Source organism: Botryllus schlosseri, chromosome 10 (genome assembly GCF_051294905.1).
Source record: "Botryllus schlosseri isolate E-star chromosome 10, Bs_hap1, whole genome shotgun sequence".
Taxonomy (NCBI): Eukaryota; Metazoa; Chordata; class Ascidiacea; order Stolidobranchia; family Styelidae; genus Botryllus; species Botryllus schlosseri.
This window is the reverse complement of record NC_137245.1, coordinates 27,330,401-27,399,385: the sequence shown is the minus strand read 5'-3', so window position 1 is coordinate 27,399,385 and position 68,985 is coordinate 27,330,401. Positions and strand designations below refer to the sequence as shown.

The window sequence follows — 68,985 nt, the reverse complement described above, 5'->3', positions numbered from 1 at the left end:
CTACAACCTAAGGGCGCGGAAATATATTTTTTTAATGTTTATTCAACTCAACGAATACCCATCGCCCTGCTTACTATATTTTTGAGCCGCATGAGTTAATTGAACGCGCCGCAAATTAGTACAAATCATCGACAGCAGTTATTTTATGTTCATTATGAAATTACCCTGCTTATGCTGTAAATGAGTTTAGTTGTTGAAAAATCACAGTAACATGATAAATATGTTATACTTAATCTCATCAGCGCGGCATACAACATTTTATAGTTCACATCTTCAAGCTGAAAAGAGGATGTACCATCAATTAGTACTTACCAATCATGATGAAGAGACAATTTCTTATGGGCTCAACCATCAAACTACGACTTAATTGGATATAAATAATATCGCCCACAAATAAGTACAAATTAACGACACTGGGTATTTTATGCTTATTATGAAATTACTTTGCTTGTGCTGTAAAAGAGTTTCGTTATTGAAAAATCATTATAGCACGATAAGTATATTATAATTAATCTTATCAGCGCGGCATACTACATTTGAGTAAATTCATTCAATTAGCTTGTGTTCATTATGAAATTATTTGGTTTATGCTGTAAAAGAGTTTCGTTATTAAAAAACACTGCAACATGACTATATTTTAGAGCCGCATGAGTTAATTGAACACGCCGCAAATTAGTACAAATCATCGACAGCAGGTATTTTCTGTTTATTATGAAATTATTCTGCTCATGCTGTAAAAGAGTTTCGTTATTGAAAAATCACTGTAACATTATAAGTATATTATAATTAAACTCATCAGGGCGGCATACAACATTTTATAGTTTACATCCTTAAGCTGAAAAGAGGATGTACCATCAATTAGTACTTACGGATCATGATGACGTGAATATTCCTTATGGGCTCTATCACCAAACTACGACTGAATTGGATATACATAATATCGCGAATGGTCTTATTCAGCAATGTCGCGTGTATGAGTTAGAATTTCGTCAATGCGATCTCAATGAAAACCTCGTAAAGATTCTACTGGATAAAATTCGTGGATTTGAATTTGTGGTAAACGCCTTCACACATTCACTCGTAGTCACTGATCATTATATATTGACGTTCAATATAAGTATGTTATCTGTATAATATTCAGATACGACTTTAAAAAAACTTTTATCGTAATCGCGTTGTTCCCTATTACTAATGTGTTAAGGCGAGAATTGAAGGTAACGTAGCGAACAATGCTCAATTGCTACTTGTATAGGAATCAGTCGCAATAGCCTTATTAGATAGGCTATAGCCAAAGTTGATCAGTGTTAAACTGTTCATAGCTCATTTAGCGTTTTATGCGTTAAGTTTTGCGCTCGTTCAGGTCGAAATAAGAAAACTCAGCGTTACAGCACACGACGACATTGAAAACCTCCTCCCAGTAATATGCGAGTTGATGAAGGAGTGTGGTTCGACGGAGCTCAATCTGGAAGAAAGTGATGGATCCGAAGATTTTCTAATCATTTTGGATCAACTTATCAGGCGGCATCAGGTATTGATGATGGGAAAAGCTAGGCGCTGATCTGGTATAGAACCTCTCGAAGTGAGATTTCCTAATACCTCATTCCCATAGGTGAAATTACGAAACCTCAATCTCAGCTACAGGGAAAACATTAACTTTACGCAACTCGCGACTATTATTTCGAACGATCTAACCTATTTGTCACTTGTGAACTCGCACTTGCAGTCAAAAGATTTCGTTGCTCTACAGCTCAAAAACAGTAAGGTATGTGCGATTATTGCTGGGTATAGTCGTTAATGATCACATTCTGTATGAGCGATTGTACAGAGATGGATGGATAGAGGAAATTCTAGTTTCCTCTTAGCACATTTCGTGTATATTATGACGTGAGTGGCTAATCAACATTTTTTCCTGTTATCAGTTTGAAATGTTTTATATCTGATCAATGCTGATCGTAAATTGACAGTTTCCTGTATTTGTTCAGCTCCAATATCTTGACATCAGCTACAATCAGCTGGATGAAGAGTGTATGACCGCGCTGCCTGCCTTACTTTGTAAAGACAAAGCGGTTACTCTTATCATGAAGGGGTGTGACATTACACCAGAGGAAATGCGCGCTTTTGAAAGTTTTGCTTCTATCGAGGTACTCACTCGTTTCTATAGTTTTGTGTGTCATTTTGAAATAAATTACTGTAATTGTAGGTCGAAAACCTTGATCTAAGTTATAATACGGATATGGAACCGACAGGTTTGAAAGAAGTTGGATGCTTTGTAAGGAAGCATAACACGAAAAACGTTCGACTTTCAGCTTGCGAATTGGACGAAGACTCACTAATCTCATTAAATAAAGGTCTCGGAATTCATGAGGTGATCATTTGAACTAGACCCGTTATGTTTTGTAACTGAAATAATCAATCACAGTGTCATGCTTATGTGAGTTTTAGTCATATTCAAGCATGACATCTCATCGATCGATAGAACTTTTATCATCAATAAAGTGTTTCTGATCACATCTGAAAAAAAAATACTATCACTGCTTCTAAGCAAGAGGTTTTTTCAATCGTTCATTCATTTTAAATCTAATTTGGATGGTTTCTTCAATAACCTTTCGAGCTTCATTATTGTCTTCGGTGTTGCATCAGTTTTGCTATTAGGAGCAGAAATCGCAAAAATTGCTCAACTGTTGATAAATAATATTATGACTAATCTATTACAGGTGTCGAGTCGTTTGTAGTCTCGTAAAATATTTGAACATTACACCATGTTTTAGCTGCACTCGCTGGATTTAAGTAGGAATCCTGGTATTTCATCCTGCTACAAAACACTAACTAAAGTCCTGTGCAATTCCCGTGTGGAAGAATTTAATCTGAGTAATTGCAAGATGCTTTCCATGCAAATCAGGAATCTGAGCGAAGAGACGGGAAAGCGATGCGCTACAGTAAGATCTTTCTGCTTAATAGTAGATCCCGATGTAGCGATGCAGTTCGTTTCTGTATTTTTTAAATTGATCTAAATCGCCTATTATTCAATGAACAGCTAAAGGCAATCGACCTCAGTGATAGCAACAGAACGATAGTCGACGTGGAATACGTGAATTCCATTCAGAGCTTCGTGAGATATAATCCTGAATGCCGCGAAGTCAAACTAGTCTTATCGCGCTTGAGTGGGGAAGATAGGAAGACCTTGAGAAATCAACTGTACTCACCCTGTAATGGGATATTTTCCGAATAAATATATATCTAGAGGGAATTAGGCGTTCGTTTTCCTTCACTTGATAATACTTGGCGTGTTCATTTGCCATATTCCATGCAATATTTGATATAATTTGAGCATAACTCTGCTAGGGTTTGCCTAGTGACAGTACTTACTCAAGTTGTTATGGTTATGGTTTAGAGCAGGGGTGGTCAAACTATAGATTACTAACCTACGGATAGATACGCAAGTCCCGTCGTTACGCTCCGGCAAGCAGTTACACTTATTGCTCAGCAATCTAAAAGCACCATAATTGGTGGTATTACAACTTGCGACCTGAGAGGTGAAATTTATTGAAACTGGTCTTAATCGAGAGCTACTGTCGCACTGATTCTGAGAATACAAATTAAAATCTTGTCAGGGAAATGGAACCATGTCAAACCATCCCTCAAAGTCTGAAAATCGGCATTGTTCTGAACAATCGCTTGACGAAATTGGCCATTGTTTTGTTCATCCTGTTGCGGTGGTGCCATTGTTGGAACTATGCCGATTTTCAGATTTTGAGGGCTGTTTTGAGGTGGTTCCATATCCCCGGCACGATTTTAATTTGTATTTTCGGAATCAGTGAGGCAGTAGCTCTCGATTAAGACCAGTTTCATTACATTTCAGCCCTCGGGCCGCAAGCTATAACTCCACCAATTATGCTTCTTTTGGATTGCTCAGCAACAAGTGTAACTGCTTGTCGGAGCGTAACGACGGGACTTGCGTATCTATCCGTAGGTTAGTAATCTATAGTCCAACTGAGGCCAAAGTTCACCGAAAACTCTGCGATTCTGTGATAGGCACAAGCGCGCATAATCTCAGATACCGACAAGCACGCCAGCGGCTTTTTAGTGATGATTTAAATAGCCTTATACTCGACATGAAACAATTATGCAGGTATTAGAATAAGACCCTAATGAGTTGTACTGCGAGTTGGAAGTAAGTCCAATATTTGATATAATTTGAGCATAATATTGATTTTGCTAAGCAACCAATTATTACAAAGCCACATAAGCTTGGGCTGATATCACAGTGATATTTATACAAATGATAAATAGTACGAGAGAGGTTTTGGTTGTGTGAGAGATTGCATAGTTCCAGTCCAATAACGCTGAGAAATGTATACGTCATTATGCGCATTGCAGTTGAAGCATGTGCAGTAATGATTACGTCATTATGATTGCGTACTTGATTACTTTAGTTATTACGAGAACGGCTTAGCTTAGTTCCCAGTAACGGTGAGATAAGATTACGTCATTATTGCGTAAGTTGATCACCTTTGTTATTGTACTTGAAGCAAGTGCAAGGCAATATATAACGTGTCTTATTTATTACATGATTATTCGTTTATCACACGCTGTAAATTGAATATGTCTAAGATTACTGCTAATGATACGCAGTTGGTTATCGCAGATGGATGCAAAACAATCCTAATTCTCAACAAATTTAAATATTTTAAAAAATATTCCATTTTTTAAATATTATTACTTTTGTTCTAACTTTGGAATATTAATTATATTTTTTCATTATTCATTGAAATCACAGTAGCATAATTTTAATAAATCTCACAAAGTAATAATATAAAAATTGGTTGATATTGTGAATATCTAATCATTGTGAAATTAGCAATTATCTCGTGTTGTTGATGAAAATGATCGGCTTACGTTGTTATAAGCACCAAAACATGATTTAAATATTTTTAAAATATTCCAATTTTAAAAATTATTATTACTTTGGTTCTAACTTTGTAGTAATAATTATTAATAATAATATTTCATTATTCATTGAAATCATTGTAGCTTATAACAGTGAACATCTTTTGTACAACAAGCTCCTAGTTTAATTAAAATTAGAGCTACACAAAATTCAAACACCTTGCAACCCTCATGAAGATGCATCGTATCATTACACAATAATAAACTTCCTTTGATAGTCAACATTTAATTGTGACATCATAAATTCGTATTTTGAATTTTTTGAGATGAGATAAGATTGTTTGATATGCAGGTCGCACATGAAGCAGATCTCTCGAACCTGTACTATAGTAATGTGTTAGATGTGTACTCAAATGTATATTGTGAATAAGACCAGTTACGCCCCAGCTACCGTGTTGGTTAACCCGTTGTGAAATTTCTGGCGCCATATCTTCACCGTCACACTTATACTCAACGCGAACGCTATATTGTAGCTTAATTTCTTTATGTAGTACGTGCAAACATATGATGTGTGTCTCTCAATTTCCTTTCAAAATCCATATGATACAACACCTGGCCTCTACAGGGAATTAACTGAATACATTCTTGGACAATGGATCGTGTCGCAGTACCTTACCCTATGCACTACAAAATGCTATCATTTTACACAGTAATAATGAAACACAAACCAAAGTAATAATATCAGAAAATTGCCTAATATTATGAATATCTTAAGATTTTTGTGTGAAATTAGCCATTTTCTTGTGTTGTTATTGTTTCACTACCACTGATTTTTCTAATACTATTGTTGCTTTGTGAATATCTTATTAATTTTTTAGTTAAATTATCAATTATCTTGTGTTGTTGATGAAAATAATTAGTTTGTACAAACGACGTTCACTATTATAATTTACACGGCTTCAATGATTAATAAAAATAAGCCGATGCAAGTTTCCAGAATGCTGATGCTAGCTATGCTATTGGAGCCTTTCCAAATAGCAATACGCAGTACAGTTATCGCAGATGGATGCAAATAGTCCTAATTCTCAACAATTTGAATTGTCTCGGAATCACACCTATTGCGATATCAACTCTCCGCATTTTGTTGTATTTAGGGCTATTGCACAAGCTATCTCTAATATGCTGCAATATAGACAGGTTCAAACTTGTCTAGGGTATTCACTTCCCGTCAGCTAGCTTTTAAAGACGCATTGATAAGCGCGCCTATTTAATTACCTAATTTTCTTGACTGTCTTCGAATATTTCATCGACTATCATAAGGAACATTCGCTCATCGCTCATCATTCGCTCATCATATATATATTACATTGACTTTAACATCACTATAACGGAACTATAACGAAATATTATGTGTATGAGAGCTTTGGGTTTAAATCAAGAAGTAAGCATATAATAGGTGTATGTAGCAGGTTTTCACCATAACGTAGGGTGCAAATCAACAATTTTTGTATATCGAATGTTTGTAGCTCTAAGAAGATATTCGTATGAGAGACTACGATTATATCTTCGAGAATATCAACATAACCAGCATATCAACCAGAACTTTTAGGTTCGTTTTCCGATCGAAACCTCGGAAATGTCCCATCAAAAGCAGCGTATTACGCTTACTCTTGCCTGTTCCATCAAGCTCCGTACACCTTGATCTTTTCGGCTATATTGGCATTGCGGAATATACAACGTTCAGCGTTGGATGAACATTCCTAACAAAGGCATAGGTGTCCCCAGGGAACCAAGCTAACTTCGCTTCTATTCTTTTACATTGTTTGCAAAGCACGGTATAGACAAATCGGTATCGACACTATGCACGGTATAGACAAATCAATTTAAATCGACTAATAGATGGAGTATCACTGGATCACTGAACAAGCATGTGCGTTATATAATTATACTGTGATCGCAAACAGTACTGCGTTTAGCCTCAGCTATGCAACTAGTATTTAGAGCTAGCAGTGATATCCACTAAGTCATTTGCGTTTTTGTTATTATAGAGTATACGATTGAATCGCTACGAGTAACGCATTGTTGTCGAACTCATTGGGGAACAGATTTTTCAACGGTCAAGTATTTAGAGCTAGCAATGCTGTATGGGATCCACTAAGTTCAAACAATTGCGTTTTGTTATTGTCGAGTACCGCGCACCTATTGCGATATCAACTCTCCGCATTTTGTTGTATTTAGGGGTATTGCACAAGCTATCTCTAATATGCTGCAATATATACAGGTTCGGACTTGTCTAGGGTATTCACTTCCAGTCAACTAGCTTTTCAGGACGCAATGATAAGCGCGCGTATTTAATTACCTAATCGTTGGATGAACATTTCTGACAAAGGTATAGATGTCTCCAGGAACCAAGCTAACCTCGCTACGTAAGCTGATCATTTTCATCAACAACATGAGATAATTGCTAATTTCACAATGATTAGATATTCATAATATTAGCCAATTTTTATATTATTACTTTGTGAGATTTTTTTCACAATATTAACCAATTTTAATATTATTAGTTTGTGAGATTTATTAATTATTTTCAGTAATCATTGCTAGGTGGGGTTACGTAATTGTTCCAAAAATCAACTACGCATATGACGTAATCATGAACATGCTTCAACTACACAATCATAATGACGTATTTCTCAGTGTTATTGGACTGGAACTAGACGCAATCATGACGTAATCATATCTCAGCATTACTGGAACTAAACAAAGACGCTCTCGTAATAACTAAAGTAATCAACTACGCATGTTCACCGCAGAGTGCTGTTCATCGTAGCGTAACGATCATTTTTACGAATCCATAACTGTATCATTTGATATCGTTGCTCAGTTAAGTTATAGCAATCCATGTATTGACATTCGGCAATTTCATTGTCAGATAGCTCAAGTTTTTCACGTGCAAACCTATACCAGTTCATCAGGTCAATTCGATCCATTATGACGTATATATCATTAGCAGTAATCTTTGACATATTCAATCTACAGCCTACAGCGAATAATCATGTAATAAATATTACACGTTATATATTGCCTTGCACTTGCTTCAACTGCAAAGGCAATCAACGCAATATTGAGGTAATCATATCTCAGCGTTACTAAAGTAATCAACTACGCATATGACGTATTCATGAACATGTCTGGAACTAGACGCAATCATGACGTAATCATATCTCAGCGTTAGTGGAACTAAGCAAAGCCGCTCTCGTAATAAATAAAGTAATCAACTACGCATGTGACGCAATCATGGTGCAATACGCAATCATAGGTAATCAACTTACGCAATGACGTAATAAATATCTCAGCGTTACTGGACTGGAACTATGCTATCTCTCGCTCAACCAAAACCTCTCTCGTATTGGAACCACACCCACATCCTTCTGCATTCTGATTGGCTAACAGATGTCACGTGATCAAATACTCGACGCTGATTGGAGGGGGTATAAAGACAGGCTATAATACTACTAATGTGATTTAGAACTGACATTATATTCTTTGTGGTCGCATAAAAGGTACATATTTGAACTATCCACATCTTTCATCCTGTTATAATGAATGATACTTGAATACTCGACGCCTAATACTCGATCCAGAATCGACTTACTCAGGTAGAGTTCAGTAATACGGCAGGCCATACTCGCAATTCCCGTGTATACGAACCCTGTTCAAATTCTTGAAAAGAATGTGCTCGACGTTGCTGTAAAACTCATCAGGACTTTCGTGACACAGATCCCAGAGCCTAACGAAGGTCTTCAAGATATCTTCTTTTAGGAGAGCGTCGCAGATGCTTTCCAAAGCCTTGGGTTTCGCAGATGTTAGGTAATACGACTGAATAAGAAAAAAGGTATTAAACAGACTTAAAACCTGACGGAATTGTTCAGGAGATACTCTTAGTGGTACGCAACTTCAATACAATTTATTAATATGTATTCATATTGGAATAAACCCGAGTATTTTCGGCCGACACTCGACAGGTAAATCGTATCATCAAATGTAACATCGCCGGCATAAGAATTCACATATCCGAGGCGAACAGAAGGCGTATAGGCTCAATGTACTGATTTCAGATTACAGGCCAACACGTAGTCCTTTTTGGCTCAACCAATAACTTGATTGTGTTATATGCAATCCTATAATTTCAACGACTACTTCATCTCGGAGTCAAAAGCGCACAAGTACAGCACACGCGCATCAACGAAGAACACTACCATAAATGATCAGGACGGAATACAAGAAAACGCATTGCTCTATCAAGTATGCCGGACCCCAATTGTGGAACAGCATCTCGCCGGCTATCCGAAAGTCGTCGAGCATGTCGGCATTCAAGTCGAAATACAAGCAATTACTACTAAATAAATACAGCTAGTCCATCCTCAAGATTACCGGAGCACGACTGACCTATCGATCTCGCTTCCCATGACATGCCGCCCTATTTCTTCTAAATGAATACTATAGTCAGCAGCTTTCGGGATTATTGGACCACGACCTAACATCGGACCTCGCCCTCCGCCACATGCCACCTCATTTTGTCGCTTGCGTCTTATATTCTCTGCATTACTTTTAATTCAGTGTGCATGCCTCTTCTTTACTTCGCCTAGGCTAAGGTGGGTGTCTGATCTTGAAGGCTACTCCAAGTTGTTTCGACTCCTTCCTATCTTTTCATTGTGTCGCAGTCTTGGTATGTTTTGAAATGATGAAAATATTAATAAAAACTGATAGTGGTGCGAAATCGGTACATTCTCTATGCAACCCGTTAGTGTTGTTACGTGTTAATTCATGGGTTCTCGATCCTTAGTTTCGTAAGCCCTGCTCTATAGAGTCCATACACGCACCTTGCCAATTCAAGTGAGATTGACGCTCAGGCTGATTCTGGTTTGCATTGTTTAGTCTCGTGAGTCGTGAATGCTATTGCCTCGTGGGGACTTACCTTAAGAATTTCGTTCAGATCGTCCACGGCGGTTTCATCAAAGTTTTGTGACTGCTTGAGGTTCTGCGCGGATACCTGCAATTTTGTTAAAAGGTGTCAATCAATCAATCAATCAATCAATCAATCAATCAGGTTTATTAATATTTTCATCGTTTCAAAACATCACAAGACTGCGACTGCGGTGTAGGAGCGTTCTTGGCAGTGGTAAATTAAATTCGTTTAAGAGCATCGGGTACCAGTGTAAGACCACACGTGTGACAGTTCGGTCGTTTTTGTCGTTTCAAAACATGACATGTATCGCAGTGTTGTGGTGTATTGAAATGATAAAGCCTTCAGCAATAAATTGAATTGAATTGACAATATTGCGATAATATGAAAATATAGGAATAAGGCATCGAACCGATCGACTTACCGATATAGCAAACGTCGCTACGATAAAAATGGCGCACGCGATTCTATTTTATAACTCACCCTGATCTTATCCACGAGCAGATCATCTTCATTTTTCGGGGCGTCCGGATTTTCCGGTTTCGAGCGACCCTCTCCGGCAGCTGCATTGTCTGATTTTGCAGTTACGGCTTGGGAGTCTGTTGATTTTATAAATATAGAACATGCAATTTCAAAAATTAAAGTTTAGATTTACTCTTATTCAAGTTTGAATTTTAATTTTAATTCGGTTTTATAATCCCGGTGTGTTGTTAAACAATTTAATACACCACGACGCAGCACATATTATATGTCGTCTTTTTAATCCGATGAACCGGCTTTGATGACTGTTGCATCTGGCAATGTCCGTTGCTCATATCTGACGAGTCTAAATTTGCCCTCAGTCGTCATACCGTTTCTTAGAAGATAAATAAACTTGTTCTGACTTCCTTATGACGAACTTCAATTTACACTTCGCAAAGGATCAGAGCACGACTTGGAAAGCCAACCAAACCGAATATATAGTCTGTAGTAGTACAGTAGGCTTATGTAGTACGCAGAAAATACAATACGGCTATGTGATATTGCGCAATGAGTGCTAGCAGGTAGACTCGCCGTGATATATCTTGATAACCTGGTACACGAGTGTTCCAACTTTCAGAATTCGTAACGGTAACTCACTTGCAATCTTTGTTTTCGATGATCCACTTCCCATTCTGCCTGCCGAAGCTCACAGCCAAAAGATCAGCTGGCGATTTCAGATCGGTACGAACAGATGACAATAAGTCTCGTGCGTTCATTGTTATTGATGGGTGTGTGTTTACATCTACGCTGCGCTCGGCCCGATTGTCCCGCTTCTATTGTTGGCATAACTACGACAGGAATTCAACCATGGCGAATGAGAGTCACAAAACGCAAAACAGATATTTCACTTGAAATTTTGAGTTTCAAATACGCAAGTTATTACGTATAAATCCCCAGCACGTGCACTGTACAGAATCTGGTTGCAATTCGCGTCAACAGTTCAACGATTCGTTAGTAGGATTTCCTAATTTCCCTATGCGATATCTTTTATCTAGTTCCGACGAGATCGAAGCAATTCAAAGGATGTTCTTGATGCTGAAACGTAGTTCCGTTGAATTACCAACCGTTCGAACAATTCTACCGCAGTGAATCAACCATACGATGCTGGAAGTTTGCGTCCACGGTAGGGTTACCATATTTAAATTTTTTTGTACTTCGTGGTCGGTTGACTAGAAAAAACGTCAACTTTCTGGCTCAGCTCCCAAAATACAGTTTTTCTTTCACATTCTCAGTTGGTTGACTAAAACAAGGTCAACTTTCCGGCTCAGCTCCCGAAATAGCCGCCGGAGCGTTACTCAGTGGTGCTGATTTACTGTATCTTAGTCGAATTTTGCCCTATATTTAACCAAAAGTCTCAAAAAGGAGGACATTTAGGCGTCCTCCGAGGACACTTACATAATAGAGGACAAATCCTCTCAAGAGGACGTATGGTAACCCTAGTCCACGGTAAATTGTGGATCGAAGTGACGCTCCATATCACTTGGAGCGAAAAAGCACCAGTGTAACTAGCAGGCGCGTAGCCAGCAGAAAGAGAGAAGTTTCATAATTTGCCGTGTCTACCTAGAAATTTTGGATGTAGAATCGGGGTTCCGATATTAAAATAGGATGAGATTCGGGCCAATTCCGCCACTGGCTACGCTGCCTCCTTCAACTAATTTTCTTCTATCAGTACATCTAGACATCTGTGTCGCTATATATTCGCTATCGAACGAGCTCAGAACCAGACTTGGACAACTGGAAAATTTCCAGCCTTTTCAAATTAGATTAGAACTAGAATTAGAGCTACACAACTTTTCCCAAATTAGATTAGAATTAGAATTAGAGTTGCACGATGTTTTCCAAATTAGATTAGAATCAGAATTGGAGCTACACAGATTTTTCCAAATTAGATTAGAATTAGAGCTACACACGTTTTTCCATATTAGATTAAAATTAGAATTAGAATTACTGAATTCGCAAAAACCTGGAAATTGAATGAAATTGTGAATAAGAAATAAATACAGCCAAACTTCATATCACATCACAATGCATTCTCATAACCATGACAATGGTTTTACCAACACGAGGTCATATTTTGGGGCCGGATATCTGATTTGTGATTTTGGAAGAATGCGAAATAAAGCAGTTTGAAATGATGAACCTGATTTCCGTTTCAAATTAGTGTTGTTGTTTCTAAAAAAGCTATTTGCCTGTGCCCAACAACACTTTTCCTCACTAGCTGAAATGACTTCAGCGATGGCAACAGTATAGAAATTAAACATGGAACGGCAACGACCGATTTTGCAGCTTCGTTCCGCTTCGCGGAGGCTGGAGAGGAGAATTGTTTTGCGTAAGCGACTGTACGATTTCTGGCAATCCAAAAGCTATCTTCCCGAGCGCAGAAATTATTGAATCTGGTCTTGATCGAAAGCTACTGTTGCACCGATTCTGAAAATATAAATTTAAATTATGATCAGGCACTGATCCACCTAGAATCTGTTCTCCAAGTCTGAAATATCGGCATTGTTCAGAACAATCGGGTAACCGCAACACAATGACCATAACAGTGACCCGTTGCGACTCTCTGATTGTTCGAACAATGCCGATATTTCGACTTGGAGGACGGATTCTAGGTGGATCAGTGCCTGATCATTATTTTAATTTATATTTTCGGAATCGGTGCAACAGTGGCTTTCGATCAAGACCATATTCAATAATTTCTGTGCTCGGGAAGATAGCTTTTGGATTGCCAGAAATCCTACAGTCGCTTACGCAAATCCACTCTCCACTCCAGCCTCGGTGAAGCGGAACGAAGCTGCAAAATCGGTCGTTGCCGTTCCATGTTTAATTTCTATAGCAACAGCATTCCATAGATGATGAGTCAGCTGATATGACTAAGCATATTTCCTTGACATGCAATGGCGCGGACACTGCCATGACCGAGATACTTAGAAAACGGCCTAGGGTCATGCCTACGAGTCTATTGCCACTAGTCATGGCTACGAGTTCTCGAGCAGGAGCAGCCTTGAGATGAGGAAAACGATTTTCTCTTTTCCAGTAACTCAAAACATCACAGTCCATGCCCTCGCTCTGTCCTGCGAAATATCTTTTCACCTCGTCCTCTAATATATTTTCTTTTGTTAGATCTGAAGTAATCATCCTCTTTTTGTTGTTGTAGTTGAGAGCATGAAAGTGAACAAGCCTGTGAGAGCTATCTATATTTCTTTGCTGCTGTTCTGTTTGTGATCGAAACTAGAATGTTGTTCGCATACTACAAGCTACTATGCCAGGATGGCTATCATTCGTCACACAATATAAGCGTACGGTTTAAGTTATGCGATGGCGGCTTGTCACTAGATTTCCCTCTGCGCGAGAGGGGTGTACTTGTTAAGTCGATGCAAAATTCCGCGGAAAAACAGGCATTTTCAGGAAAACAATGAATTAGATTAGAATTGAAATTAGAGCCTGCTGTCTCTGTCTGAGTCTGCTCTGAACACTGCCAAACGCGATTTCAACACACACCTTATCAGTAACTGCAAAAAACAGATAGTTTTATTCTGACATAGCGTTGGCTACACATCACCAAATGAAAAAAAAAAACGCGACACCACAAAAAAATGTTCCCGGATAATAAATACTATGTAGCTCTCGGCTCGGTTAAAACCAAAGAAAAAGCAGTAAAGAAAATTAAACACTACAAAACGAACGGCCGACGTTTCAATTGCTCTACAAAGCAGATTTACAGGGGGATTTGTTCCAGGTTTTTACTGAGTTAAGCATAACTAAATGGTGTATTTGGCGCAATACTGGATAGCACAGATGTTGTAACGACTGAATGTGTTGCGCAACATGTTGCGGGAGATGTTGTAACTACTGAATGTGTTGCGCAACATGTTGCGAGCCAACTTTAGATCGAGATACTTTTGTTCATAAACCTGGCAATCGTTATTTATGACAATTACATAATCAATTCAAATCGCAAAGTGAAGAAAATATACGTTAATCGAAATGGAACAGTAAACACACATACCCGAGAACAGGCATTAAATGTAAGATTGATAGAATCGCTCATAACCATACACCAACTGGGATGGCTGGGCTATAGCCAACTGAGGCATAATAGTGGGTGGTATTTTGACTGAGAATAACACACATAAATTGCACTGTTTGCGTTTCTTAAGTAATGGAGAACTCGGACATATATAAGCTGCTGTTGGAGATTTCAATATTGCAATGCACGCTTCCTAATTGAGAAATTGGAATTGGGACAAACATGATGGATGCAAAACTGACAAAACTTATGTTCCGCGGGTACGTGACCAGTATGTTCACTAGAGCTCGACCGATATGGCATCTAGGCGCATTTCCAGAATTCACGAAAAAGCTAGAAAGGCTGCATCTGAACGCTTGTAAGCTATAAGAAATAGATCAATATTACTACCATGTTGTTACATCGCAAAAATTGTTGATATTTCCCACCGTTAATGGCTGACACTGATACCTCTTTCAAAGTGCGATATAGACTTGATATTATCGGACAGGCTTTCATTTTTACTACCATCGACAGATCTCAAATGACCTCAACCATTCCATTGTTATTCGGCTGGGCAGTTGCGATTGTGACTCAAAATTCGAGTCCGGTTAGAGTTCACGCTTCTAACGAGCTCTGAATCGCATCGATCCATTTCTGGGCCGCTTCCTCACTGTCGGCGATAAAATGGAATATTCGTTTCGATGTTTTGAGCTGAAAAAAACAACTTGACTTTTCACAATGCAATGAAACTGTGAAATGCTAATTGGTTTTTAGCAGGGCCGGTCAATAACAGGTCACTTTTGCTTTATTATAGAACATGCAAGCTTTTTCTTACTCGCGATACTTACACAAGTGGCTATTTTTTAGACCACTTCCCCTTGTAGTTAAACAGTTTTTAGACAAAACTACTGACTTTATACACTTGGAATTTTGAAAAATAAGAATGCATAGCTTTTATGAGCGAAATTATCATAAGAATCCACGTAAAACGGAGATAATATATTTTCAAAGAATCTACATCAGTGGTTCTTAACAGGTGTCCCACGGAACCCTAGTTTTAGGGGTGGTAAACACACACACTCGACGCAGGCATCTGATTTATGAATTGTGACACGCCTGTCTTGGCCAGTAGTGGAATTTGTGACTGTGGCAGTGGTGCGTCTTGTGCAGGGCCAGTACTTCGACCTTCCATGCTTTTTAATTGCCGACATTCAGAGTGTCCGGCAGTGCTGTATTGACACTTCAAGTTTTCAAGAGCTCAGTATTTCTAACGGCACGCAAAAACGGCTTGAAATGAAATGTGGACAAGACATAATAACTTATAACAACATACCCAAGATGAATAACCAACCTCAAAAAACGCATTATCGCCGGTCCCTTTGGGAGCCCCAGACACGGCCGCAACCCTTTTCACCGACTCCACCTCTTTCATGTCGAAAATATTTTTGCAATTGTGATCCAGACTGGATTCGTACTGCCTCAACTGTAAAGGAATCAGAGCTACGTTAGCAGTACGACAGGCCAAAATCGAGTATCCGAGTGTTTCCGTTCTGAATCGAGTATTAGGCTTTGAGTAGTACTCGTTGTTATATACACCTTTCATGCGACAATTAAGATTAGAATGCCAGTCCTACGTGACATTAAAGAAAATTTGGTATTTTTGACCATGCCTATGTCATTGCACTTTGTAACAATGCTGTGAGTTGATCGCGACTTCGCAGAAGCGTCATTCCCACGAACGTGCACAGATTTTTACTACACGTTTCTTACGCTGCGATATGACCGATCGAGTTTCAAGGCTCCACAGTGGAAATAGCATCAAATGTATCATTTTCTTTGATAACTCCACTATTAGCGGCATGGAGCGTAAGATTTCAATACTCGCCCAGCCTTAGTTAGCGGTGATCTTTCCGGAGAACAATTTCGTTACCTGATGCTTGGTGGAGTCCAGCACGAAAAATCGCTGCTTCCATCCTTTCATGAAAGCGCCCTGTTTCCAAAGCGTGCCTTCGCATGTTCGCTCCTGGAATAGTAGAGAAAATTCGGGATCGCTCTCAATTGCAATAAACCTTTGCGTGTTCGTAGTTGATACTTTTCAGAACGAATAAACACAGAGCTAACGCTACATTTTGTCATTTTTATACCCCGATGTTAGCGTGCTGCAGTTGTACACATACATGCACTTGAACGTCGTCATCAAGAACAGTGTCGAGTCGCGAGTCATTGAAAAATTTGACTCGAATCGAGTCAAGTTAAATCTTCGAAACCTGCGACTCTTACTGAATCTTTTGTATAATGGGCTCGGAGCCGATGACAAAATGACTAGAGTCGACTCGAATGAAATAACTTAACTTCACTGATGACAAAATGAAAATGACTCGATGAAAAAATAAAAATGACTGGACGACATGAAAATGACTAGACTTGACTCAATGTCAATATGAAAATGACTTGACTCGAATGAAAATGACTCGACTTGACTCAACTTGATGACAAAATGAAAGTGACTCAATGACAAAATGAAAATTACTTGATTCGAATGAAAATGACTCGATTTGACTCAATGACAAAATGAAAATGACTTGAGTCAAAAGTTGCTATCCGAGAATGACTTGCGACTCAAAACGTAGCGGCTCGTTCACAACGCGTCTTTCAGCACGAATTGACGTGTCAAGAAATGACAAGCAAGCTGACCTCGGACGAACTAGTCTGCAGCTGATAGATGGAAGAAGCGTCGAACAAATCCAGAACTCCGGGCCGCAGAGTCTCTCCGTCGAACTCTTGCATCAAAACGATCTCGCCGTACTGATCGTTTGTGACCTACACAAAATTCGGAGTATGATATTGGGAAAAATTCGACTAAGTATATGGCTGCGCAAAACCGAGCAATTCAGAATTTCATTCGATTCAACAGTTTCTGCAAATAATTCTAATTCTAGCTGAAAATTCCATAGTTGTCAAAATCCAACAAGACTGAAACTCACGTTATGTGTCGTAAGCGCAGACGCAAATTTCCGGCTCAGTATTCGTGATTCTTCTCTAGCCGTGACGACGGGCAAAGGAACATTGGCCTGTAGACAATAAGCGAGTTTGTAACACGAATAGCCCAACAAATAACGCAAAACAAATGTTTCACTGACGGAAAAGGTTCTGACCTTTTTCTGCCCGGCTTCCTTGAAGATATCGCGAAACGAAAGCGGTTCCTGGCCCAGTTCCTTCATAAGGCTATCCACTTGATGTTTGAGGGAGCTGAAAACAAGAAGATCCAGCTCAGTCATGGTCATTAATGAAATATCTCTACTGAGTACTCAAAATGCTGTCTACATTAGGGTTGTTCAAATAGAACATTTTCCTTCTAACTATACTGGGTGGTCAATAAAATGGTTGCCTAAAAAATGTTACAAACCAAATTTGGCTCAAATCCAACCCGTAGAAGCGGAGTTATTGGAGTACAAAATTTTCGATTTGGAAAATCTAGTATTTACGGTGGCAAATTCTCAAACTAATCACGTATACTTTTACTCCGCTACTAATGGTTGGAATCGAGCCAAAATTAATGTGTCGTTTTTTTAGACAGCGTTCAACAATTTCACGGGGTTGACAGTAAATTTGAATGAAAACAAAAAAAATAATTTTTTTAATACCTTCAAAATTTTTAAACTGTAATAGCTTCTACAGGTTGGAATTGAGCCAAATTCGTTGTAAAGCATTTCTTTAGCCCGCCTAACAGTTAAAAAAAGATTTATTTTCAACTACTTACTGGGCCTTACCGACTTTCCATTGAACTCAACTGGTAATCAATACTGCCGCTACTGCCGAGTACCAGGGCGGTAATCACAAGGTTCTGACTCACAAGTCAATTTGACTTTCATAGTTTTGACTCGAGTCAAGTCGAGTCATTTTCAATTCACCAGTAAGTCAAGTTCAAGTCAGGGAGCAACAGGCCGAGTCCGAGTCATAGCGTTCACTGTTCAGTATCTAGTTTAAGTGAGGTTCAACACACTTCTGTGAAACTCTTGGGTGGTATCGAAGGTCTCGGATTCATTATACTCATTTTTCTCACTTTACACCTGTTTATTTGACAGTTTCTGGGCTTATTTCTCAACCATCAGCCCTGATATATTACACTTGAACAAGTCATATGACTTAATTGGTCGAGTCATGAGCAATGACTCGAGAACAAGTTGAATTGAGTCATTTTACATGATTAAGAAAATGACTCGGTCAAGTCGAGTCAACGAAAAATTGAGATTCGAGTCACTATAACCCTGACTTGAGTACCAACGATGAATTTGCGAGCCAACTTCCACTTGTACAAGAGAGGAAATGCACCACATCAACTCTACTTCTGCTCGAGTCCCAACCATGACTACATTAACCCCCTCTGATCGAGCTTCAAATCTGGAACATTTTCCTGGTAAGGAATAATCACTGAACATTATTCATATTACTATCAGTACCGAAACTGCTGAATAATCATCGAAAAATTATAATCATTGAACTCACTTGATTGTGTTTTGCTGAACTTCGAATACATTGTCATATGCGGGGTTGACCACCCGACGTCCAGAGGGAACACTCCACCCTTCCCCAGACTGAAAATCAAGATGACACTTTGTTGACATCGTAATCAAACAAACAAACACACAAACAAACCTCTGGGGCGTCGTTTGGGCTTGATTTTGTGCTGAAGAATTCGCCCAAGAGGCCATCATATATGGGGCAATCGGCAAGGGCTTCGCATGTCAGATACGGCCAGACCACCATTCGGCAAAGTGCAGGTATAGGACGCAATACCTGAAAAAAACACTATTTTCTCAGAACCTACACCGAAAGTAAGATGCGCGAGGATTATGTTCGCTTTCCTATTCAAAATCCAACAATTGTAACAAAATTTGCTGAAAAATTGATTGCAAAGTTACCGAATAAGCAGTGGGCACCAATTTCTTTCAGCAAACAATTAAACCTGACATCAACATCAATTTGACTCAATTCCAACCAGTAGAAGGGAAGTTATTGGAGTACAAAATTTCGGATTTGAAAAAATTAGTGTTTACGGTGGACAATTCTTCCATTATTGATTGTAGATCTACCAACCGTAAATACTATGATTAGAAATATTGAATATCAAAAATTTCGCTTCTACTGGTTTGAACAGAGACAAATTTGTCGTGAATCGTTTTTTCAGACAACCTGGCAATTTCATGGAGGAGTCAGGTAACCGAACAATTTTATCAAGTAGCAAGTAAATATAAAATGTCATTTTTGAATAGACCTAGGTCTAGGCATTATTTCGAGCGGTTTTGATTTTGGACTATATCTATTTCCTCTTCACAGATTTCAGCGTTTTAGATAGAACCAGGCAAAGATCTCTGACACCGCGTCCTAACAGTATAGGTAAAAAGGTGAACAACAGTCAGTAACACATCGTAGAAGCAATCAGAGCGATTCACAAACTTACAGTTTGTGAAATATGATTTGAAGTTGAATAAAGTGGATTGTGGAAGACTTGTGATCTGTTCTGTGCCAGGCGAATGTACTCCCATAGAGACAGGATGCGTTCGTGACCTTCCCAGTCTGCGGTACCTGCAAACGAAGTATCAGAGAGAATGAAATGAGTAGGCCTATATGAGTGATTTCGGAGAAGTAGGCTTCAAGTCAAGTATCCGCGAATCACTTTCGTGACATCATAACAGCAGGCAAAACGCGGAAAGTTCAGACATGTGCCTTCCACACGATCATCAAGAATATGATGTCATCACATTAAACTTGATTTGCTATTTTCTCATGCAAAACGGAAAAAAATGAATATTTACTGCAAATCAGAGCGACTTATGCTGTTCCATTTCAGATGCCAATTAGAAATGTAATGTACGAATATAAGTGCCACTGTGATTACGGCTACGCGAGAAGAACGTCAAAGCGTTTGCAGGGACATATAAACCAGCATGTCCCTAGCTTTATAACGACACTCGCATCGCGCTCGGTGAAAAGCTCAACCTCGACTCATCCGCTCAAGCTTGTTGCTCAGAAATCTAAAACCATAAATTCTGCCATTTACAAACATCTGTTGGATAATTCCGCTAGTGCGAAAAATTATCGAGACGGCAGATTTTGCGTCTTCGCGAGGGGGCTGTTCACACTTTCATTTGTGTGCCTTGGAGTCGACTTTTATCAAAATACACCAGCTAAGACTTTGTCAACAAAAGGAGTTCGTGTACCATTTAAAAACAGTACATTGAACGTTCTGGTATACGAAATTTCAATGATTGTGATGTCATATTTTGTGATACGATTGTTGATATACGATGTTCTTTTCCATTCTCTACTAGTTGCTGACGATTAACCCTGACGAGTGTCAGTCGAAAATATTCGGGTTCATTTCAATATGGATAATGGATATACTATTCATTTGAGAAATGTGAGGCTTCAGCGTGAAAAGCGGCAGTATTGTAAAGTTCCTAAATCGCAATTGAGCTTATAAATATTGGAGATCGAACTATCATTTCAGAAATACTGGGATTTCCAATCATGCACCATTGAACACGCCGTACCACCACGTCCACAACAGTCATAATGCGACTAATAGTATCGCTCAACAAGGTAACATTGCAAAGAAGACCAAGTCCGACACCCTGATAACTATGAAATATTCGGAACAGAACAAACAAATGAAAAACATGAGGGCATGCTCAGTGGTCACCTCCGACTAGGCTTGTACAAACCACTGGATCTTCTACATTCACAACAAGAACTAAAACCAGAACTTAACACCTTTAAAAATCAGCATCTAACTAAAGCACATCTACCTATTAACTGATATTACGAACTACTGAATTGCTAATGAGCTAAAAATATTGAAGATAAGATCAGCATTTCAAAACGATAGGGTTCCGGCTCCCAAAACCCACCAACTGTATAGTGGTGATGACTCTGAGCTAGCAATGACCGCAAGAACATCACACAACAGAAAATTTGCTTTTAAATTATTTTAAAATTAGTCTGAAGAACTAAAAGTTCACTTTTTAACATCCACAACTAGAGCTAGGAACCAGTAGCTGGTTGAGCGTCAACTAACCAGAATTGTAGTTTGTACAAGTCTGTCGCCAACACCATCATGCGAAGCGAGAAATTGGCTAATCAATCCATCACCCAACACACCATCGACAAGAAAGCATCCAGATATCACAAAGCACATGCAATTGCAACCCCAATTTCAACTCGGCTACAACAACACCCACCGTTCACCGAATTTCGAATTGACTTTCGCAGAAGCTCGCTCTTATCTTTACCGATCAGGATCCCTGCGTCCAGACGCTCGCAGTCCGAGTCAAGCAGGAAAGTGTTGAAACGATTCGACGTGGAATGGTAGGCAATGGTTTGGAGGAAGATACCGTTAAACTCAAACGCGAGCGGGAACTGATTCATAACCTGCACGCAGAGAAGTTTTTTTCATATTAGATTAGAATTGTGGCTAGGTCTACAGACTCCACACCTTTTTTACTAATTACGTTAAAATTAGAATCATAGAAAAACAATTACAATTAGTACTATAGCGTCACATTTGTCTGCAAATTTGGTAAAAATTAGAATCATAGGTACACGTTTTTTACAAATTAGGATACAACGAGAATCATACGTCAACATTTTATTTTACACATTAGATTAAAATTGGAATCATAGGTTAACTTTTTTACGAATTAGATAAAAATTAGCGTTATAGATACACATTTTTCAAGAGTATATTTGTGATACGATTGTTGATATACAATGTTCTTTCCCATTCTCAACTAGTTGCTGACGATTATCACTGACGAGTGTCAACAAAAATATGCGTGCTCATTTCAATATTGACACAGCCTACTATTCAATTGTATATTGAAGTTCTGTACCTCCAGGAAGCTCTTCAAACACACAATTTTACAAATTAGATTTAAATTATAATCATAGGTACACATTTTTTCACAAATTAGATTCGGTAATATTGGAATTACTGATTTTGCAAAAATTCGAAAATCTAATAATATTCCAAATTATAAAAAGTATACAGTAAAAATCAAGTTCATTCAATATCAAAACAGATTCCGTTCTCATAAACATGATAATAGCAAATGTGCGTACACAACAAGCTTGGCTCCTTTTGCACTACGCACTATACACTTCTCCTGTTGCATTTTCAAGAAAATCAGATATCAGATTAGAATTGAAATGAGAGTTTAGAAACATTTCATAAATTAGATTAGAATCAGGTTCAAAATAGTTCGTCACACCTGATGTACGCAGTCCAGAAACTGCAGGAATATCGGCGTAAATCCAGTGGAAATATCTTGGTTGAAGTTATTCCTGTGGCTGAACCGATGACCGAACGACAGCCAGTCTTTCCGCACCAGAGTCTCAAAGCCTTTTATGGTTCTGAGAAATGATTTTGTTCGTTGGTCAAGTTATGAATCTAAAAGCACCAAGCTGAGAGAATACATCTACCTGAAATATGGGTCGGAGAGCAATTGAACCAACGACGTAATCTGCGGGGTTTCGTCCCATCCTGTTTCAAGCGCGATCATGGCCGATGCCGATTGAGTGTCAAGAATATCAACGACTGATGCGGCAGAAGACAGTAGTGAAGACAGCTGTAATTCAGGCATTGGGTTTTAGTCACTGTTCAGCAGGGTTGTAATGACTGGAGTCATTTTCTATTTTCAAGAAAATCAGACTTGAATTAAATTGTGTATTGCAGGGTTGTAATGACTCGAGTCACGATTTGTTGATGACTCGACTTGAGTCATTTTTTAAAATGTGTAAAATGACTCGACTCGAGTCAATTTTTCATTTGACTCGACTTGTACTCTAGTCATTGTGCAAGAATCGGACCAAGTCATATGACTCGAGACTAGGACGGCCAAGACAGACATTTCATTGTAATTTCGCAGAATAGTAAATTTACCACATGATTGGTATTTCGTCTATCAGTCCTGATATTTGGAAAATAGGGCCAGAAACTTTCAAGACAAAGAAATTTTCGATATTATGAATGCGAGCCATTCTATATCACTCAGGCAGAGTAAATTGAACTGAACAGTGAACACTTAGCACAATGACATGGACTTGACTCGGTGGTGAATTGAAAATGACTCGACTTGACTCGAGTCAAAACTATAACAGTGTGATTGACTTGTGACTCGGAGCCTTGTGACAACCCTGGATATAAGATTGTCATTAAAATGGGAGCACAGAAATGTTTCACAAATTAGATTAAAATCGCAGCTGAACTACGGCTAGCCGAGGCTTCTGTGGTAGGATTGAAGTATTAAAACTAAATTTTTGTTGAGGAAATATTCCGTGGTGTTAGGGTGTATATATTTATCCACAGGAGGAGTTCCAGTACCATCTAAAAATAGTACATGAGCTTGAGCGCTCTCTCTGCCCTGATTATACAAAACTTCATGCTGGTGACGTCATATTTTGTGATGCGATTGTTGACATACAACGTTCTTTCCTATTCTCTACTGGTTGCTGACGATTACCCCTGACGTGTGTTGGCAAAAAATGTTCAGGCTCATTTCAATATCAATATACTATTCCAATATATGCAATGCTATCAATCTATATTCTCCAACACACATACGGCAATCTGTCTGAATGCAATCAAAATATGTAAATGGCAATCTCTACCTGGTGCAACCAGCCGCTGTCCTCCACGGCGGTGCGGAACGAGTCCGGCTCCGGCCCGTGCAAATTCCTGGCGACCTCCATCGGAAGACAAGCTTTAAGCAGAGTCTTGTAGCTGCTGCGAACTTGCTTGGCTTCGGGCACGCCAAGACTCACAAACCTGACGCTACCCCTCAGTTCGGTTTTGATAGTCTGCAACAAGAATTCGAAATAACTCATATCCTACAGTCTGCAGCCAACCTCGGAATGCGACATACCTTAGCAATGTGTTTGTCTACAAACACAAACAACTCGGCTTTTTGCATCGCAAACGACGCCGACCGCGGCCTCAAAGTATCAGAGGAACTCGAATTCTGTTTTCCCAACAACATCTTTCCGCCAGGCTGTGAGAGAAACAATTCAGGTGCATAACTGGAAAATTTTCAGCTTACCCTAATTAGATCAGAATTAGAATTATAGATACAGCTTTTTCAAAATTTAGATTAGAATTAGAATCATAGCTACAGTTTTTTCCCAAATTACATCAGAATTATAGCTAAACCGTTTTTCTCATTACATTACAGTTTGAATTGTGGCTAAGCAGCTTTTTTTCCAAATTACACTGGGATTAGAATTATAGAAACACTACACAGCGTTTCCTAATTCAGTGGGAGTTAGAGTGATAGCTACACATTTTTTCCAAATTACATTAGAATAATGAGAGCATAGAAACATTTGAAAAATTAGATTACAATTATATCACAGGCATTTTGATCAAATTACTCTAAGTTGCCAACTAGAATTATCTAGCTGTCATAGTCTACAATGAACCCCGAAAACTTTACCTTCAAGGTCGCGTTGATCATGTCAGTAGTGGGTCGCCCGATGACCCTGGTCAGAGTGCCCCATCGTTTGGAAGACTTTAAGCTGATGATGCTTTCTGGTCGGCCCTCGCGAAATGAGCTTTTGAAACCGTTGTTCTTGTTGCGCTTGGTTACCTGTCGACAAAAATTTTCCGTCACCATCCGGTCACAAATTTTGTTGATGGGACTCGAGTCGAGTGTTGACTCGAGTCAAAAGCGGACATCCAAGAATACCTTATTACTGTCAAACATTAGGTCGATTATGCTGACAACTTTTTGTACAATAATTCGACTGCTTGTTCTTGTTCTTCATAAACCAAAAAGTTTTTTGTGTAAAGAGTTGTCCAAATTTTGTCAAAAAAAATCAATTTTTACCTCAAAAATTTTCAGTTTTTGCCTTAAAATACAATATCCCCACTTCTGACTCAGAATCTCGTCACCATTTCGATCGGATGTTTATTGACAAGTCACCTGTTTGTCGTTGGTGGCGACAGAGTTTCCGTTCCCTTCGTTTTTCGTCGGGCTTCCTTGCAGGCAAGCTGCGATAACTTGCATGAAAAATCTTTCCACTTCCGCCGTGGAGCCGGGGGTGCCTTCGTCTGAAACTGCGGAACAAATTAGGTCCAGAGACAGAGTTATTATTTCGTCGGCTATGAAGCACAGCGGGCACTGTCAATAATCACCAAGTCATTAAATAAAATAATATTTAATTGCCATACTGATATTAGATTGACTTAGAGGCCAGATCAAGGTTGGACAGCTAGATAGCTTTCAGCCTTCGCGAATTAGATTAGAATCACAATGTTGGCTACCGTACACCGTATTTTTTCAAATTAGAATAGAATTAGTTAGAAATACAACACAAATCTAATTCTAATTTAACTTGTGAAAAGTTTTTATGCTCGCATTTTAATTGTAATCCAATTCTTGCTTATCCTGAAAATGCTACAGAAGAATTGTATACTGCGAAATTGGCCAAGCTTGCTGTACAGACATGCAATTCTCGTGCTTATGATAATCAACTATGATTTCATATGAAGTAAGCTCATAAATTGTTAGTATTTCTTTGTAATTCGGAATTGAATTTGATTTCAAATTTTTGCGAATTCAGTAACCCTAATTTTCATCTAATTTCTAAATGAAAAGCTGTATAGCCATCATTCTAATTCTAATATAATTAGAAAAAAAACTGTCTCTGAACTTACATGATTATAATTATATTCTGGAAATAACTGTAGCTATAATGCGAATTCTAATCTAATTTGAAAAAGCTAAAACTTTTCTAGTTGTCCATCTCTGCTTTAGCAAGATGATTTCAATGAAACAACCCAGAAAACACAGGACGCAAAGTATAACTGAAGCTCACGCGATCTCGAAGTCTTGTTATGTTTCAGCATAGCGGCCGCCGTTCTCGACCTGAGCGCCCCGGACCTTATGAGGATCCTTTTTGACTTGGGATGCATCCAAATCACGCAGGGGAAGCGGTTCATGTGATGGCTGTGGGCCAGCGATTTCAGGCTTTCGTCCGTCACCGTTTTTGGCACAACGGCGCACACCGGGTAGCTGAAAAATGGACAAAGTCTTAAAACTAGTGTTGCGATAACTCAACTCTACACAAGCAAATTTGTGTATTGCCTCAACTTGTACTCGGGACTGTAACCAGAGTTGCAATGAGTCGAGTCGCTATTTGAATCGAGTCATTTTTTCAAATGCGTAAAATGACTCGACTCTAGTCCATTTTTGCATTGACTCGACTTGTACTCAAGTCATTTTGCATGACTCGAACCAAGTCATATGACGTGAGACTAGGACAGCCGAAACAGACATTTCATTGTAACTTCGAAGAATCGTAAAGTCACCACATTGTTGGTATTTCATCTATCAGTCCTGATACTTGGAGAATAGGGCCAGAAATTGTTAAGACTGAGGATAATTACGATATTATGAATGCGAGCCATTCAATATCACTTGAGCAGAGTTGAAAAAAGTGGGTTAAAACAGGATTGAACTAAAAACTCGACAAAAGGACTTGGACTCGGACTCGAGCCTCTGCTAGCTGACTCGGGTTTGACTCGGTGGTGAATTGAAAACGACTTGTGTCTGGGACCTTGTGACTTGCTTACAACCAATATTTTTTATTTGACTTATAGTTTTGACTCCAGACAAGTCATTTACAATTCGCCACCAAGTCGTGGCAATCTTCTTTTTTTTAATTAATAATATTGTGATTTGGAATTCTCACCTTTTACAGACAGAGAAAATTCCGTTGACCGAAGTCAAACGAAAATTGGTGGTACTGTCGAGAAGCTTCAACCTCTTGTAGTCATGACGACACGCGATTCTGTACATGAAATCCAACGTTTTCTTGTCCGAAATCATCCGCGTCATCGCTTGATCGCTGATTGATCTGAAACGCGACGAAATTGTGATTCCAAGCGATGTAAAAACACAAATAACAGGGGTAAGACGCACGATACATCTTGGGATAGACATCATTTTTCAAATCATGATAACTTAACAACACACTAGTCGGCGTGAGTTCGCGTGACGCTGAGCCAAATTTGTTATGCATCGTTTGTTTTAGACAACTTAACAATACCATGGAGCTGGCCGTAGAATTTAATGTTTTTTTTAAATTTCGATGATAAATTCAAACCTTTTCTAACCAAAAACTTCGCTTCCACTGGTTGGAATTGAGCTGAATTTAGTGTGCATTGTTTTTTTTTAGACAACTTAAGAATTTCATGGGGTTGACAATGACAGCATAATTTGATTTTTTTAAATATCTTTTTAGTCAACCTAACAATTTTATCGTATAGCCCGTAGAATTTAAAAAAAAAGTTGTTCTTGAGCTGTGCAAACTGTACTACTGTACAAAAGTCTGGTCACCTCATTTCTACGTCTGGCACGGATGACTTCTGTGGCATGGTGAAGTCCAGGGTGGATCTGTATATCGTCGACACTTTTCCGTCTGCCGTCATCAAGTTGCCAAGCTTTGGCTGCTTCCCGACTCCTGTTTTTTTCTTGACCTGCTTCATCACACTCTTCGACCTGAAATCGCGAGTCAAACATCAAGATGTGAAAAAATCAGCATGGAATTAAAATCTAATAAGTAGTTCGATATTTTTTGACATGTCAAGATTTGTCAAAATTGTGGCGTTAGGTCAAAATTAGTCAAAATTGTTCACAATTGTTTGTTTCGTAGATTTTGCACTGTCTGTGAACTTATCATTGACATTTCGCAGCTTGTAGCCTACTTTATAGGCCTACCGTTGTAAACGGCCCATTGTCTGCTCATTGTGAATCATAAACGGTCAAATAAAATTAATACCAGAATTCTTCATAGGGCCAGATTTCGTTAAAATATTAGTTTTTTCACTTGAAAATTTGCCTGTTTCTTAGCCAGAAACGTTTTTTCAGGCCAAACTACTTCGTTAGGACAGCCAGTTCCAACCAGAAATGAAGATAAGTGGTACAATTTTAACATTCTGTCGGAAAACACCTAATTTGCATACGTTAGGTCAAAATTTGGTCGAAATTCAGTATGTTTAAATCGACAAAAGTCAAAATTTTGATTTTTTAGGTCAAAATTTTTCTCTTTTTAGGTCAAAAAAGAAATCGCCCTGCTTTTAAGATATAAGATTGATGATTATCGTATAGTTATATTGTACTATATTATATTAAATTGAGGTTGTAACCAGGTCACAAGGTTGCGAGTTACAAGTCATTCGACTCGAGTCATTTTCAATTCACAATCGAGTCAAGTCTGAGTCATAGTGTGAAGACTCGAGTCCAAGTCATAGCATTAACTTTTCATTATCGAGTTCAAGTCAGGTTTAACTCACTTCTATGAAACTGTCGGGTGCTATCGAAGGTCTGGGAGTTTACTATGAATCCTGATATACGAGAGTTGAATAAGTCGCATAGAGTGCGCCGAGTCATATGACCTGATCATGTCAATGGCAATGACTCGGGTTGAGTCAACGAAAAATTACGACTCAAGTCATTACAACCCTGATATATACAAATATTAATATCTATATCAAAACCAACGATGGTTAAAGCTAGATAAATCCTGCAATAGTTGGGATTAGAGAAATATCGACTAACTTGTGAGACGACATGGAAGCGTCCGATCCAGACTTGACAACTTTCAACGACTTCTCCGACGTAATGCTCTGCAACCTGCCGACGGGCGTCATCTGCTGGCTGACGGCAAACACTTGATCGATTGTGCTCGGATTCCGGAGCCACTCGAGCTTGCTCTGAAACGCGAGTCTCTTCTCCTCCGTGACGTCGTCGTCGTACCCGATCACCAGGAGTTGGAAGGTGGAAGACAGTAATGAAACATAGTGCTGAAAAATTTTCACAAATAAGTTATTTACCAGTAAAAAACTACCACTAGAGTACATCGGTGATTCTTTATTGAGTATTTTGCTCTGTGTCGGGTATTATTGAGTCAGAACAATATGAAAGATGTGTCAAGTTCAATTATGTACCTTTTATGCGACCGCGATTAATACATTGCCAGCTCTACGTCACATCAAAGATAATTTGATATTGAAATGAACCTGAATATGTTCGGGTGACACTCGTCAGGGGTAATCGTCAGCAACTAATAGAGAATTGGAAAGAACATTGTATTTCAACAATCGTATCGCAAAATATGGTGCCGCAGACATGGAATTAATACCCCATCCAGATTCAGTTACGCGAATCATTGTGCCAAGTCCTAATTGAGACGTACGCCAAGTCCAAACCAGACCGTGAACCCTATATTAGGACACGATACAGAAAAATAAGCCCCAAATTCGAAATTAATTCAAAATTTGATGTTTCATCGCTCTAATCAATGGACGATCATCGAAATTCTCGCATTTTTCATAGAGATAAAATTGAGATATAGGCTCATTTGCTCGAAAAAATGTTTACCATCGACTCGATGTCTTGTTCTTTCGCTTTGTCATGATCCGTGAAGGGCTTCACTTTATGTAGAGCGGACAGAGGAAACGAGCGTATCACCACTTGTTCAGACGCTACAGAGAAAAGAACAGGCGAAGCGTAAACAGGCTGGTAAAAGACACTCATTTAGTTAATTGACGGTCAATTAACTAACGGTTATTTGAGTAGCTCTAGTTCTAGTTGCAAATATTGAAAAGTGAGCACCAAAAGTTCGAGTTTTAGCTCAAGTCTAGTTCCAGTTCTAGCTGCGCATTTAGAAAATCCAGTAGCTTGTACAAGCCTGCCGGTGTAACTTTCTAGCTGTTCGGCAACTGAAGTTTTCTTAAAACCAGAACTAGAACTAGAACCAAAACTAGTCACTTTTCAAAATCTGCAACTCAAACTAATAAAAAACAGCAAATACAGTTCGTAGTTTGTACTAATCCGACAACATAGCAGAGAATTTCTTACCCAGAGCGTCACACGGCACACCGATGAACATAACCCGGTAATTGGATAAAAATATGGCCCCCTCTGCGGGTAGAAGTGCCGGACCGCCTGCCACCCCACCGGTGGCCACGCGCCGCCCGTCGTGGGACAAGTAAGCCCTCAGTGTGTGCGAAACGTAGAGCACTTCGCCAGGCAGTGTTTTGGGTTGGAGCAGCTTCACTTTCTTGATTGGCGGTAAATTTTTGCTTTCTTTAGCAACGTCTTGCAGCGATTCGTGCTGAAATGCGACACAAGCACATAATTCGGTGTAGCAGACAGGTTTCAACGACTTGCTACAACACGAGCAACTACATTTTCACAATTTTACATCTATTTACCATTTTTGGCTCGTGAGTAACAGTAATGTTGTTCAAAAATAACTTTTTTTTCTTCAAATATTACTGGCTACTTGATAACATTGTTAGGTTACCTAAAGAAAACGCTGCACACCAACATTGACTCAATTCCAATCAAAAATAAACATAAAAGTTTTTCAAATTTAACTGGCTACCCCACGAAATTGTTAGGTTGTCTGAAAAACGATGTAGGCCGACAACACATTTGGCTCAATTCCAACCAGGAGAAGCTAAGTTATTAATATTCAAAATCTCGGATTTCAAATCATAGCATTTACGGTAGGTAGATCTATAGGCTAATAGATAACGAACGAATTTGCCACCATAAATACTATTTTACCAAATTCCAAAATTTTGTACTCCAATAACTTCGATTCTACTGGTTAGAACTGAGCCAAATTTGTTGTGCATCGTTTTTCAGACAACCCAACAATTCAATAATGGGGTAGCCAGTGAAATTGGAAAAATTTTATATTTATTTTAGTTGGAATTGCGCCACAATTGGTTGGCAACCTAACAATTTTATCAAGTAGCCAGTAGAATTTGAGTAAAAGCAAGTTTTGAACAGCCATACTGAAGAATGTTTCATTTCACTGCTTCCATCAAATCTCACCTGCATCGAGACCAAATCTGTGACTTTTCGCAGCAGATTTTTGGAATTGTCCGCCGATATCCCCGTGTCGCTACACGTACGGTCCACGAAAACAGACACAAATTTTTCGATGACGCCTTTCACGTTGATGCCTTCGTTGGAATACGATATATCGTCATCGTCTGTGCCATCTCTCATGGACTCTCCAATACTGCAATAAGGAAGAGATTGATTATAATGGGACAGAACAAAAATGGAAAATGTCTTTGTGGCGTGTGTTTCTCATTCCGCACGTTTCAATTCTACTATAGCAATTTCAGGAAAACCAGAAATTTGGATCAGAGAGCTGATTTATTTCAAGTACCGTAACGAAAATATACGCCCTAACACCAAGCAATATTTTCTCAGCAAAAATTCTAGTTTTAATACTTTAATCCTACTATGGAAGCCTTGACTAGCCGTAGCCGAGCTGCAATTCTAATCTAATTTGTGAAACATTTCAATGCTCTTTTTTTCATTATAATCTAATATCCAGGGTTGTAATTAAGTCACAAGGTTTCGTTTTTCTGGTCAATCTCACTTTTATAGTTTTGACTCGGGTCAAGTCGAGTCATTTTCAATTCACCACCGAGTCAAGTCCGAGACCAAGTCGGTGAATAGAGGGTCGAGTCCGAGTCATCCCATTTTGAATGGAGTCCGAGTCCCAAGTCATTAGGGTCACTGTTTTCAGTTAAATCTAGTTCAACCCACTCTTTTCAACTCCGCTAAAGTGATATAAAATGGTTCGCATTCATAATATAGTAATTTTCCTCAGTTTTAACAGTTTCTGGCCTTCTTTCCAAATATCAGGACTGATAGACGAAATACCAATAATGTGATGACTTCACTATTCTTCCAAGTCACAAGAAATGTCTGTCTTGGCCGTCCTATTCTCGAGTCATTACAAAAATTGACTCGAGTCGAGTCGAGTCATTTTACGTATTTGTAAAAATGACCTGAGTCAAGTCGAGATATTACAAAATTTGACTCGAGTCGAGTCCTTTTACGTATTTGTAAAAATGACTCGAGTCAAGTCGAGTCACAAAAAAATCACGACTCGAGTCATAACAACCCTGCTAATATCCGGTTCTCCCGAAAATGCTACAGGAAAACTGTATCATACGATATGAGCCCAGCTTCATGTACAGAGATTTTCAAAGTTCTCGCAAATTCAGTAATTCTAATTCTGATCTAATTAGAAAACGGTGTAGCTATAATACAAATGCCAAACCAACTTCAAAAAGCTGAGAGGTTTCTGGCGGTCCAAACTCTGACCCTTTCACGAACAAAAACTGCTATGAATCACCTGCTCGTAATATAACTCCCGTCTTCATTTCTATGCGGGTCGCTCAAAATCTTCATGTTCGACTCCCTGGCGCTGGGCGCTTCGTCCAGTGGCACCAGGAGAAATATCATGAGCTGGGCCGTGTGCTGGATCTGGCCCAGGATGACGCCTTCCTCCGCCAGCGCTAGTTCGTCTGTTTCTTTTTCGCTTTTGAACAGCTTGTCGCGGAGCTGATAAAAGGGAGGACATTCGGTTTGTAAGAGATATATTGTCACTTGAGTGGAAACATCATTGTAAACTTCTACTCAATTACAAGATATGGAAAATCTGGTTAAATCATTTCCATCGTCACTTCCAACCTGCAGAACTAAAGCTATTGGTGCTAGAGAATTTTAGGTATAATAAAAGAATGTTCTTCAAATTTTACTGGCAGCCCCGTGAAATTGTTAAGTCGTACACAAAAACAATTTGTAGCAAATTTGGCTCAATTGCAGGCAGTAAAAATTTAGGATTTCAAATCATAGCATTTACGGTGGCTGGATCTCTATAATAATAATTATTAAAGATTTTGCCACTGTAAATACTATATTTTTCATATCCAAAATTTTGTACTGCAATAACTTTGCTGAAATTGGGCAAAATTTATTGTGCATAGTTTTTTCATACCACCAAACCTATTTACTGGCTAACCAGGAAAATTTGAAAATTTTATATCTAATTTTATTGAATAAATCTATAACTTTTTCTTGCACAGCAATGCTGCTGTAGGTTGGAATTGCGTCAAAATTTTTTATCGCGTATCCAGTAAAATTTGAAATCAAAATTTATTTTTGAACAGTCTTGGTGTGCATAAGGGTAATACAATATAAACCAGACCTGGGCAAAGTGCGGCCCGCAGGCCAAATGCGGCCCGCGAAGCCATCCTGTGCGGCCCGCGAAAGGTTGCTTGGAATTCTTAACATACAACCTGCTTTTTTAATGTTGATGCGTGGACAAAAATTTAGGTTGTATCAACTAAATAGGCAATTCGTTTGCTTTGAAGCCTGTTCATTAATATGTTACGACTACGCTGCCTACATACCTTTCATGCGTACTCCAGATTCAAAATAAAGGCATTGTGGCAAAGTATGAGCAATGAATAAATTCATAAGAAATCATTCTTTCCATAGTTTAGGTCAAACCTTCTTAGTTATGATTGTCACATTACGCATTATACGGTACGACTTTCAAATCGTTACGTGAGGCGTTTCCAAATCCCTAGTTCGTAAAACCAGTCAATCAGTACTCGTGGCTGTCATATGACTCATCATCATCATCATATCTAATATCTATCACCCATAAAGGATGAAAGTTCATGTCAAAAAGAGGAAACCGAAAGCTGAAATTCATAGAAGGTTCAGCGCACTAAATATTTGTATACTGGAGTTAGGGGTAGACCCGTTATTTTAGTTTTTGTCCAGCATGTCGCCGGGACTAAGGATTTGAATTATGACAAAAACACAAAACTCTCGGTCAAGAGAGTGCTAACTTCAGGAAAACTGCAAACTTCGCTCAACATCAAGGCTATCTGAGCTGCACACTGCTCGGAATGCAGCGATCAAAACAAGCTTTGTACTGTCTCATACATACATTTCAGTGCAGTGGTTCTCGAACTGGGGGCCGCGAAAGCATCTGAAGGGAGGCGCGAAGCCGAAGTTAAATGTATTTTTATCGCGCCCCGCGCGATTTACTCCCAGCTCGTAGTATAGTTATTGCTCTGTGTATTGTCCAAATTTGATATTATAGAATTCCCTCATCAACAACCATAACCTTCCATGCCATTAAACCATCCGTAGGATTGGGCGTGAAAATTTTCACTATCATGAAGCGGGGCGTTCCTAAAATAAGTTTGAGAACAACTGTTTCAGTGTCTCAATAGAAGAACGTCGATAGGGGTTTAAAAAGAGTTAAAAATGTATCATATTTAACATTGTTTCGAATCATGACGACAAATAGATATTTTATTAATTATCCACCACTTTCTCATTACCTAACATTCACTGAACAGCATATATTAACAACGTAATTTAGAAATTGAAACACACTGGAGAATATAGCTAAAAATTTCCACTCGGCCCGCCAACGTATTTTCTACTTCTCATTTGGCCCGCGGAGGAAAATAATTGCCCACCCCTGATATAAACAGTATATATTTGCCTTTGAACAGGCGAGCCTTTCTCAAATTTCTTTTTATTTACTCAGAATTCGAAAAAGAATCGCATGTGTAGGTATTGGACGATTCCGAGGGTGTGCATTACAAATGTCAAAACATTTGCTAAATTATAATGGAATGAGTCCATGACGATATCTATAAAAGACGCAGTTCATACATACCTCTGAAGCTGCAATTTCCAAACATTTCGTGTTGATATTTCCGCTGTGTTGCGCCGATATCAGTGACATATCGACGTCCTCTTTGTTCCTTTTCCTCTCGTAAAGTCTGCACATTTCGCTTTGAACGTCTCGGAAGAACAGGTAATACCAAAACTCGACGGAAGCCCACACTGGATGTTCCTGAACTACTGTATAGAGGCATTGCATAACCGTTTGAGAAAGTTTCTGTAAAAAAGACACAAAATACATCAAACTCGGCACCATAAAGAGTGTTCAAAGTTCTTCCGTTTATATCAGACTTATACGAACTACTGGATTTTCAAAATGCGCAACTAGAACTACAATTAGTACTAACCACTTTTCAAAAATTCGAACAAGAACTAGAACTAGAACAACTCGATTGCCAAAAGTCGAACTAGAACCAGAACTAGTACATCTCAATTTTCAAAAGTCACAACTAGAACTACCCAGTTTTCAAAACTAGCAACTAGAACTAGAACTACTCAATTGCCAAAAGTCACACTAGAACTAGAACTACTCACTTTTCAAAACTGGCAACTAGAACTAAAACTACTCTTTTCACAACTTGAATCTGAGCTTGACCTAGATTCTAGAACAACTCAATTTTCACAACTAGAACTAAAACTATTCAGTTTTCAAAACTAGCGCAACTAGAACTACACCTGGAGCTACTCAATTTTTAAAAAGTAGAAACTACAACTAGACCTAGAACTATTCAATTTTCAAAAGTCACAAATAGAACTAGACCTAGAACTACACAATTTTCAATAAGTCACAATTAGAACTAGAACTACTCACTTTTCAAGAGTCAAAACTAGAACGAGAACTAGAAATACTCCCTTTTCAGAATTAGCAACTAGATCTAACGACCTTTGAAAATCCGCCACTGACAAACTGATACAAATGAGCTGGGAAAAATTGTCAAAATTTGCCACTAGAACTAGAACTAGAAATACTCAAAAACCCGGTACTTAGTTCATATATTCATATTGAAATAAACCTGAATATTTTCGGCTAACACTCGCCAGGAGAAATCTTCAGCAACTAGTAGAGAATTTGAAAGAACCTTGCATATCAACATATAGTTTAACACGCAGGTAATAGTACAGCGTTCAACGCAGGTCTTGAAATAGCAAAAAAGGCTATGCTTACACGATAAAATGTAGACAACACTGGTAATAAATTAGCGGCAAGGGCTTGTTCATCATCTTCCCCCGATGAATCCTGGAAAAGATTCAGAAATACACTGTTATGGCGCCTGTTTGGCAGAGAAATAAAATAATATACTCACATCTAAAGCAGCATTGCAGAGACGCGCTATATATTCAAACTGCTGGTTGTCGAGGCACGGCTTGATTTTGGAATACTTTACAAGTTGCGGTGACAAAGCAGTTCTCACAGACCTGCCTTTCAAGGCCCTCAACACTGAAACAAACGCATTCAAATTTAAAAACATTGCACGTAAAAGAAGCATCAAATTGAATCAATTCAATATAATCCATCCACATTAGGTGCAGCAGTCAGAGTGTGTACTTGCACTAATTTGACACTGGTAATCTAATTCTAATCTGACTAGCGAAATGTTGCTGTGATGTTATTCTAATTCTAATCTAATTTCTGGGTTATCTGGAAAATGCTACAGGAGAGCTGTATAGTGCGAAACGAGACAAGCTTGGCGCATAGACAAGAAGGCGCATAGGCGAGAAGGAACTGAATTCAATTTCCATGTTTTTTCGAATTCATCACTGTCAATTCTGATCTAATTTGGAAAAAACTTCACAGATATGGCTATGAAAAAACTGTAAATTACCTAGTCAAAATGGGGAAGCGTGAATTTCCAAGGCATACGAACCAGAAACAAGGGAACAATGCAAATGTTTTCAAGCCTGTGATAGTATTTCGGACCAATATTTCTGCACGTTATTTTAAACACATTTTAAAACCAAAACATCGTCACATATTGCGGAATTGTCAATTGTCATTATTGTAGCGTTGACAAAACGATTTCGATCCCAAAACTGAGATGAAAGAATTCAAAAATTACCTTCGAATGAAATTATTTAAATGTGGATGTTACCGTTTAGCTTACCCGAAACATAAAACATATAATGTTACTCACCAGCTTGGAATATCTTCTTGGTTTCCAGACTTCGACTTTCGAATATGAACTGCACGCAGCTGCGCATGACGTCAATCCTACGAGCGCTGGCCGACACCTGATTCGATTTGTCTTTGTGTGCTGGGAGAGAGATATTCGTCAAGAAAATGGCCTAAACTCAACAAAACTGGGTAAATCGGAATCCGAGTGACTGATTTCTGAATGAAGTGCTAGGTTCAGACTTGTACAAACTACTGAATTTTCAAAAAGCGCAACTAGAACTAGAACTAGAACTACTCAATTTTTAAGACTCGCGACTAGAACTAGAACTAGAACTACCCAATTTTCAAAATCCGCAACTACAACTAGAACTAGAACTACTCAAAAAACTGTTAGTTAGTTGACCGTCAACTAACTAAATATTTAGTTTGTACAAGTCTGGCTAGGTTGCAATTCAAGCATTGGAAACTACAAATCTATACGTTGGATTTAATATAAAAATAAATATCTTTTTTTTTTCAAATTTTACTGTCAACCTCGTACAATTGCTTAGCTGTCTACAAAAACGATGCAAAAGCAATTTTACGCAATTCCAACTTGTGGAAGTGAAGTTATTCGAGTTTTTCATTCAAAATTCCGGGATTTTTTACCGTCATTGCTATTTTTGCAAATCCAAAACTTTCAGATACAATAACATGGCTTCTCCGGGTTGGAATTGCGTCAAATTTCTTTTGCATCGTTTTTGTAGACAGCTAAACAATTTGATGGGATTGACAGTAAAAGTTGAAAAAAAAATTATATTATTTATAGTAATTTAGAAAATTTCAATTGGCTCCGTGCCCGCGTATACTGGTTGGAATTGAGCCCAATTTAGTGTACAGCGTTTTTTTCAGGTTTTTGCATTACATTTATGTTGCAATACCAGCAATCTAGGACTACAGTCTTCCCCCCAGTGGAAAATACTATCCAAACTATAATTCTTGTCGATAAATCAACTCTTAGTGGCGAGGAGTGTATAGTTATATCATTAGATTTAATACTCCATTCAGGTTTAAGTATTAGAATCATTGTGCCCAGCGTTACAAAACAACCAAGCTTACCGATTGACGAGCCAAACGGCACCAGCATATTGGGTCGTTTCAGTGGATTGAGATTCTTGGCACGGCTCTTCGACACCTTGTCCGCCATGAACGTCTGGACCGCGGTCGGGCTGAGCCTCGGAAAGCGACTTTGAGTCGGGCGCAGGTGCGCCCCTTCTGACGGTTTCGGTACTTTTTGGATGGGCGGGACAGAACTTGGGTTTTCCTGCGACAGCGATAAAATTCCATGCGTCAAACTCACATTTTTGTAGGAGTTCAATATTGCTTTCAGATCTATATAATTAACAAGCAATAATCTCAATAACAAGCATATCAAAAAGATTTTCAAATGAAAATTTACTAGCATGACGTAACAATCACACTTGCCAACTAGATCAGTGGTTCCAACTTTTTGCTAATCTAATAAGTTAAAAAGTGTGTCGTTATCATTCTAATTTTAAAGTAACTTAAATGGGCTGAAAAGTTTCTAGTTGACAAACTCTGGAAGCATGTAAATCTAATACCGAAATTAGAAAACGTCATCTGTAACAGTAACTATGCGGTAGTCAAAACGTAGATAGGCATGTTCAAAAATAGATATTTATTTCAAATTTTACTGGCCACTTAATAAAATTGCTGGGTATCCTAAAAAAAAACGCTGCACACCAATTTTGGCTCAATTCTAACCTGTACAAGCATTGCCATAAGAGAAAAAAGTTTGGGATTTGTTGAATAAAAATAGGAATAAAAATCTTCCAAATTTTACTGGCTACCCTAAGGAATTGTTAGGTTGTTTAGGAAAATGATGTATATAAATTTTGGTGCAATTCGAACCAATGGAAGATAAGTTATCGCGGTAGAACATTTTGGATGTTAAAAATAGTATTTAGAGTGAGTAGGTCTAGGATAATGTTATAAAATCAAGAATTTGCCACCGTAAATACTATTTTCGACTGCAATAGCCAAAATTGGTATGCAACGTTTTTAGGCAACCTAACACTTTTATCAAGTAACCAGTAGAATTTGGAAAAAAGGTGTTTTTGCACAGCCTGCTCGACATACAACGAAAGCAATTTCCACGTTTAGTACCGCCAATCACCAATTCAACTTTTTGTAGAAGTAGGCATACTCAATAAAAAAACTCACATTTTTGTACAATTCCGACGAAAGTTCCTTCATGTGTGCCAAGGCTTTCACGATACAGCCTTCTTCTTTCTTCATCCTTCCCGATATCTCCGCGACCTCTCGATCGAAAACCGTCAACCTTAACAATGAACGTGCTCTCGTCATAATCAGAGCTGGACAGTTGGGTTGTCCAAAAAAATGTTCCCAATTTTTGCGGCTATCTGTACAGAAAATGCTAGGTTGGCTGAAAAACGTTTCACATCAAATTTGACTCAATTCACACTTGTAGATGTGAAGCTACAGGAGTTTGGAAATTTTGAATTTATCACCAAAAAATTAATTTTTTTTTCATCAAATTTTAAAAGTTTACAGTCAATCCCATGAAATTGTTAAGTTGTCTAAAAGAACTATGCCTACCAATTTTTGGTAACTTCCAACGGGTACGAAGGAAGTAATTGCAGTTGAAAATTTTGGATTCGCAAAAATAGCCTGGACGGTGGTTAGGCCTAATTCCAAAATTATTAATGAAAAACTAAAATAACTCTGCTTCTACGAGTGGGAATTGTTTCAAATTTGTTTTGCATCGTTGTTGCAGACAACTCAATGATTACATAGGGTTGACAGTCAAATTTATATGAAGAAGAAAATTCCAATAAATCAATATAATAAATATTAAAAAATTATAATAACATTAGTGGAAATGAGATATCTGGAAAGTAGTGATTGACCCGCAGCATTGTCACGAAGTGCTACGAAATAGGCATGGTCGAAAAAATAACATATCTTTAACGTGATGTAATAATCTGATTATATTCTTTGTGGTAGCATAAAAGGTAGGATATAGTAGGCCTTACCTACCTACTACCTACAATCTTTAAACACAAAATGCATATTTGACCGAAATCATCAAGAGAGCAAGAGAAATATCAAGGAAGACCATTTCAATAAGCTGCTCTACCTACCTACGGTACGGTGGACCCCATTCCTGAACGAATAATGAAAACGCTTGACTTTCAAGTAATTTCGGCATGAATTCGGCAGACGCGGCCGACTCTATCTTGTCGTAACCCCTCGACAGCAAAAATTCTTCCTGAAATCCAAATATCACTGGTGAGTCTCAGGCAAAAAACTTCGATGCGCAATTGAATAACATATTCATGTTGATATATAACGCGAATATTTTTGGCTGACACTGTTGAGGCGTAATCGTCAGTTATAGAAGAGAGAGAATGAAGAAGAACATTATATATCAACAATGGCAACTGGAACTAGAACTAGCCACTTTTCAAAACTAGCAACTAGAACTAGAAATACACACTTTTACAGACTCGCGACTAGAACTAGATCTACTTACTTTTCAAAACTAGCAACTAAAACTAGAACTAGTCACTTTTCAATATGCAACGGCAGAACCCAGCTCACCTTTTGAAATCTTATGACGGGCTTCGGATGAATGCGGCAAACTTGCAGGAAGCTTCTGTAGCCCATCAAGAGACGGCAAAACAGCCTCAGAAATATTGCACGGATTTCTTTGTCCTGAAAAGTGAGCACCATAACGATTTAGTGAGGTGCTAACGCAGAGACACGGGTCTATTGGCAATATTGGATGGGATGGGGATTAGGGTCGCTCAGAACTTACTTTTTTCTCCAAATATACTGCCTATTCAAAATAATTGTTAAGTTGTCTAAAAAAGCTGCACACCAAATTTAGCTAGATTTCAACTGGTGGATGTGAATGCACAGGAAATTGAATATTTTGAATTTATTACAAAAAAATGGCAACAAATTTTCAAATTTTACGGTCAGCCCCATGATATCGTTGACGCAAAACAAATTTGATGCAATTCAAAACTGGTAGGTGTGAATGCACAGGAGTTTGAAAATTTTGAATTTATTGCAAAAAAGTTGACGACAAATTTTCGAATTTTACAGTCAACCCCATCAAATTGTTGACGCGAAACAAATTTGATGCAATTCAAAACCATAGAAGCGAAGTGATTTCAGTTTTTCACAAACAACTTGACTCGAGTCGCGTCAAGTCATCAAAACATCCGACTCGAAATGAGTCACGACTCATTACAACCCTGGCTCCAACCTACATCTACTATCTAAACACTTAAAACGAGACTGCAGCATTACCGCAGATTTGACTGAAAAAATCAATACAAACCAGTTTGGCAGGATCTGAAATATTCACGACATCTGGAGGGTACGCATAGTCTGCGACAACAAGGTCAGGACACAAAACCTGTTAACAAGAAATACACCGCATATTTTCGGCTGACACTCGTCAGGGGTAATCGTCAGCAACTAGTAGAGAATTGGAAACAACATTGTATATTAGGGTGGAGTGAAAAATGATATGTGGTGCCAAATAACAAAAAAAGAATTTCTATAATAATTTTGGGCTCGTGCATCCTCTAGTGGTCTTGCAATTTCACCGATCGAGCCCAAAATAGCTAATTTCCCTATATATTGAAAACCGCTTATGCTAGAAAGCTGATTTTGGGCTCAAAAGATGCGGAAGCAAAAGGTTGCTATCTCATTTCCACAGGACTTTGTCTTGAAAATAAACAGATAAAAAGTTACAAGCAAGTTATTGATTTTTAGACCGTTTTTTAGGTAAAATTGGGCACTGAAGCAGTGGGTACGAGGCAAATTTGTTTTTTTAATCAACCTAACAATTTTATCATATAACCAGTAAAATTTGTGAAAAAAAATATTTTTGAACAACCCTATCGTACAAGTCTGTGTGGGAGGGCAATAGGGAAGCTGACGACTAAAAAGATGATATCACTGAAAATGAAGCTGTGATTAACCAAAAGTGACGACATTTTAGATCACCATCTCGAGTCATGTAGGTCCGAATTGGTGACCTTTACCATAAGCTTCTGAAATGTTGCAGTCAGGGAACACTTGGACAAGTACATAATATAGTTGTCTATTTAGACTAATTAGAGCGAAATATCAGTAATCTAATGTTTTTATGCTCCAATTTTATTTCTAATCCAATTTCTGATATTCCGGAAGATGCTACAAGAGAACTGGATATTGCGAAACAGGCAAAGCTCGGTCGTACAGACGTTTGCTTTTCTAATGCTTATGAGAATGAAATGAACTTCTATTTGGTATGATATGATTTCGATTTTTGCTATATTTCGTTCTAATTTGGAACTAATTTCGGTTTTTCTTCAACCAAAAGTTTTTGCAAGTTCAGTAATTCTAATTCTGCGTAGCTACAATTCTTATCCTAATCTAATTTGGAAATGATGAAAATTTTCTAGCTGTCCAATTCTGACTCAAGGACTCGCAGTGCCAGGGTGCCACGGGCCAAAAAGGTTGGGAATCACTGTGTTATAGCAATGGCACTGGCAATTTCATATAAATCAGATATTGTTATCAATAAAAACCCGGTGAATAGGCTACCGCATTAGAATGCAACTGGACCGCGAAGTCAAAAATGAAGACAAAATGATCTGAACTCTATTGCCTTTTTTGCGCTGATAGAAGCATTCATCAATTATAGCATTATCTAAACATGAACACTCTTTTTCACATGAGCCAAGTACACAATACAAATACGCAGGCTTTACCAGATCAACTTATCACAGCATCAATAATTCATAGCAACAGCAGATTAGAATATCTAGGATTATAAAGGATGATCAGATAATACTGCAGCCAGGGAAAGTTAAATACCACAAAGTATCGATTTCGCGTCAGATACTTACCTTTGTAAGAAGCTCCACAGTTTGCGAGTAATATGGCTCTGGTATGTGGGGAATAGTTATGCATTCTGGGACAGAAACAACCCCGCCGTCGAGATCCACTGAGATTACATCGACCTAAGACACAATATTTGCATCAGACCAGGGTTGTAATGAATCGAGTCACAATTTCTGGTGACTCGACTTGACTCGAGTCATTTTCTCAGAATAGCCTACAGAATAGGGAACCAAAGTCAACTTCTCTACTGGTATGATTGGCATATGACTGCTAGCCGTCGTAGCATTGCATAAAAATGGTGACTTCCAAGGGTGACTCTGGTAACCACGGTAATTTTAAAACGATCAAAAACGTGAAAACAATTTTATTTTCATGTTTAATCCACAGCTGTAATCCATCCGCTGACACCAAAATAGGAAAAGGCAGAAAATCATAACATATAAAATAATTTAGCATTGAGTCAGAAAACTGGTACCGAGTCACCCTGTGTTACAGTACTTACCAGATCATGTAGTTCTGGCCGTAAACTGGAGTGAACCCCAATAAGAAATGGAGTTGGGGAGGATGTACATTCCAACAACTTCTTCGGCAAAATAGGTATGTAAGGATAACTGAAATACACAAAATTACCATGTCTGTGAAACTGATCGAATTACCATCATGCTTATCATGAAAGAAATAATATTGAATCTCTTGATTGCTCTTCATCATTAGGGCGGAGTGAAAAATAGAAAGATTTGAATTTCAAAAAGTGGTCATGATATAATGGTCCCAAATACCAAATGAAATACTTCTATAATGATTTCAGGTTCCTGCAGCCTATAGTGGCCGTGCTACTTCACCAAAAGGACATAGTATTTCCCACTGTGGAAACCGCCATTGGCCGTAATACAGCATAAGAACATGTAGTACAATAGAATACCGTTCAACGGGGAAACGACAGATTTGTGTTGTCATGATCAGCCCACAGCATTATGACAAAATGCAATCAAATAGGTACGGTATGGTAAAAAATACCAAATAATCTTCAATGTGATGTACAACTGGCATTATATTCTTTGTAGTCGCATAAAAGGTACATATTCCAACTCTCCTCGTCATTCATACTGATATGAAGTCAAAGTCCTATATCACATGCATAAAAATGAATGCTACGCAGCCTAGCACCAATCCACAAAGCTTACCTGTATGAAAAAGGAAACATAAGAGCAGTAAGGGCATTGCAAGAATCACTGAGCCTCGATAAAGAGCAGGAATAGAAAAGCAGCTTTTGATCCACAAGAGCAGCGGTCAACACGTTCATAACATTCAATATTCCTGAAAGGAAAACACTTGTGTCAGCCACTGGTATACATAACACGGTTGTTCGTTGTTTCTTTCAATTTTACTGACCATTTGATAGAATTGTTTACACCAAATTTGGCTCAATTCCAACTGTAGAAGCGAAGCTGTCAATGTTCCAAATTTTGGATTTGAAATAGTACTACCGTAATTTTCCAAGTATAGTACGCCCCCATGTATAATACGCACCCCTAAAATAGCATGTAAATTTTGGAAAAAAGCCTGTACTCATGTATAGTACGCACCCTGCATTTCAGTACATGAATAGTTCCGATTTCATATACGATGTCACTCTTGAACAATCATTACACAACGATCGCTAATCATTATACAATTAACGGTATTGTCTCAAAACGATAGTAGATAGCAGCCAAAGCCTGCGAGGCCGGCGGCGAGTTAGTTTAGGCCAACGAACCGACATCTTGCGCACGATGCCTATTACAGATGCGATTGCGCCGAGGCTAACGGTTATGTCATGCGCAACAGGTCTGTCGGAGATGCGACTGATTACGCAAGCGATTATATCTTGCGCACATGGCCTCTTGTATATGTATAAATTGCATATGCGATTGTTCGGGCCTGTCGTTGACGCGATGAATTGGCGAGAATTGCCGCGCGCTAGTGTCTATTAGTGACCTGATTTCGCTTGAGTACAAACGGCAAACCAACTCAGCAGGAGATCGCGTGCTTGTGCACACGACTCTCGTTAATTGCAACACGCTTACCACTAATTAGCAGCGCGTTACACTCTATAATACGAATTACTACGCGCGCTGGCTGAAAGTGATGCGCGATTGGAAACAAACATGAAGATAGGTGTGATTTCAAGTTTTTTATCGACGGAGATTTTTTTCAAGGCTTGTTGTACCCATGTATAATACGTACCCCCCTATTTTAGGGCAAAAAATCCTGAAAATTTTGCGCGTTATACATGGAAAATTACGGTATTTACGATTAACGATTAATAAAATAAAAGACTTTTCCAACATATTTTACTATTTCTTTCAAATCCAAAAATTTTGCAGGGCTTACTCTGACAACATCGCTGCTACTGGTTGGAATTGAGAAAAATTTGTTATGCATTCTTTTTTTAGACAACTTAACAATTTCATGGGGTTGACAGTGAAATTAGAAATTTTCAATGAATTCAAAATTTTCTAACTCCGACTAATGACTACAATTATTATAAAACGATTTTTCTTTATTAATTTCAATCAATAAATGAACCCCATCAAATTGTTAAGTTGTGTTTACAAGAAAACGGCGCATCACCAATTTGGCTCAATTCCAACCAGTAGAAGCAAAGTTGTTGTAGCACAAAATTTTGGACTTGAATAAAATAGTAGTTACGGGGGGGGGGGGGGGCAAATCCTTCAAATGATATACACATATCTACCCTCCGCAATTACTATTATTTCAAATCCAAAATTTTGAACACTGTTAACTTCGCTTTTACTGGTCGAATTTGAGCCAAATTCGCTAGTCATCGGTTTTGAAGACTATTTAACAATTTCATGGGGTTGCCAGTGAAATTTGAAACATTTTCATACACGGTATTTTTATCGAATGTAAAATTTTCCAACTCCAATAGTTTCTACAGGTTGGAATCGAGCCAAATTTGGTGTGCGGCTTATTACTTTATTAAAACTAACAACTTTATCGAAGAGCCTGTAAAATTTGAAGAAAAATTTGAACTGGAACAATCCTAATATACAACGAAAACTGCATAGATCACCTAGATGTCTTAGCAACGTAGCCACTGTAGACTTGGTGACTGGTAGCTCTTCGCATTCCGGCGTTTCGAGAGCTTGTCTGTCGGCGGCGCCGATAGTGAATCGCGTAACAGGTGCCCCTCGCGGTGGCACGGTAACCATTAACAAGTTGGCTATCACCATTTCCAAAGATACCGATAAGCCCTCGATGTATATGGTGTAGATTAGACCTAGGCAATTCTGAAATAGGAATGGAAAATACATTAAACAAGGTACCAGGCTTGGTACAAAATAGAGTGAAATGCTGGTAATCTAAATCTAATGTAATTTGTGAAATATTTCTATGCTCTAATCTAATTTCTGGTTTTCCTGAAAAAGCCAAGTGCTGGAAAACTGCACAGTGCGTAATGACTAGGGATGGTGTGAACGCGAGGTTCACGTTCACGTTCTGTGTGTGAACCTCGGAAATTTAGAGGTTCACGTTCACAACAGAACCTTGGTAGGTTCTGCACTGTGAACCTTTCGCGTATATTACAATTTTCACTTCATTATGACATTTTTCGTTCAAATTTATTGCATTTCAACTGCGGGCCACTCAATGCATGGCGCTGGCAGTATAAAAATCAACAGTAAACTACCTTGCACCTTGACAATCTCAAAAGTTTTACCCTCTTTGTTACAATTGTTTGCTCGAAATATCCAGCTTTATTACCCTTTGTGAACATTTAGTAACTCTCTGCTGTGAGCTTGACCCGCAATCACACAACATCAGGAGCGAAATGCGTAGTCAGCAATGATGCTTACTCCACCAATCAATGAGATTAATATCGTTTTCTGATGTAAAAAATCTAGCAGGAGTTCAGGTTCAATCTTGACTGCATAGGTTCACTGTATCATTAAATCCAAATCCGTACGGTTGAGGTGTTGGCTACTGCTGTATAACTTGTTAATGGAGTAAAATCGGTAGCAAGTATAGAAACCTGTTTTACACTCTGCTCGATATCAATCTAGCAATACTCAGACGCCGAATACATTCTCCGGTCTGGGCTGGACCGTTAAGGCGTAAGCTTTTATTCCCTGTTAAGTCGTCGTCGAAATTGTTGGCTAGACGACGGAAAATATTGATTTTATGGGATTATTATATCACTTGATTGCCTCAGTTGATATATTTAGCGACGTTTAAAACGCCAATATGTACCTCAGCATTGTGGCATGATGTGGCCCGAGTCGTCGCTAGGTATTGTGTACAGCTGTACAATGTGTACATGTACACATAGGCTATCACTTCACTGAAAGATAGGATTGGAATTAGCAATATGACGTCACGTGACGTCATGAGGTTCACGTTCGTGTTCACACAGAACCTTTCAAAAAGGTTCGCGTTCACACGAACCTGAACCTTTCAGAGGTTCGCACCATCCCTAGTAATGACCCAAGCTTGGTGTAGGTACATTCATTTCTGATTTTGACTGAAAGCACACTGTGATATATGATAATGTGTCAGGATGAAGATATTACAAACAGTATGGGCTTGGTTACTACGATGATACGATACGATTGTTGACACACAGTATTCTTGTCAATTCTTTACTAGTTGCCGACAATTACCCCTGATGGCTGGAAATATTCGGGTTCATTTCAATAAGAATACACTATTCAATAGTACAATGATTACAAGGCGTCACTTCCAATAACCATTGATTTGATGAGGAGCAATTTGACATGGTGATATATAGGCTACACACTGCACAGTATGTTCCTTTACAATTAAAAAAAAACATAATGGCATGCCGCTTTCCAACCATGTTCTCTAACTACTGAACACTGACCTATGGAAAATTAAACAATTTGGACTTAGACAGACAGACAGACAGACATTTATTGCTTCGTCAACATAAAAAGTTGACAGGACGTGACGATATGGCCTATAAATTGGCCTATAAATTAGATGGCAGTGTTAGGTAAAACATGGACTGCGCTTCCTATAAATGTCAGTGAATCAGCATAAAACATGACTATGCCTTGCATATCCAGGATGTTCTCAGTCATGGTAGAGAATGATTGAATTATCATGCATTTCAAGGGCCACCGTCCATCAGTTCAGTCAGCACATTTTCTTATCTTACTGAAGTGGTGACATTGAAGAGATCAATAATTGAAATGCTTTTATCTAGAATCACTTTCAGTATTAACAGAAGGTCAAATTACATCGAACCCTATTCATACTGACCAATGTATAAACCAGAGGTGGCCACTCGCCAGTAATGAAGTACTTCTACTTGTTGCAAGTACTCAAGTAGGTTTGAAATGGCTGCTTGTAATTTGATCAGAATTTTACCATGTTTCTTCCAGCAAAGCAACACTGACTACTTCGAGCACCTCTCTTAGCAACACCGCACCACAAATTGAGCATCAGTAAATAAAATTAATAAGAGCTAACCTTGAACACGGCAAATTCCGGGTGCCTTGATATCAGAACGAGACATTTCGGATAATAAGAGTCTGACGTGGATTTGTTCGACCTTGTACTCGAGGGAGACATGAGCCCGCTCGACCCTTCAGATTCTTCATCCACGTAAACTTCACACATTGATTCGTCAACGTCCTCATTTTGTCCCTTAATCCGCACGGTTTTAGAGCTTTCTCGCCGGGTAATACCTCCCGGTTGAAGTTCAGACTCATCTTCCACGGCAGGTTCGCAGAACGAAAGTACAGCGAGATATCTCCGTTTTCCCAATTCGTCCGTTAATACCGCGATGAAGTATTTTGGCGGTTCTCTTTCGTGTGTGGCGAACCAGCCGTTTGGTTGGCAAAACTGAAGAGAATGTGTGAATGAGTGTGAGCTTTGGTAGGGTGTAAACAGACTTGGACTGCTAGATAATCATAGTAAAGTCTAATTAGACTAATTTGCAGCGAAACGACAGTAATTTAATTCAAATGTTACAGTAGGGTGGAGTGAAAAATGAAAATTTTTGAATTTCAAAAAAGGGTCTTGATATGTGGTGCCAAATGGTAAACAAATAAATTCTATCATAATTTTGGGTTCGTACACCCTCTAGTGGTCGTGCAATTTCACTGAACGAGCCAAAAACAGCTAATTTCGCCATATCTTGATCATCACTTACACTAGAAAGTCAGTTTTGGGCTTGAAAGATGGAGAAGCAACCTGTTCCTATCTCACTTCCATAGAACTTGCTCTTAAAAATGAACAGAAAAAAAGTTACAAGCAAATTTCTGATTTTATAGGTAACATTAAGCACTGAAGCAGTAGGTAGGATGTCAAAAGCGTGTAGTGATTGATCTTATGACTGAGCAACATCAATTAGAACTACTTTTCAAAACTTGCCGAAACAAATGAAACCCCCTACAAGTATAAATAGGGCTCGGGCATCGAATAGAGACTGCAAAAACTGTGTTTAAAACAGCGTCCATTGGTAGTGCAGCGTCACGATATCGGTAAGTTTATAACAACGGCCCTCTTGAGATTTCTTACCAAAATGCTGTCGTAGGGTTTGTATCATATTTGTCACAAAGCTCCTGAATGAAAGCACAAAAATTAAAAATACACATTCAAAACAAAAACATCAATTCTATACTGGAAACAGAAGATTTTTGTAGCAGTATCACATGAGTATCAGTGTGCACGAACATTAAAATCATGTTTAGTATTGAAAGATTTCATTTGCTTTCAAGACTTCAGTTTTTGTCTGATGAGGCTATCGCTACTTTCAAATCTTGAAATATGGGTACTGGGTAGATGCTTCAGTAACCACGTTTTAATGTATTTCCACTGCCTGGTTGTGGCAAGGATGACTGAGCCGCAATGGTGATGATCTTAGGTTTTCCACCTCGACATCTGACAAGGTCTTGATTGCATGCGTCTGTTCAATATCTTTGTGGTTTAAGTTGACAATTTGGTGGAAAGATTAAGCCTTGATGTTGATAACTGGAATTTGGAAGAAACTGAAGCTCAATGTCGCTGTTTTTAGGTTTAGTGTCATTTAGGATCTTCCTTCAAATTCATAATTGGAATTTGGTACGGCATGGTTGTTCTGCGCATAGCAGTAATCTTGTTAACTGTAAATCTTCGGACGTTTCCTTCCTCGTCACCAAAAGCATTCCCAGCAAAACATTTTCTGGATGTTCTAAATGAGCATTTCTTCGTAGCAAAGATAGTGCAAGATAGCCTAGTGAATTCGGGTATCAGTCAGCTTTGTGACACGGGAAACTATATTGTGGAAATTTTTTAGCACCATCAACAATGGATTGTGCATTTTTATTTGAAACCATGACGGAAAATAGACCTCCATGCAGAATTGAGCAAGACAGCTCGGATTTCTCGATGGACGACTCTGCCCCACATGGTACTTTGAAATTTGAGACGCGAGAGTCAACCATATTGAATGAACGATGGGTACAGCCTCTAAATATTGCAGATCTGGTTCCAATTGACGACTTTGAAGGAGGATATATAAAAGAAACTGAACCCTAAAGCAGCAACATTGACACCAGTATCAGATTCTTCGAAATTCCAGTTATCAACATCAAGGCTTAATCTTTCCACCAAATTGTCAACTTGAACCTCAAAAATATTGCACAGCCGCCTGCATCGCAATCAAGACCTTGTCTGATCACGAGCTGGGAAACCTACGATCATCGCCATTAAGGCTCAGTTATCCTTGCCACAACCAGGCAGTGGATACACATATGACAGCGGTGACATAAGCATCTGCTCGATGTTTCAGGATTTAAACGTAGAGATGGCCTCATCAGACAAAAACTGAGGTCTTGAAAGCAGATGAAATATTTCAATACTAAACATGACTTTATTGTTTGTGGACACTGATACTCATGTGATACTGCTACAAAAAATGTCTGTGTCCAGTATAGAATTGATGTTTGTGTTTTGAATGTGTATTTTCAATTTTTGTGCTTTCATTCAGGAGCTTTGTGACAAATATGATACAAACCCTACCACAGCATTTTGGTAAGAAATCTCATGAGGGCCGTTGTTATAAACTTAACGATATCGTGACGCTGAACTACCAATGGACGCTGTTTTAAATAGGCTACAGTTTTTGCAGTCTCTATTCGATGCCCGAGCCCTATTTATGCTTGGAGGGGGTTTCATTCGTTTGAGCAAGCTTTGAAAAGTAGTTCTAATTGATAGGGTATGTTGCTAAGTCATAAGATCAATCACTACACGCTTTTGACATCCTACCGGTTGCCCGACATATGAGCATGCGACACAATGGAAAACGACAGTTCAGCATGGAACACATCAGCATGCGTCACTTCAGCATGTGACTGTATAACCCTAAAACTTACCCTAACCCGAAACATAGCCTAACCTAACCTAACCTAGCCTAACCTAACCTAAAACCTAACCCTAACCCAACCATAAATCCAACCCTAACCTACCTCTAACCCGTAGTTTAACCCACATGCTCATGTGTCGCATGCCAAATTGTCGCATGCCGAAGTCTCGCATGCTGTAATGTCGCATGCTCATATGTCCACGGACCATCCTACCTACTGCTTCAGTGCTTAATTTTACCTATAAAATCAGAAATTTGCTTGTAACTTTTTTTCTGTTCATTTTTAAGGGTAAGTTCTATGGAAGTGAGATAGAAACATGTTGCTTCTGCATCTTTTAAGCCCAAAACTGACTTTCTAGTGTAAGTGATGATCCAGATATGGCGAAATTAGCTGTTTTTGGCTCGTTCGGTGAAATTGCACGACCACTAGAGGGTGTACGAACCCAAAATTATGATAGAATTTATTTGTTTACTATTTGGCACCACATATCAAGACCCTTTTTTGAAATTCAAAAATTTTCATTTTTCACTCCACCCTAATGTTACAGGAAAACCGTATAGTGCGAAAGAAGCCAAGCTTGTTGTGCAGGCATTTGCTATTTTAGTGCTTATATGGAATGAAGCCTGATTCGATATGAGATGAACTTGGTTCAATTCACAAGTTTTCGCAAATTCAATACCGTAATTCTAATTCTTATCTAATTTGGAAAAAATTGTGTCGTTTTAATTCTAATTCAAATCCAAGTTGAAAAAAACACCGTTTAGCTATAATTCTAATTCTAATCTAATTTGAAAAAGCTGATAATTTTATAGTTGTTCTACTCAGCTTGTGCGAAATACCAGTGATCTAACTCTAATCTAATTTGTGAAATGTTTCTATGCTTCAATTTTAATTCTAATCTAATTCCTGGTTTTCCAGAAAACATTAGACTTAGGAGAAAGTGCGAAACAAGCCAAGGTAATTGTACAGCATTTGTCATTGTCGTGCCTATGAGAATGAACTCTAATTTGATACGAGCAAATTTGTAAGTTTTCGCGAATTCAGTAATTCCAATTGTAATCTAATTTATAAAAAAAACTAATGATTTTAATTTAATTTGAAAAAAAAATTTGTAGCTACACTTCTAATTTTGATATAATTTAGAAAAAAACTGTATAGCTGCAATTAGAATTCTAATTAACACGGCAATAATTCTTTGTATTTTTCTCCGTAGAACAAGTTATAATACTTACAAGCTCAAGTCCATGAATAAAAGGTTGATCTTTCCAATCTTGATCTGGAAGTTTTGTGACGACCTTTCCTTCCACTTCTCCGATATTATCACCGGTTGCGACGTGGTCGCATCCAACGACAGCAAAGTAATCCACAAGTCTGTCCATTGTCAACAGTATCTCCTCGATTGGTAATTACAGGCAATATGCAGAAAGCGATACATCCCCGCCAAAGTAAGTTTTTGTTCCGTTTATTATGGTCCAATTTTCTACATGTCCCGTTTGTTCAATGTTCTACTTGAAGAATTACGGTATAAGATTCAAGAATTATGGCTGAAATCAAAGTATTATTGAACATCATATATAGTTGTAATGACTCGAATCATGAATATTTTCCTTTCCGAGTCAATTTGCATATTGTCTCGACTTGTACTCCAATTGCAAAAGACTCGACCAAGCCATATGACTCGAGACTTGGAAGGGCCCAAGACATTCATTTCGGCAACTATAAAGATTCTAAGAATAGTCAAGTTAACACATCATTGTTATTTCTGGAAAACAGTGCATCAAAAATAGGGCTAGTAACTGTTAAGAGTGAGCAAAATGAGTATGAATGTGAGGCATTCGATATTAACCAAGTAGAGTTTAAACAAAGCTTGAACTCTAAACTGAACATGATGCAATGACTTGGACTCGAGTCTTCACTGCTACATGGCTCGGATTCGACCATCTGCTCTCTCCATGACTTGTCTCGGTGTTGGTGAATTGAAAATAGCTAGACTCGAGTCAAAACTATATAAATGAGATTGACTCGTGACTCGGAACCTTGTGAATTGGCTACTACAAACAACCCTGTCAATATCATCATAAACATATCAAAGCATTGTTGACATGTATTGTGGAAAACTTCTTCCTTCTTTCTATTATGTTCTAGCCTATGCGACATGCATGATCAAATGAACATACCTTGCCATCTCATACAGTACACTGTACATTCTCCTACACTTCACGTACTATAACCATCACATAACAGTGCGATGAGTTGTTTTTAAAATGGTTTCCACTGAGACTGAGCTATAGGCTACACCGCATAATACGCGGTTCTATTATTCTCTTCCGATTAAAGCAAACTATGTAGAATGCGACCTACAAGATGATGTAACAAACACATTCACATAGTATCATTAACAGGATGTCGAAACGACTAAGTATACTGGCTATCAATCTGACATTTCACCTCGGCCTACGACATACCGTAAATGTCGTAAGAGTTATATAGTATTTAAATGTGCACAGGGAAGTACATTGGAACCGAATGCGCGACTGTTCAAAAGATGATAAGTCTCAACGTTAACGAAATTGAAGGTTTAACAACGTATTCACAAAGCGCACTGAACTCCATATATTCAACCATTATCAAAACTCTGCCTTGAGTGTAATGCAAATGCTGTACTTTACATCAAGAGCACAGAACCGCCTTATGGCTCAAAACCACCGACACTGCATGACGTCAGTCGAGAATCAGGGAGAAAAATTCCTCTACGGGTTACTAACATCGAATGTACAATGTAGTGATAACATGTAACAAGTAACATGCATTGTTGGGCGCTATTACCTTGCTAGTGAGGAGCTAGCATGCCAGACTGATTGCAAATCACACACCCCTCCAACGTTTTGAAGAACAGTTGACTGATAACAACATGTCTTCAAAGTTGTGTTATTCAATTTATTGCTACAATTTTCATCATTTCAGTACACCACAAGTTTGCGATACAGTGAAAAATCGGAAGATATCGAAACAACTTGGAGTAGTCTTTGAAATCAGACACCCACCAATCGCCTACATACCCAATGTAAAAAGGAGGCACGCGCACTGCACAAAACTGGACGTGTGACAGTTTGTTTTCAGGTATGATAACAAACTTTCTTTCACCGAATAAATAGTCCGTCTGATCACATCAAAAGAACAGTTCTCTTCCGCCCTCGACCATGTCGGGCTAGTTTCTGACATGCGCTTTGCTCATAGCCCGCTATGTACAGGACAGACGCACGCATCATTGTTTGTACTCAAGTAGAAGTAACTATTTACAAGTAAAGAAGTAAGCGCGCTAGGTCTGGTCTTGCTTAAAAAACTGACATAAGTACTTCGTTACTTACCACCTCGTGCTTCTCTGTTTTCAGCCGTGTTCGTAAAACCCCCTTTTTTCAGGACCAATCAACTCTTATCTCAACTGAATCTCTCCAGCAGTATGAATTGTTGCCCTTAGGGCAGGGGTTCTTAAAACTTTTTTGATCGCTGACCCCTTCAAATTTTGTGTGTACCCCCACGATTTGACAAGTCTGTGATTGGAAGGTTATCACATCAAGCTGGACTCAATTTACCCTATTCCATGCCTAAAATAAGACAGCTAACCACTAGACAAGGTAGTCAGTCCTGATCATAACGTCATTGTCGAAGGATAATCTGATTTTTTAGTTTTTTGGTGGCATAGTACAATTTCACGGACCACCTAAAAATACTTTGCAGACATTTAAGGAATCCGCGGACCCCAGTTTAAGTAAGCAACCCTGATGTAGCCAAATAATTTTCATTTCCAACTAACCCCTTCAGTAAATTTCGATCTGAGTTTTGAATTTTATTAACATACTCTGTTATAATGCTACAGCCTTCGTATTTCAAGCACAAAACAGAATTCACTTCCAGAAGATATTCCTTCACGAGCAATAAATTTTTGTAAGGGTAGGAAAGTTCTAAAATACACCGACACCAAATCAATAAATCTCCCCTTTCGCGGCGTTCACACATTTTGCCATCGTTACCGAAGCCCTACTGATAGCGTCTGTCATATAAAAGTCTGACAATTCTGTGAGCGACGGTTTCATCGGAACGTCGCTATACTTTGGCGCGATGGAGCCTGCAACTTCAGCCGCTTGTGAAAAGAAATTGGCCGGCTCGATTTTAGAGTACCGGGCAAGATGAGGCGCGACGGCCGACAATCTTTCTCGTACTCCGATGAGAGTATCGTACTCCGGAGTAAATCCTGCAACTTCAGCAAGTGCTCTGATAATCATCCAATCTTCACGTCCCATACCAGGAGGAGATACGGCCGCAACGCACTGCTGTGGTCGGCCTTCGGTGTTCACAAAAGTGGCCGTCTTTTCCGTGTACGCAGCACCGGGCAATACCACATCTGCAACTGCGGCCGTTCTATCTCCATGCGATCCAACATAAACAAGGCAACAATCTTTAGATAGTTTCGATCGATCAATGACGCCACTATCAGTGCCCATTGCGAAAACGAGCTTCAAAGGCTTTTTCATAGCATCGTCAAGATGCGGGGTGTATCCGATATCGAGTGCTGCGACTTGTCCTGCTAATTGATGCAGAATATTCAATATTTTCCAATCATCTTCGCGTCCAACTTTCAATTGGTGAGAAAGTTTCGAGACAGCTCCATGAATTGATGATGAATCTGCTCTTTTGAACATCTCTGTCCCTACGATAATCACGGGGTTCTTCGCTTCTTTCAATTTCTTGTAAAAAGGATGCTTTCCTGCTGAAATTTGGTCTAGCGTGTTCGCGTCACCACCAAGGTACTCGTAAGGATACGTCAAGTCGACTTTACCACCCAACAGAGCGATATCAGCACCACTGTGTATCCAAGCTTTCCTCAATCTAGCATTGACCATCGGAGCCTCGAATCTAGGGTTAGTACCCACTAACAGAATCAAATCCGCATCTTCTAAGTTTGAAATTGTGGAGTTGAAGAGATAATTGGATCTGAAATCAGTGCCGGCAGCATCAACCGGGAATGATTCTTCAGTGTACAGCCCGTCGCTTCCAGCAGCATTCAGCAAATCTTTCAAAGTGACCAAAGTTTCCGCGTCTGAGAACCCGCCGGCGACTGCCGCGATTTCTTGTGGTGCCGTACTGTTGATTTTTTCAGCCACTAAAGCAAGAGCATCTTCCCAATGCGCTGGTTGTAATCTTCCATCCACTTTGATAAGTGGTTGGGTTAAACGCTGACGTTTGAGACCATCGTACGCGAATCTTGTTTTATCAGAGATCCATTCTTCGTTGATATCTTCATTCACACGCGGTAATATCCTCATTACTTCGCCAGTTCGGTTGCAAACTACAATGTTACTACCAACAGCATCCATTACATCAATAGACTCCGTTCTACGTAGCTCCCAAGGTCTTGCTGTAAATGCGTACGGTTTTGAAGTCAAGGCACCAACCGGACATATGTCGATTACATTCCCGGATAGCTCAGATTTGAACATTTTTTCCACATAAGTGCCAATTTGCATGTCATTACCACGGCCAGTTGTGCCTAAGTCCGGGACACCTGCGATTTCATCACCAAATCTGACGCAACGCGTGCATTGAATGCATCGTGTCATGATGGTTTTGATTAGAGGGCCGATGTTTTTGTCTTGTACCGCGCGTTTAGTTTCTTTGAAACGACTACGGTCGGAGCCGAACATCATAGACTGGTCTTGTAAATCACATTCACCTCCTTGATCGCAAATAGGGCAATCTAGAGGATGATTCGCGAGCAAAAATTCCATGACACCTTCCCTCGCTTTTTTAGATCGTTCAGAATCGGTTTTGATCCTCATGCCAGCCGCAACAGGAAAAGCACACGATGCTATTGGTTTCGGAGCCTTTTCTAGTTCCACAAGACACATTCTGCAATTACCAGCCACAGACAAGCGATCGTGGAAGCAAAACCTCGGGATTTGCACGCCTGCCATTTCGCATGCTTGCAATACAGTTATGTCGCTGGGAACTTCAATCGGAGTATCATCTACGAAGAGCTCGACGGTACTGGCGTTTCTTTGGTAGTTGAGACTCGATACTCTGCGTTGTCGCCAGAGCAACTTCTTGGCGACATCGTACGAACGCGCACGCAGAGCATTCATTGATCTTATTGGGCTGCTATCCCAAGATATAAATCTGTAAAATACGGGTGTAAATTTTGGAGACTGCGGATTTATCGCAGTATGGTGTACTGCTGCCGTATATATATCGCCTTGGTCCCAGCTCCCAGGTTAGTTGAGTTGGAAAACAAGAAAATTTTCACTTTTTCCAAATTAGATTAGAATTAAAACTATTGAATTTGAAAGAACTTCGAAATTGAATTGAGTTCTGAATTAGGACTTGAACCACGGCAAAAATTCTGAATTAGGAAGAAACACAACAAAACTCGATCTCATTTCATATCAAATCAGAGCTCACTACAAGCACGAGAATAGAAAATGTCTGTACATTGAGCTTGCCTTGTTTAACAATACACGTTCTCCTGCATAATATCTAGGAAAACAGAAATTAGATTAGAATTATATTGCCGGCCCATTTCACTCTCAGTAGTCAACTTAAATTACCGTGTATAATTGTCCGAATCTGCATGCAAGGGGAGTCTTTTATTGTGTGGATCATCAAAACAAATTCGACCCGACCTCCAGAGTATGCATGAAACTTATGAAAGTACGTTGAGTTATTTACAACGTTTTGGCTAAATCTAGATACCCTTGCAAGTCGCAATTGTCAGTTACGGAACTATACCAGCCAAATCACGTTAACTGAACACGAATATTACCATAAAATTCATGGCATAAATCATGCACCTGCACCCTCGAACGAGGCTTGTAGCTGTAGGCTATACTCAGTACTATAGGTTACTTAGCCTACAGTCTACTTATACGAAAGTTGTGTAAAAGCTGATTATAATGGTTTAAGCGATGGGTAATGGGGGCTGCATACTTTCGAAGCACTGTATACATACCATACCACCTGCAGGAACCGAACCCAAGCATATATTACACTTCGCATGTTAAACAAGATCACAATATATTGGGATCCATTTACAATTACAGTCCATTTCCTTTCCGACCAGAATAGAATAAACATATACAGATACACATGATACAAAAATCTAAAACAGTCGGTACCGTAAACCGGGGTAACTTTGGACAATTTTCAACAATTCTGCTCTGTATCATGGAAATGCTGGGGTGTAGGGGAGGCAAGTTTTGTGTTTTTCATGGGTCATGGAGCAAAGATTAGAATTACCTAATCCAAAATCGTCATGGTCATAAATAAGTACCTTATTTTCGTAAATTATCCGTGTCCAAAGTTACCCCTGCATGTGGGGTAACTTTGGACAATGTAGTTTTTTGTATGCCTTTACACTCTATTGTTTATGAAACCTTGTAAATGAGGCTTATTTGGCAAGAGTTGATGAGAGCAGTGGCTAAAACTGAAACAAAATAGTTTATGTCTGGCCTATTGCATTATTTTTAGCTAATCCACCCCCCCCCCCCAAAAGAGAAAAAATTAGGTAGTTTATGAAGGGTAATACCTCCTTATTCATCCCTTATCCCAATTTTCCCTCATGCCTTCACCAATTGGGACTTATAAATAACATATCTATGGTGATGCGGGGTATCCCACTGGCAGTGTCCGCAACCGACAGCAAACATTAAGCATGTTACCGTGAATTATTGCCGATTTCAAAGATGTTACTGTTCTTTAAAAGAATCACTTTCCCTTTCTTATGTCCTCTGATGGATATATTTGTCATACTTTACGATATCCTATATGCAGCAGGCACATCTTTAGGAGTATGTGATAAGTTTTTGAAGTAGCTTACGCCCGATTACAATCTCTCAGCTCATTGCCTACCCATTTTTTGTATTTTGGCAAACTCTTAATTTGTTGACCTTCTCATTCCATTTTAAAAAGTCATCAGGCCAGTCATAATGACTATAGTTGACGATACACTTTGACACAGATGAAGCAGCCACTTTCCAGAGCTCTCAATATCACATTTTCCACTGTCCAAAGTTGCCCCATTCTGATAAAATTTGACGGGGCAACTTTGGACATCACATTTTCTTGTATTGATCCAAGGGTGAGCCCACTGAGATTTTAGCCATGGATTAAGACTACTTAGAGGTATCTGCTGCCAAGTTTTGAATCAATGAATCACATGCTATCTATGTTTGGTTGTAAGAAGTTTAATGGCCATCAATTTTGATGAAATTGACCCCCGCCATTAATTTATCAATGTTGGGTCAAGTTTAACTGGTATCGAAATGAATCCATCTTATATTGAAACTACTTATGGTACTCTTGCCTCATGAAAAAGAATTGGACATCCAGCGGCAACCATTTTCCATCAATAACCATTTAGATCTTTTACTGCTTAGTGTCCAAAGTTACCCTTAAGTCCAAAGTTACCCCGGTTTACGGTACTCGAGATTACTGGATCACAATATGCCATATCTATTTCGCCTACGGCCTGTACAGCTGCATGACAGAGTGACACATGTCACTTCATTTTCATCACTTGTCCTTTATGGTACTGTTCACTTAATGTACAGGCTATACGTATTTACATGTTCTAGGACGAGGTGGTTGTTTGACTGAAAGACTGCTGCAAGTCTTTTGAAATCCTTCCTATCCATCCATTTATCGCAATATGTCAATATTGTGGAGTTTGTAATCGATCAATATATATATAGACAGACAGACAGAAGTTTCATTTCCAGGTGTAAGAAAGTAATGCTGTGAAATGGTGGCCAGCGATACGACCATTAGGTCTTCAAGTCAGCTGGTCACCTCATATAGTCATATACAGACAGTCATATATAGGTCAACATGCAATACCAATTACATACAACCAATGTATGAATATCTATAATTAATGATTTGGCATATCACTGCTGTCCATCTAGCTATATAATAACAATTAACAACTAAACAGTTGGTAAAATAACAAGTAGGCCTATAAACAGTACAAACGGTACTGTCTCAATTGGAGCAAGGATAAAACGTTTTAAAGGCGTGATGCATGGGAAACTCACGAAGTCGGTCAATCTTGAACAAACCTAACACGCGGGTTACGTCCTTTCCTATTCACAGCGCAAAAACCTTGGCTATGGAATCTACGAGTACGACTCCAACCTTCCTTCTCCATTCGTTAGCTAGCAATCTCGACTCGACCTTTTCGTTCAGAAAGAAATTATAAAATTTTACAAACGGAAATATTTAGCATCTGATCAGGATATCAACTGAAAACTACTTATACTTGATGAAGAAGCGGCGTTCCGAAAGCTCGGAAGTAAAAAAAATAGAATTATAGATTTGAAATTTGACGTGAAATGAGACAAAGAAATCTACTAATGTCTTAATACTACTTGAAAACTAGTAGTTTGGATATTGGATAATAACACTGGTCAACACATATTTTTAGGCAGACAAAGTAAGAGTGGTTTTGGGGGTTCTGAAGGGCACTGATTCCGAATATGACCTTAGTTTTTTCAAATTGGCTCTTGTTGTGGAGATAACCCATGGGGCTATTTTGACCAAAATCTCCCATTTTCGCGGTCATGACTGGATATAAAATCGGCTTAGTCGTACTATAAAGTTCAGAAATTCAATCTACTTGTTATTTTTACACACAAAAGACTATTTGAAATCAAAATACAGCAACAGCACTATATTTAGGGGTATTAGATTTATCATAATTACATACTTTCACGGATGTCATGAACATAAATAAACTCCAGTCATGTATATCAGTATTTACCTATAGGATACTCGAATAACGCGGCATTATAGTTCAATCAGTTTTACGTCAACCACTCATTGTAAATTTGAAATAATCAGTTGGAATACAATATTATTGATATATGTTAAATCGAAATTGTTTTTTGTACGATTTTCGCCAGTAAGCTATTTAGTGCAGTTTCTCGAAAGGTTCCGGCAATGGTCTGACATAATAAAAGTTCAATGGTTCATATCATCTGCCCTGATATCTTTCTTTTGTTGTTCTGATGTCTTGTTCGAACCTCTACCCTTGCTAATAAACAAGATGATCGGGAAATATACCAAGATGACTGAACAGGAAGTGAACTTTTATGCTCATATGTTTGTTCCAAGTTTTCAATATGCAGTTACGAATTTTCGGACCAACTGTTTGTAGCTCGGTGGTTTGTGATCAGCTAAAAAGTTTTATTTACTTACATCTTAGGAGAAATTACATGCTGCGAACTCCTCCTAATGTGAAATTGGAATCTGTCATCGGTATTCGAATATACCAGATACCAGATTTAAGCTTCTCGTTTGATAGGGTTACTAGGTATACCCACTTTGTTGATTCAGTGGAAAATTATCCATTTACCAGTCAAAAGAAATGAGACACATATGAATATAGTAGTTAATCCTTTCAAGGGCAAATTTTATAGTGTTATACTCCTCTATAATCTTGGTAGAATGACCAATTGATACAGGAGAAGATGAATTTCCGTTTTGCCAAAGTACAATTTTTTAGGCTTGACAAACTGCTTTTTTGACAAACAAATATTTCGCATCATGCCATGTTAATATTGATAGAATGACTGAGAATGACATGAGGGTTCAACATAGTCAATTAGCCATTCATGCGCAGTATAAAATTAGAAAAAAACTACGATTTTCTTCCTACCAAGTGAAATATTTAAGGGTAAATACAGTAATTTTGGACTTTTTTAGGGGTATAAATATCTTCTGACAGAGAGCCAATCTGACAAAACTAATGTGATATTCGCAATCAGCAACCTCAAAAACCCCAGAAACGGCTCTCAGATGTTCTGCCTAAAAATAAATTCATTTTGTTGGCCAGTGTAATGCACGAGTTTCGAGCCTGTGCGAATCCTGTGATTGAGATTAACGGCCACGTCAATCATCAAAATCATCGGATTTTATATTTTCATCCGCTCAAGACAAAGACACAAGGCTATATACAAGACACAACGCGCTCGATGTAATGAACAGATAGGATGATTTTGAAACAAGCAAGTAAGGTCTTTCAATCTGACATCCGCCTCACCCTAGTACCCGATGTGAATTCTGGACTGCTTTTCCGTGTGCACTGTGCAGGTGCATGTGAATATGTGTTGTGAATGTGAATGCCTCTTATGCTCTACCCAGAGGTCGCCAACTCAAAACGGGTCGCGGGCCACCCTCCAAATGTCGTGGAGGCCGCTGGCCGCAAGAATGCAATATCGAGACAAAATAGGCCATACAGTTCTATACTAGAACCGAAACAGCACTTCGTCAGCCTCCACCCCCCAAACGTTGGTTTCGAGCCCCCATTAGGGTGATAAATCGAACTTCTGGGGGATTCGCGACCCAGACCCTCACAGCCTCTACGCTTTCTGCCGCTACTTACCATGCAGCTACATTTCATGTACTGTTTAGTAAAGCACATTATTCCGTGCGAGGCGCTAAAAATTTATATAATTCATGATTGAATCGGTTGATATGATCGGGAATTTTTGCTACCAATTTTTATCTTCTCTCTGTTCACGTCATCATATTTACCGGTACAGCTGAGTGAGGTGTGTTGGAAAAGATAGGATCCAAAATAATAATTAAACATCGTCGGGCGGACCCGTTAGTATATTCACTTCCTTACATGTTGCTATTTTGTGACCTGCTATCTGCTATAGCTATGTCAAAAGATATGGAAATCGCCAAAACGTACTAAACTAAAAGACGCACACGATTTCAAACTGGAATTTCTTCACTTGCAATTATTTTTTCCTTGTGGGATGGCACTTGTTTTGTGGGATTCAGATTGCCAGGACAGGATCATACGGCGCCAGCCATTTAGGCGTCTATGGACAATTAAACATTGAAGTTTTCGGTCAGAATAAGGGCAGTCCTTTTCGGCCAATGTTTTCTCGCTGCCGATCGTCTGACATACTTCTAAAACTTTATATGTCGTTGTCGTGGCGCGGTAATGTCCGACGCCGAAATGCCCATTTCTATAAATCATATGCGTATTTTCCTTGGGGAAAGAGTACCCAATAACCGGTATTCGGCAACATTAAATGGCGGGCAGCGCGAAAAAACTCTGAAACAGTTGCATAAATTTTTAAAAATACTCTGTAATTTATGCTATTAATTCACAAAAAATTTCGGGACTACTTCGGAGCTCGGTTTTGGATGCGGCAGTCACGGCCCTGCATGGTTACTACAGAAGCAGTAATATTTTACTTATTTAAACAACAACAATATTTTGAAACTGAAATCATAATTTCAGCATTTCAAAATGCATTACTCTTTTTAGCCTACTTCCGAAATTTGAAATCGGATCGCGGGCCGCGTGTTTGTGACTACCGCTGTAGCCCCAAGCAGTGGCGTGTAGCAGCCATACCTGGCGGTTCTGACTCTGCACCAGGGGCGGCAGGCTGCAAGGGGGTGGAAAAAGGAGGCTGCACAGCGCACACAGCACGGAGACATGGCTAGTCATACACGAGCTAATCTGTACGACTTAAGATTTGGTAGGGTTACCATATTTTAGGAATCTGATAAGAGGACACTTTTTAAAAATATTGATTCTTTCAATAGAAAGATACTTCGTTCAAAAACTTGATTTTGAAGATATTATCGCTGATATTGCTTCAGCGAAAGCTTGAAAAGTTCAGTTTTGAGGCGTGTTGATCTTTTATTTGCCTATAATCCATTTGTTCTATTTATTTTCTTATATTTTTGGCATTAGCGCTGAGACAGTGAGGCTTCTTTCTCAAGCAGCACAGAACTTCTGAGACGAGGCACATTATTTGCATTGGTGTAACCTATTTTTGCAAATCAATATAAAGTAGCCTATCATCCGCGTTGCCGTTGGATACCGTTGGGAAGATTTAGTTTCTCTCTCTCGCTATATAAACTGTGTGGTATTTATTGACTCCATATTGCATTCTTGTGGCCCGCGGCCTCTACGGAATTTGAAAATTCCCGACGAGCCGTTTTGATTTGGCTACCCGTGATATAAAGACATTACAGCACATGATTTCTACCAAAGATGAGCGGATTTGAAATTTCCATGTCCTAATCCAGTGTTTCTCAACCTTTTTGGACTCGCGGCACCCTTTCAAAATGAAAAATAGTTCGCGGCACATTAGCACATAGTAGTGGTTTTGAAATAGCTCGGCGGTTTGTCAGATAAGTGTCTATGATTTTTAAAATGTTCCTTTTCAACGTAGGGGAGATGTGGCACCGATGGATCAAAAATTGCAAAATGATCTTTGGCCCTCAAATCTTCAGCCGAGAACAGCAGATCTTTTGCTGTCTCAACACTTCGATACAAGCTCTACCTATCGCGGACATTTACATGAATATCCGCCTTTTCAAAAAATATTTATAAACGTTTAAAATTTGTTGCTCGAACGTGTCATCGGTCCCCACCCGGTGGGTCCAAAGGCACACGACCATGGGACCTGTGAGACATACGCTCAAAAACTCCAATTTGTTAACTTGTTTTGTTGTGTACCATAACAGTGGTTCTCAACCTTTTTGGCTTCGCGGACCCCTTTTGACCGTCACAGACCCTCGCGGACCCCCTCAAGTTTTAGTTCAATTTTAGCTCTATTATGGTGCAACCTCCATCTGTCTTGTGTAAATATGAGCTGCAGGCTTGTGATAAACAGCAAAATAATGATTTTTCTTGAAAATAACACCATAATCTAAAAGTATAGACAAATTTTATACGCTAAAGAATGGATCCATGTTTTCCAACGTGAGAGAGACTGTCATGAAACGACTTGTTATCGGGTTTGCATATATATTCACGAGCAAATATTTTCGGCCATGAACAATTGAACATTAACAAGACAAGGCTGCATACCAATATAACTGGTGATATGTATTTCAGGGTTGGAGCGTAATGCTTTGATAGCAACGAAACACTCCTTGTTCATCAAAAAACAGCCTTGTTGATAGGGAATCCGCAATATGAATGTGCCAAATCTGATAGCCGAGCTTTAAGAGCAGGTATATCATTGTCCGATTTATGACGAGTGTCAGCCGAAAATACTCGGGTTCATTTCAATATGAATATATTATTCAATTGTATATTGAAGTTCTTTACCTCCAAGAAGCTGTTCAAATAGTGGTTCCTGGTTATGTATATCACAGGATAAAAGAGATTTCGTGGCGACGTTTCAATCCCTGCATTGGGACAAATTAGGGAAATATTTCGCAAATTTTTATTTCAAACGACTGTTCACTAATTTGATGAGACTGACAACTTCGCATCGAGAAGGTTTCGCAGACATTACGAAGTCACCCTGATTGACGTTACTATCTCCATACTTTTTATATTTTCCACAAACCCCAACAAAACGTCTCTAACATCAATATGTTTGTATCAGGTTATTGGAAAATTGGCAATGAAAATGATTTTCCACAATACGATAGTTCACGTCAGACGATTATGATGATGATATGAGTCATGAGGTTTTAGCAGCTGTGGTGCGAAAATGCCTCGTGCTTTCTCAAATTAAGAAATAAAATAAAAATTAGGTTATCAACCATTTAAAAAAATTAGAGGTCTCGTGGACCCCCTGAAATTGCTTCGCGGACCCCCGGTTGAGAACCGCTGTACTATAAGCTAAGCTACAGCAAGCCAATGAAGAATGTTTCGTCGCGACCTTCACGAATAAAATAGATTATATCAACTCAAATGTTGGCATAAAATCATGTTTTGATTTACGCCCAAACTTACAAAATTAATGCCACACACATATTACCCGCAAATCGACATTTTGACTTTCAAATACCTCGTAATAGCGATAAAACACCACGGCAGGTAACTATGATTTACAGCCTATATATATGTAGGCGAGTTTCTGTTGTTAAGTGATTAGTTGGTCCGTCTATTTTGCTTGATTTGGCTATAGTGCCATAGGTCTCCCACCCCATAAATATTGTAATTGAATTGAAAATAGTCCATTCACGGATGGTATTGATTAAAAAAAATATGTGCCATTATATACTGCTGTGATACAAGCCCTACACTTCACATCAAAAATTATGGCGGGTTTGTTAGTCTGAAAGGTGATATAGAAAAATGCAAATATCGATCCAAATTTACTTTACACCCCCTAAAACGTAAATCATTCGTCACAAACCCCATAACTCACGCAGGTCGATTTTTTTTTGCATGTGAGGAAAGATTTTGCCAGCATGTAATTGTAGACAAATTCACGGAGTGTAATCATGGAATTATCATGGAGAATTTCTCAAGTATTTTCGGTCCCGGTGATCCATCGGTACCATATCTCCCCTACTTGGCACCATATAGCTTCATTTGACATTTTGTATAACAGAAAAGGTTATCTGGTAGAGGTTGTGATTCATCATCACACCAAGTGAAGCCCATATTTCGATAACTGTTGCATTGTATGCATGCTCTCTAGCTTCCTTTTCTGTTGTAGGCCTAACTCCGCACTTCCAAAATCTATTTTCTTTGCTGCCCTGATATCATCACCGGTTGAATTTCTTTCTTTCAAAATAAACTTCATCATTTTAGTAATTTTAAAAGTGGACTTTTGTAAGTAAAGCGTCCCATATAAAGAATACTAAGCCCTGAAAAAGTTCACCGTAATCCTCGGGTCAGAATATCGTTCCTTCGTGATTACGAAGATCAGGGTGTATTCAGACGAGAAAAGGGGGTCATTTTGATTTAATAACGATTTACGACGTCACTGCAGCGTTGGGATGACTCGAGTCACCATTTTCGCATGTTGACTTGACTCGAGTCACTTTGCTAAAATGCCTTGACTTGACTCGGCGTATCAGAAATGTGTATTGACTGGAGACTCGAACCAGCAAAATCCACGAGTCGGTTTCAATAAAATCACTGCATCTTCCTTTCTTCCATATGTTCGGATTGTTCGCGAAACACTGGTGTAACTCGCAGAGGTGGTCAAAGTAGTCAAGAAAGCTACCCAAGTAGAAGTAGAAGTAGCGATGGGAAAATCTACTCAAGTACGAGCAAAAGTACTTCTTCCGTAAAAATGCCATATTATGTAGCTTTATTTCCGGAAATTAAAGGCATTACTACACTTTCTTTTATACTTAAACAGGTATGTTCTCCAGACAAAATAACTGATACTAATTAGAAAGAAAGTACGATACTGAGCATTGAAAATGAAATATAAATCCTACTTCTAAAAGCGGGAAATGTATTTCATGTCTTTTGTCCAGAAAGTTTCAAAGGTTATATGCTAAATCAGGTCTAAAGCTTGAAAAAAGCGGACTGCTAGACTACGATATGATAAGTAAATGCTAGATTGCGAAACATCAGTTCCAAACGTTATGATGGGGCATATATACTGTGATGTAATATTTCATATGGACGACAATGCGGTGTGAACGGAACCACGCAACCCGCTTCCTAAATTATATTATACTTGCGTAAAATCATATTAGTCACTCCATATCCAATGTGCGCGAAGCGCGATGAAAATGCTGGGTTTTACTCAACTTTTCTGAAAATTAAATGTTGATACTCCGCGATTATACAGCCCCGAAATTCCTCAGGCTATCTTCCTGATTGGAGGAATAAACTACTTCTACTTGACAAACTGAAAATAGCGAAAAGTAAGTAAGTAGATCACAAAATATTATGAAGTAGAAGTAGAAGTAGCAAAAATTAGTTCTACTTGAGTAAGTACTAGAAGTAGGGGGAAACTACTTGAGTAATTCAAAAAAGTAGAAGTACTTCGTTACTGACCACCTCTGGTAACCCGTGAGAGCGACCAATCATTCAATGATCGTGTGTTTTACTGAGCCTCCATTGGTCTCTCACAAATAAATTGACCACCAACGAAGTGATCGAAGCTTAGAGCTTACGTTGTCGTAAACTAGTAGTAAAGTAATTTAATAGCAAAATATCCATTTCTGTTCTCTGCTGTTCTCACCTTAGTCAAACCTCTTGTTCTATTTAAATTGAATTCGAGTACAGTTTATAATATACTCCTCAACCATAGACGCAGGCTCGAATTGTACCATATCAATATGTGAATGCGTAATGTATTGCATCTTATCAATTCGTTTCTCTATTTTGGCTGGTAACTATAAACTGAAGCTATGCAATTACTTACGTAGTTGAACAGTTCTACCCGTATGTGAGCAACACGGCGCCTTCTTGCGTGTATATTTAACTGTATATTCGTTCTTCATTTCAGACCACTCAATCTGTTAATCAGACAGCTAGCAAAATGCAATGACGTAATCATGCCTCATACTTCGAAAAGGCAACTTGACTTGACTCGTGACTCTAATTGTGACTTGACTCGCGACTTGACTCGTGACTTGACTCGTGACTTGACTCGACTCGATTCGAGTCACCTCCAAAAATCGAGTGACTTGACTTGACTCGAGTCACCTTTGAAAGTCGATTGACTTGAATTGACTCGAGTCAAAATGTGCAATGACTCGAAAGGACTCGTGATTCGAAGGCAATAGTCTGACTTGATCCCAACACGGCGTCACAGAAATTTCGGACTGCGCTTAGAAACTATTTCATATGATTTGTTTGA

General features: G+C 38.8%; 4 protein-coding genes and 1 long non-coding RNA gene across 10 annotated transcripts in view; 1 reads left to right on the top strand and 4 right to left on the bottom strand.

Annotated features, from left to right (window-relative positions):
* The window catches only part of LOC145449236 (uncharacterized), a 27,392-nt gene extending 15,679 nt beyond the window's left edge, over positions 1-11,713 (bottom strand). The window contains exons 1-4 of one of the 3 annotated variants that reach the window (XM_080327708.1): positions 10,973-11,713; positions 10,337-10,452; positions 9,866-9,940; positions 8,599-8,766 (exon numbers count right to left, since the gene is read on the bottom strand). In XM_080327708.1, coding sequence (XP_080183834.1) covers positions 8,599-8,766; positions 9,866-9,940; positions 10,337-10,452; positions 10,973-11,006 — 393 coding nt within the window. In that variant the 5' untranslated portion in view covers positions 11,007-11,713. The remainder of the gene's footprint in view (positions 1-8,598; positions 8,767-9,865; positions 9,941-10,336; positions 10,453-10,972) is intronic. The other 2 variants (XM_080327709.1, XM_080327707.1) reach the window with 2 other exon arrangements.
* On the top strand, positions 1,235-3,999 carry LOC145449239 (uncharacterized). Of its 2 annotated transcripts, XM_080327715.1 has the most exons (7): positions 1,249-1,528; positions 1,610-1,762; positions 1,983-2,141; positions 2,201-2,246; positions 2,307-2,365; positions 2,769-2,936; positions 3,035-3,999. In XM_080327715.1, exons 1-7 carry the CDS (start codon positions 1,433-1,435, stop codon positions 3,227-3,229), a joined length of 876 nt encoding a protein of 291 aa, XP_080183841.1. In that variant the 5' UTR covers positions 1,249-1,432; the 3' UTR covers positions 3,230-3,999. The 2 variants fall into 2 exon arrangements, with proteins under 2 accessions (XP_080183842.1, XP_080183841.1); XM_080327716.1 differs by lacking the exon at positions 2,769-2,936 and having other exon boundaries at positions 1,235-1,528.
* On the bottom strand, positions 2,720-4,617 carry LOC145449241 (uncharacterized). The gene is made up of 2 exons (XR_013918186.1): positions 3,992-4,617; positions 2,720-3,407 (listed from the first exon to the last, which is right to left on the bottom strand). It is a non-coding gene; the product is annotated as an uncharacterized LOC145449241 (long non-coding RNA).
* Positions 11,714-13,877: 2,164 nt separating the features above from the next.
* On the bottom strand, positions 13,878-54,034 carry LOC145448248 (myotubularin-related protein 13-like). Of its 3 annotated transcripts, none has more exons than XM_080326610.1 (39): positions 52,624-54,034; positions 48,513-48,887; positions 46,096-46,312; positions 44,204-44,336; positions 43,522-43,630; positions 43,025-43,138; positions 41,464-41,541; positions 40,716-40,829; positions 40,256-40,383; positions 39,315-39,432; positions 38,190-38,394; positions 37,111-37,230; positions 36,283-36,416; positions 36,144-36,215; positions 34,971-35,195; positions 32,619-32,827; positions 31,295-31,484; positions 30,308-30,563; positions 29,828-29,931; positions 29,006-29,250; positions 27,785-27,946; positions 27,138-27,302; positions 26,262-26,458; positions 25,367-25,500; positions 24,878-25,030; positions 24,311-24,436; positions 24,057-24,245; positions 22,869-23,014; positions 22,658-22,799; positions 21,680-21,818; positions 19,849-19,973; positions 19,044-19,184; positions 18,894-18,982; positions 17,543-17,636; positions 17,372-17,458; positions 17,082-17,207; positions 16,318-16,410; positions 15,739-15,870; positions 13,878-15,098 (listed from the first exon to the last, which is right to left on the bottom strand). In XM_080326610.1, the coding sequence occupies exons 1-39, from the start codon at positions 52,768-52,770 to the stop codon at positions 15,003-15,005; spliced, it is 5,829 nt and encodes a 1,942-aa protein (XP_080182736.1). In that variant the 5' UTR covers positions 52,771-54,034; the 3' UTR covers positions 13,878-15,002. The 3 variants fall into 3 exon arrangements, with proteins under 3 accessions (XP_080182736.1, XP_080182735.1, XP_080182734.1); XM_080326609.1 differs by having other exon boundaries at positions 21,629-21,818; positions 25,367-25,494; positions 52,624-54,033; XM_080326608.1 differs by having other exon boundaries at positions 21,629-21,818; positions 52,624-54,032.
* Positions 54,035-55,217: 1,183 nt separating this feature from the next.
* On the bottom strand, positions 55,218-57,603 carry LOC145448252 (NADH-ubiquinone oxidoreductase 75 kDa subunit, mitochondrial-like). The gene has a single exon (XM_080326617.1). The coding sequence runs from the start codon at positions 57,529-57,531 to the stop codon at positions 55,375-55,377; it is 2,157 nt and encodes a 718-aa protein (XP_080182743.1). The 5' UTR covers positions 57,532-57,603; the 3' UTR covers positions 55,218-55,374.
* Between the last annotated feature and the right edge of the window lie 11,382 nt (positions 57,604-68,985).

Coding starts and splice junctions, on each gene's coding strand:
- LOC145449239 (XM_080327715.1), top strand. CDS start 1,433: ATGAAGGAGTGTGGTTCGACGGAGCTCAATCTGGAAGAAAGTGATGGA. Junction 2,247..2,306: donor TACGGATATGGAACCGACAG/GTTTGAAAGAAG, acceptor TTCGACTTTCAG/CTTGCGAATTGGACGAAGAC. Junction 2,366..2,768: donor AAGGTCTCGGAATTCATGAG/GTGATCATTTGA, acceptor ACCATGTTTTAG/CTGCACTCGCTGGATTTAAG.
- LOC145448248 (XM_080326608.1), bottom strand. CDS start 52,770: ATGGACAGACTTGTGGATTACTTTGCTGTCGTTGGATGCGACCACGTC. Junction 29,251..29,827: donor AACAAGACATCGAGTCGATG/GTAAACATTTTT, acceptor AAAATTTTTCAG/CACTATGTTTCATTACTGTC. Junction 16,411..17,081: donor TGCAGACTAGTTCGTCCGAG/GTCAGCTTGCTT, acceptor CTACTATTCCAG/GAGCGAACATGCGAAGGCAC.
- LOC145448252 (XM_080326617.1), bottom strand. CDS start 57,531: ATGAATGCTCTGCGTGCGCGTTCGTACGATGTCGCCAAGAAGTTGCTC.